The sequence below is a fragment of the Hibiscus syriacus genome, unplaced genomic scaffold, assembly GCF_006381635.1.
Source record: "Hibiscus syriacus cultivar Baekdansim isolate YM2019G1 unplaced genomic scaffold, ASM638163v2 tig00017595_pilon, whole genome shotgun sequence".
NCBI classification, from domain to species: Eukaryota; Viridiplantae; Streptophyta; class Magnoliopsida; order Malvales; family Malvaceae; genus Hibiscus; species Hibiscus syriacus.
The window spans coordinates 19,110-91,198 of NW_024062410.1; the positions used below are offsets into that span (position 1 = coordinate 19,110).

General features: G+C 34.9%; 5 protein-coding genes and 1 pseudogene across 5 annotated transcripts; 4 read left to right on the plus strand and 2 right to left on the minus strand.

Annotated features, from left to right (window-relative positions):
- Nucleotides 1–12,241: 12,241 nt before the first annotated feature.
- Nucleotides 12,242–16,609, plus strand: LOC120208783 (annotated as a pseudogene).
- Nucleotides 16,610–18,092: 1,483 nt separating this feature from the next.
- On the plus strand, nt 18,093–22,076 carry LOC120208785 (shaggy-related protein kinase alpha-like). Its single transcript, XM_039207960.1, has 13 exons — nt 18,093–18,191; nt 19,078–19,240; nt 19,392–19,484; nt 19,600–19,659; nt 19,762–20,034; nt 20,123–20,197; nt 20,349–20,405; nt 20,499–20,639; nt 20,743–20,793; nt 21,103–21,198; nt 21,289–21,372; nt 21,506–21,608; nt 21,710–22,076. Exons 2-13 carry the CDS (start codon nt 19,130–19,132, stop codon nt 21,790–21,792), a joined length of 1,227 nt encoding a protein of 408 aa, XP_039063891.1. The 5' UTR covers nt 18,093–18,191; nt 19,078–19,129; the 3' UTR covers nt 21,793–22,076.
- Nucleotides 22,077–22,800: 724 nt separating this feature from the next.
- LOC120208787 (chloroplast stem-loop binding protein of 41 kDa b, chloroplastic) lies at nt 22,801–25,403 on the minus strand. Its single transcript, XM_039207962.1, has 10 exons — nt 25,259–25,403; nt 24,659–24,793; nt 24,418–24,504; nt 24,243–24,333; nt 24,097–24,151; nt 23,943–24,003; nt 23,644–23,865; nt 23,412–23,528; nt 23,230–23,319; nt 22,801–23,148 (listed from the first exon to the last, which is right to left on the minus strand). The coding sequence occupies exons 1-10, from the start codon at nt 25,361–25,363 to the stop codon at nt 22,969–22,971; spliced, it is 1,143 nt and encodes a 380-aa protein (XP_039063893.1). The 5' UTR covers nt 25,364–25,403; the 3' UTR covers nt 22,801–22,968.
- A 1,119-nt stretch (nt 25,404–26,522) lies between these two features.
- Nucleotides 26,523–28,628, plus strand: LOC120208788 (Golgi apparatus membrane protein-like protein ECHIDNA). The gene is made up of 6 exons (XM_039207964.1): nt 26,523–26,611; nt 27,076–27,132; nt 27,227–27,430; nt 27,520–27,579; nt 27,671–27,797; nt 28,350–28,628. The coding sequence occupies exons 1-6, from the start codon at nt 26,597–26,599 to the stop codon at nt 28,436–28,438; spliced, it is 552 nt and encodes a 183-aa protein (XP_039063895.1). The 5' UTR covers nt 26,523–26,596; the 3' UTR covers nt 28,439–28,628.
- Nucleotides 28,629–28,782: 154 nt separating this feature from the next.
- LOC120208786 (alkaline/neutral invertase A, mitochondrial-like) lies at nt 28,783–40,801 on the plus strand. Its single transcript, XM_039207961.1, has 7 exons — nt 28,783–29,516; nt 29,583–29,742; nt 29,816–30,027; nt 30,118–30,237; nt 39,820–40,190; nt 40,281–40,329; nt 40,449–40,801. Exons 1-7 carry the CDS (start codon nt 28,797–28,799, stop codon nt 40,773–40,775), a joined length of 1,959 nt encoding a protein of 652 aa, XP_039063892.1. The 5' UTR covers nt 28,783–28,796; the 3' UTR covers nt 40,776–40,801.
- Nucleotides 40,802–57,135: 16,334 nt separating this feature from the next.
- LOC120208779 (transcription factor bHLH149-like) lies at nt 57,136–57,823 on the minus strand. The gene has a single exon (XM_039207959.1). It carries the CDS (start codon nt 57,731–57,733, stop codon nt 57,149–57,151), a length of 585 nt encoding a protein of 194 aa, XP_039063890.1. The 5' UTR covers nt 57,734–57,823; the 3' UTR covers nt 57,136–57,148.
- Between the last annotated feature and the right edge of the window lie 14,266 nt (nt 57,824–72,089).

The following is a 72,089-nucleotide window of genomic DNA, read 5'->3' on the forward strand; positions in this document are numbered from 1 at the left end:
GTTCCCTCCGAGCAATCTGTTATTTCTCGGAGCAAAAACCATTCAGGGGGAATCGGTTCCCCCTTGGGGAAATCGGTTCCCTTTGGGCAATCTGCCCATTTTGGTTTGAGATTTATTAAGAAATGCTTTTTGGCTTGATTAAGGCTCAAAATACTTTGTAAATTTGTTTAAAAGATTAAAACATATTTTTACACTTTAATAAGGATTAAAATGAACTTTGAAAGACTTGGAGTAATATTTTGATATTCGAATAATTATATCGAATATACTTAGAAAATCTTTTGTAAAACCTTAAAATTCATTTAACTTAATTTGTTATATCAAAACATCAAAATATTTTCAACACACAATGATACCTCTAATCGGAACGATATGCAGTTCCCTATAACTGCATCTATAAGTACTTACCCTAGGCCCATTGAGCGTAGGTGGCAACCTAAGAGAGCACCTTAGGTCCATAAGGTCTTACCCTAGCCTGAAGCATAGGTGCCCACCTGAGGGGTATGCCCTCATGCCCATAAGGACATACCCAATGCACACAGTAGATGAGCCACCCTAAGGGAGTACTTTAGGGTTAATATGGTATTACCATATGCCTATTAGGCCTATGAGCCCACAAAAGTGTCGTCTTAGGTCCATAAAGAATTACCAGCTTGATTAGAGCTGAACCTATATACTCTAGAATCCTACCCAGACAATATCCCAATAATTAGTTCATACAGTAAACAGTAGATTACATGATCCATAAATCAGGAATGATTATATTTTCCAGTGAAAACATGTAATCATAGAACATATATCATGTAGCCATAGTTCATAAATAGTAAATTAATTACATCGCTAAATTTGAAATTTCAGAAAATCACATTTTAAAACAGGTAAACTAATTATATGGCACATAAGGAACATACTAGAGAATCCAGTTATTTTCCGGAGGTTCTTAGTATTTATCAAGCGAGGGAAACACGAAACTTCTGTAAACTAATTGAATTTCATAAATGAGGTCCCTATGAAAAGGGGGTTTGATAGCTAACAGATTCATCAGCCATTCGGAAAGTGATTTATTAAGATCATATAGTATTCAGACATTTTTTAGAGGCACTAAGTAATCAGGAAGGTATTCAGAATCTTTTACATCAGAGTTACTTGATATTTCAGATATGACAAGAGTAATTTAACCCAATGAGAGTAAAACAACAATTTATATTATTTAGGATTTATATCGAATTATTAGGATTTCGAGTCAAATTAAACTAACCAATCCTAACTCTACGATACTTACCAATCATTCAGACCGATGTACTTCACCATTATTTACTTCTTAATACTGATTGCCCTAGTTAAACTGATCACCTTCAGAATCATCATTGAATGGATCTTAGGAAGACGGACATGTATTCCAATGGCATTTATTTCATTTCTATATTGCAACGATATCAAAAAATGTCGACGTGCTTGATTTGTGATTCCTAACCCTTATAGACGATACAACATATAAGTTCATCAGCATTTCCAGACTTATCCAAGTCATCAACTTAATTTCAGGTCATTGAGCATTCAAGTTTATCTGGGAGTTTCCAGAGTAATTCGATTGTTTCAATAATTCAGATACGTACAATACATTTTATTCAGTTCAACATTTAACCTTTAACGAGATTAATCAGAATTTACAAGTCTTGAGATTAATTGACATACTAATTAAATCACTGAACTTAGATTTATCTCTTATTGATCTTTTAGTTCCTTATAGGAGTCAATTGAGTCTTATTGGGTTTACTATCTTTATATCGTATTCCATTCGAGTCCATCAATAATTAAATCTATGTAATTGACCAATAACTTCAATCATACATTAACAAATCACCCACATGTACCATCAACCATGCATAGGCTTGTAAAGTATTACCTCGATTTATGAGGTATATCAATTGACAAATTAAACTCCATTTAATCACCCTCGAACTTGAATTCCATGTCCCATAATGTCTCGGATGCATGCCAAAATAAATTACATCAAAAATGGATTTTAATCGGGAAAAACATATCAAATCCTAAGATAAAACAATGAAAAATATCTTACCGGGTTCAGATTTGGAAAAAACATACTTCAGATTCGGACTCAGGACGTCAAAAAACATAAAATATGTCTTTTTATAAATTTTGACTTTTTTCGTCAAAGTCAATGGTCAAAATGGTCAAAGCTCAAAGTCAAAGTCAATAGGTTTGGTTAACAATCTGGTCAAAATCAATGGTTTGGGTCAAGGTTAATGGTTTGGGTCAAGGTCAATGGGTTAGACCGATTTAGTTTGACTCTGGTTGGTTTGGGTTGACTCAAATTGGTTCAGGCTTGTTTGGTATACTTGGATCGTTCTAAAAGGAACCATGACTGGAGTAGAAGCCCAACACACACTATCGGTGCCTGGCTGCGTGTACAACATTAGCGAGAAATGTTTGATAACTCCGTAAAATGACTCTATTTTTAGTCTTTTTACTTAAGTTATTGGTTGTCTAAACATTGTTGTCATAGAATTTAGTTGCATTTAAGTCATATTTGCATGTGGTGGATAAGTTTTGCCTAGGTAAGATTTATTTGGTTTAACTGATGTTACTGAGGAGAAAGGGTTTTTATGGGTTATGTCTGTGCAGGAAATGACTTAGGAAGAACCTTTCAGCCGTGACAATATTTCGCAAGGGCCAGTGGAACAAAGAAGATGAAGACAGTGTGGAACAAATTTTTATTGTCACAACAATATTTATCTTATAAGTCTGAAGCGGATCTGACGAATTGTTGATGTCAATGCTAGTTGTATGTCCGACTTCACGTGTAATCAAGCCTTCCAAGTTCTGACCATATCCAGTTACCTTTTCATCTATAGAACGGACAAGTTAATACGGGTATTTAGGGAATATTTAATTACACAAAACCCTAGGAAAATTTCCATAATAAATACCCAGTCACAGCGGCCAAAAAAGGAGGTAAGGATAAGGAAAATTTACCTTATGTGTAGAGTAAGTAGCTGCAATACCTTACCTTCCACCATTCTCCAACTCGACCGTCCTTGGTAACCTCCATAACCAGGTTATAGCAGAGTGGCAGTCAGGCCTCGAGAGAGACTGGCCGACAGTGTAACCCTCTCAGACCGATGCGGATAACCATATCCGATCTGGGGTGTCACATTAGGCCCACTGGAGTGACCCACCGTAAAAATAGCAGAAAATTTAAAACTTTTCTTAAATCATGTAAACTCATAAAATCATTTATGAATGCAAAATAAAATTTATTAGTATTCGAAATAAAACAGATTTTCAGACTCAGATATAAAACAAAATACAATTACAACCCCATAATCACATGTACCATACTCTGCAAGCAACGCCGGAAGAACTTCTTTATTGATGTCGATAGATGCACTGATATGATTCTTTTAACCTGAAAAGGTTAGTAACAGAGTGAGCTTTGGAAAGCTCAGTAATACAGAACTACCAGATGATGCTGAAGAATGTGCATACACAGAAAAAATATATTTCTTTATCATTTTAGACATCTACAGATCTTTATGTTGAGCAGAGATCCTATTGATATTTCAAGTAGTAACAAACAGTGAGATTTCAGTTCAAAGAAATATTTCAGATGACTGAGTTCAGGAGATCAAAATAGGTTATCTAGTGTGGTCCCGTAAAACCAGTGAAAAGATACGAATTTTTTTAAAATATATTTTTAAAAACATAACATTACCCCCATCCTTTCACAATCTGTTTGTGTAAGTTCCCCAGAACCATACACCCAACCCACACAACCTGTAAGGCCCTGAGCACAAAGCCGAGGAACCTGCAGAAATACTTCCTCCAACAATACCACCCAAATAAAATATTTTTTATCCGTAAATGGAGATATAAGAAATCAAAACAGAATTCAGATCAAATATCATAACAGAATCCAAATCAGAAATCAGAACAAAATTTAGATCAGAAATAAGAACATAATTCAGATCAGAAATTATAACATAATTCAGATCAGAAATCAGAACAAAATTCAAATCGAAAATCATATAAAATATTCATGTAATTAGGGAACACACTAGTGTTTACAAATATTATTCAGAGATACTAGATAATCTTATCGGGCAGAGAAACACGCTTCTTCAGTTTACCGATAGAATGTCGGTAGTTAGAATCACTATTGGATGAGTTTATTAGCTGACGGAATCATTCATTATTCAGAATGTGATTTATCAAGATATTATTTTATTCATACATTTTTCTGAAGCTCTACATAATCAGTAGGGTATTCAGAATCCTTTACATCTGAGTTACTTGTGTTTTCAGATATGACCAGAGTGATTTGAGCTGATAAGGAAAAATGAAGATTCAGGACCTTTATAATCTATGTTGATTGATCGGATTATCGAACAACTCTAGATGAATAGTTCTCATAACTAATGCTTATCGACTGGTCAATTCATTGTCCTTCTAGGTTATTTATTTTTTTAATACCAAAATTTTTTATCCATAAATCATCTTAGGAATCATCGCTGAATAAATCTTCTAATGGTTTTTATTTCAGTTCCACGCTTCTACGATATCATGAAATGTTGACGTGCTTGATTTGTAGTTCATGACCCATAAAGACAATACATCATGTTAGTTCATTAGCATTCCCAGACTCATCCAATTCACTTGTCTAATCCTCAGTCATCAAGCTTACTTAGTTCACTTAGTATTCAAGTCAGAGTTTTCCAGAGTGATTCGTACATTTCTGAATTTCAATACATATTGTACTTCTGTTCACTTCAATTTGGTCTTCGTAGTTGATTTGTCTAACAAATATTCACTTTTACCTCTCAAGGGTATTTTTGTAATTTCTTAACAAGATAATTTCAGTATTAACTCTTAACGAAAATAATTATAACTTAGTGATCCTACGATTAATTGCTTTCTCGAACATTCTCTTATCTTGAAATGATTCTTTAACAGACTTCTAATATATTGCACAACCCTCTTGAGGTTAAAACCCGATTATCCAAATTTTCTAAGAAAAACTAGAATTTCTTATGCATATATGTAGTTTTATCAGATCAATATGTCTTTTCAAAGTTATTAATCAACTTCCGGAGATAATTCTTTTCATTTTATAACATAAGGGTATTTTCATAATTTTACCAAACTGGAGTATTCTCATAATTTCTCATCCAAGTACCTTTAACATTTAACCATTGATAATATAAATTATAAGTTACATATCCAAGGTTGATTCCTTTATCACTAATCACAGAACTTGTAATTTAATTCTAACAATCCTTTAATTTCTTATATTAGTTATCCGAGCCGTATTCAGTTATCGAATTTTTACCGCATTCATATCGAGTGTATGAATTAATTAAAAATCCAAATGAGACCAAACATGTTCATTCATGCATTTACCAATACCAACATGTTCCATAAAGCATGAAAAGGTAGTAATGTATTACCTCAATTTATATACCATATTGATCGACCATATAAATCCATTTGAACGCCCTCGATCTTTAATTCAACTTCCAATAATTCCTCAAATACATAACAATAGAAGTTTCATAAAAAAAACGGGGCTTAATTCTGAAAACGGATTGAATCGGATGATAAATCAGTGAAAAATAGCATATCGGGTCGAATTTGGCAAAATAGACCACAAAAACAGACTCAAGACATTAAAAAACATCAGGATAGGTATACCCGAAAAAGTCAACGGCCAATTAACACCGGTCAAAGTTCTGGTCAACTGCAGTCAACGGTCAATGGGTTAAGTCGAGATTGGTCGGACCGGGCGAGTCGGGTCGGACCAGTCAAACCAGTTTGTTTTTTTCTGTCCACACGCACAGGGGCGACCCATGGGGCGCGTGTGACGTTGTGAGGTGTCCAAAAATTTTCAAAAAAATTCTTAAAAATTATTTTAAAACATTTTGAGACACTTACCAAGCTTAGTTCAAAATTTTGAACGGTGGAGAGCTCGTTTTCGAAACATCGAAAACTTTGACTTCCTCACCCCTTCACGCGATGGCGATGACGTAGACACGAAGGACACCGGTGAACTCGGAACGATGCAAGGAACACGATGGTGTGGGAAATGTCGAAAACGGGTGGCCAGATCGACGTGAATCAACAGAAAACCAACGAAAATTGAGTTAAAACCGACGATACTTCCGATTGAAATTTACGACAAACGACGACGATTTATAATGAAAGATTTGAGGGGTTTTGTTCATCGGTCAACAACGAACACGATGGTGGTTTCGGTTCGTCGAACGGTGGTCGGACGGTGAATAGATCAGAGCTCAAAGTGGGTTATCCGGATGAGAAAAATTGAAGATTTATGCAGAAAAACTTACGGGGGAGATGCTTATAATTCTCTCTAAAAGAAAAATGGTTAAATTAAGAGTTTAGCCACTGAATTTCCTGCACTTTATATAATGATCTGCCAATTTTACGATTTTACAATTCAATCATCAATTTCTTCCAAAATACCACTTTAAATCCAATACTTTATAATTTCTTAATTTTAACCCCTAAATTGGGGTGTGATAGACAGAACAGGCGCGATGATGGTCAGAGTTGTCATGGCAGCCCCTATTTTGGGAGTCGTTCTTCCTTTGTTCTTAATTTTTTTTAATCTGTTTTGGGGCTTGTATTAAACGATGATACATTTGGATGATACTTTGGTAACACCATGATTTGCTTTACTTGGTGTTAGATTTTGTTTTGTCGAGACAATTATTTTATGGTTTATGAATGATGCATTATGATTTTTCTTAAGTCTGTTTTGTTCATTGTTTTAATATTTTGCCTTGACATTGTAAAAGTTTCGAGAGATGGTCTGATGCCTAGGTGAAACACTTCTAGACATTGTAAGAGCTTTCGAGAGATTTTCGTTTTTCTAAAAATTGATTCTTAGATTCAATAGAATTAAGATATATCTACGTGAACAATGGAATAGATCCGGGATGGTGATGTTCTAACCTTCGTACCTTAGAGATAAGGAGAGGGTTTTAATCGATTAAAAGGGATAGACACTTGAGTAGGATAGACAACGACTATAGTTCATGCTGGGGGTTATTGCTACAACAACAGTCTGACAAACCAAGGGTTGTAGTTAACTCTTAGTAGTATTGCCATAGAAACTGTCTTAAAATACTCAGTAATCCTGTCGGGCAGCCTAAGCATATCATAACAAATCCTTCCAGACTTAGAATAATTTCTCGCCATAGCAAAAGACTAACCTGAGTGCTCTGTGAAAAGTCTTAATATGTGAGGTTATTCTGAATATATTTGAGTCAACATTTTTCTTTGCCTTGGTGATTTTTATTTGTTACTTTTGCATATTTCCTTTGCATCGACCAATTTTTTCTACAACCACATTTCACAATATTCTCTTACTTTAGCAACACTTTGAAGCATGTTCGTGTAATCCATTGCTAATTGTTTTTCTGTTTTGACAAGAATTCAGGAACTAGCTCGTGAAACCTATTTCTAGTTGTGGCGAAACATCAAAACCCCTATCAATCCTTGAGGAGATGATAACTCACTTACCCTTTATTACTTGATTCGACTGTGTATACTTGTACATATTTGCTTACCTTATCATATACGTTTACAAGTGATCAAAGTTCCAGGTGATCTATCACTCCAAAAGCTTCTACACGCAACAATCAACCCAAATCAATACCAAAATCCAACCAAACATGAAATAATCAAACGGAAAAACAAATCGGAGCTTACTAATGCCAATGACGGAAGAAACGACGATAATGGAGCAACCCACCGGTTGGGTTTTAAACGAACGACGATGAAAAAGCCAACGGAGGTGGCGGTGAGATTATGAGCGAGGTGAGCAGAATCAAGGAATAACCGAGCGATGGGTGTAATACCCCAAATTTTGTCTACTGGCTAAAATATAAGTTTTGAAAGTTTAGTGGCTAAATTATAAACTTTGATAAGTTTAGGGATCAAAATTATAATTTTTGAAAATAATATATTTTAGCCTATAAATGAACATTTTGGATTAAAACAAATATTTTAATGGGAATCATATTTTCAGTACGAGATTTGTGTTAAAAGTTATAAAGCGGTAAAGTTTGGTATTAAAATAGGATATTATGATCGAACCGAAATTTTACGAAAATTTGAAAGATGTTATAAAATGGTTGGAAATATTTTTTTTTTATATTTTAGATCAGAGAAATTTGGCTTAGAACAGTGCAATTTTTCAAATTTGAAACAGTGGAACTTTAGTGACTAAAATGTAATTTTTAAAAATTGCATGGCCAAATTGAAAAATTAAAGCCAAATTGATTTAACTTTGACCAATGAATATTTTAATGGAGAATGTGACAATGCCAATTAGTAATTTTTAAGTTTCATTAATGGTAAAAATGAAATTTCTTAATAATTGAATAAAAAATTCAATTATATTAATATTTAGCCATGTGTTAAGGCTAATTATCATTAGAATAATCAAGAAAAAGTTGAGAATTTTCAGATTTCTTCTCTCCAAGGGCCGAAACTTCAAGTTCTTCAAGGTACAATTTTTATTTTGATTTTTGAAGCTATTTACTTGATTTTTGAGTTTACTTATTAGATAGAGAATTAATCTACATGAAATTCTCTATCATTTGATACCAAAATTCATAGTGAAGATGATTGTGTGATGAGATTTGTTGATTAGGGTTATGAAGAGTTTAGTGATTTTAAAGAGTTGTTGAAGGATTTTTATGTTTTTAATGTTAGTTATTATTTCTAAAGCATGTACAATGATTAGAATTAATTGTACATATGTATATAAGATTTGGCCATGTTAGGGTTTGTGCGAATGATGAGATTTTGATTCAATTTGATGTTGTGATGGTTGGAAATACATGAATTTAATCATAAGATGTTGAATTCATCAGGGTTTAAGTCTGTAAAAATGAAATTATATGTTGATTCAATTTGATGCTGTGATGATCGGGCTATGGGGGTTGTTGGACATTTTGCTTAATGTAGGCTTGTATTTGGGTTGTAATGTAGTTTGAGCCTGTTAAAATAAAATGTAATATTAGTGTTTTATTTAAGTATGTAATATGTATTTAATATTTTATAATAGTAATAGTATAATAAAACTTAACCGACTTTATATATATATATATATACTTATATATATATATATATAACTATAAAAAAATAAATTGTTACTGATAATAAAACTACAAAAAAACGTGCACACTCGTTTACTGACTCGCATACCATATATTCTCATGATAATACAATGGACAATAATACGAATTGAAATAGAGTAGTACAGAATTGATTTTACACAATACTATTGACTGTCAGACTGTTTAAGCAAAATTTTTATTACGGGTTTTGAACTAACAGTTAAATTTATAACTGTCAATATATGCAAATAATTTTATTAATCGCAATTGGATTTATACATGTTTAATTTTAATAATAGTTTTTATATGATATCACATGTTTTATACGTTAAAAGTTTTATTTATTCTATTATGTTGTCTCACTAAGTGAAAAATTTAGCGTGTGATTGGTTCACACATAGGTATTAAGCTAGCAAGCAAGGTAGAACACATACCAATGTCATTCCGAGGAAATCAAATCCGACACTAGAATCAGTAAGAACATCATGTTTTGTTGTATTTGTAGTTAGTGATATGTATATTAATGAGGTTTTAATTGCTTTAATGTTTATATTATTTATATAACGATTTATAACATAATATCTAAAATTGTTTTAAAATAGGGTAATATTAAGTATGATAAATAAAATAAATGAATAATACAATATTGAATTATGTTTTTAAATATTACATTATGGTTTTATGTGATTATTAGTTTTAAAAATAAAGAAATGCATTTTAAGATTTTAAATAAGCGTAATTTTAATATTTTTAAAAAGAAAATGTTTTTTATGATTGGTGTGACTTTAACCAGTATGCGGTGACGTATATGAGTTAAGGGTGTTATAGAGAGTTTAGAACTTATTGGGGCTGTAACAAAATGAGAGAAATAGGGTTTTACAATCCTGTTTCAGGCTTTAATACTAAAGCCCAATACACCTTCGTTTAGGGCTCCTTAAACGCGTGTGGGTTATCTACAAATGGAGGGTTTAAATGTTTACAATACTTGTAATTTGGTCATTAAATAAACTTATTTTCTCTTGATTTGACCCTCACTTTTGTTTCATGTTATATTTTCGTCCTTACTTATATGTTAGTATATTTATGTTGATTTTTGACTCTAGTCATGATATTTATATTGTATTCTTTTTCAGTCATTGTTTTTGATCTAATGTTTAAAGTTTGAGGGATTTATTACATGTTTGGTCCTTATTGTTTTATTTATCATGTGATTTAGTCCTTATGATTATTATCTGATTGGATTTTTGGTTTATTTTCATTCTTATCATATATATTTTGCTTTAATACATTTTAATCCTTATATGTTAGCTTATATTTTGGTTAGCTCACATTTTTATTTTTTATGACATTTTAATATATTTTAACTCGTATTTTTAATTTATTTTTATGACATTTCAAGTTAAGAAGTATCTTTTTATGACTTCCTTTAATATATTTTAACTCATGTTTTTTAAGAATGTTTATTGTAGAATGGGTATGAAAAGCATAACTTGATAGATGTCGTGCGATTCAAGACGACATTCGAACAAAAAATGAACTTGAAATAGATTGAGTTCGTTTTAATAAAAAAATAACGATAATTAGGTCAATCTTTTATTTTAATTTTAAGTCGTGAAATGTATATGTTATTTCCCTATCTTCTAAATTGCATGTTATGACATTGTATGTAATTATCAATATTCAATTTATTTTCAATTGGTGACATTCTTGATAATACTTGAGGAGGGAACATTTCTCGTATAGAGGAGAAATAGGTGTGATAGTCTTCCCATTGAAGGATGTGCAAATCTCATAATTTCTTTTTCGAATAGAAATTTCCCCTAAAAAAATAATTCAAAATAAATTAGTCAATGTTCAATAAAACGAATCACACTTTAATTTTTATTTTCACCATACAACAAATTATAAGCGACAATGTACCAATTTTGGGCGCTGTGGGGTGGTTACCCTTTTCTACGCGTAATCGACTCCCGAACTCTTTAAAATGATTTTTTGGTAAATGAGGACTAATTTTTGTTTGTTAAATGATTTTTTCTTAAAATTGTTTTAAAATACGTTTTTAGGTATTCAACCTATCTAACCTAAAGGACGATGACGACTCCATATCAATTTAATCAAATTAAAAGAAAAAATAAAAAAAAATCCCATATAAATCGTAATTTAGGGTTTTCTTTTAAAATTTAAACATTCGTTATCAAAAACGTTACGACAACCTCAGGCTGAAATTTTAAATTAGTGATGTATATAATAAAGGCTTAATATAAAAGCCCAAACTATACTCTTTTTCTCAAATTAATGTTTAAACTTCTTTTTTATCAATCCAGGTGCTTAACGTTATTATTTTAAATGCAATGGTCGTAATGACCGTTAAAAATCCCATTAATGACATACATCATATTTATATAATTTTGAAAGTTTTATTTAATATAAAAAACTTAAAATTTTATATTAATTTTAGAAAAAAACCTTAAAAGTTTATCAAATCTTAAAAAATCTAAAACTTTGAAAACTCTAATTTCAATCTCTATGCCCACGTCGTTTGTCACCGTTTGACACTGTTACCATTCATCGGACCTCCACCCAACGAGAAGCCAAACCTGATGACCCATAACCCATATACACGACGTCTTTGACAAAAGAAACGACGAACTGGAACCCCCAAAATCACGACACTCATGTAATCCGATGACACGCACGAAGACAAAGGAGACATCTTCGATTGTCGTGGCTGGAAAGGGAAGTACAGTTAGGGTTAGGATTAGAGATTTGTGACTTTTTTATAATTTTTAAAAATATAAGGTTCTTTTAAATATATTAATATTTTTAAGTTTTTCATTTATTTTTTTTTAAAAATTATCTAAATATGACACATGTCACTTAACAGACTTTTTAACTCCGTTATAGTCGAGATATTTAAAGTAATAATATTTGTAACATTAGACATTTAAATTAACCGGAAAAAAAATTCAGTACCACTTTAAAAACAATAGTATAATTTGGGCACTTCTTCTATATTAAGCCTATAATAAAATGCAATCTAAAAGAAAACATTTGCCTTCCCCGCCATTTATAATTTTTTCCCCTCTTGCAACTCCCATTGCTCAGATTTTTCATTGTTTCTCTTAAAATCTTCGATTCCCAAAATCGAAGGGAAAAGAATTTTCCGAATTTTCCTCTAATTTTCTTCGCTCCCCCAACTTCGTTTCTCCCTTTTTGGGCCAAATAATTTGTTTTACAAGCCTCGAATTTTGGATTATTTCTGTTTGCGGCTCTATTTGAAACCCTAACCCTAATTTCGATTTCTCCAAGTTAGTGTGCGGCCGCCGCTGAGGCAATAAGCCTAATTGATTTCCAAGCCAGGGGATTCCAGACTGGGAATTACTGGAAATTGTCTGCAGAGTTGGGAAACGTGAGTTTTTCTTGTTGTATTCCTTTTGTCTCAGTGCTTTTTTTAGTATTTGGAACCATTCGGACCCTAATTTGCGTTTGAATTTGTGTTTCGTTTGATTAGAAGTTGAAGTGTTAGACAAATTCCATTGGTGTTTTCGACATGTAATGCTGGGTTTTTATGTGTTTTCTAGTATTAATTTGCGAGACTTGAACTTTTTCGAACTTTAAATTCCTGGGTTTCGATTTGAGTTTTATGAATCCTGTTTCATGAGGACTGTGGCATGTTGGGATATTGCATTTTTTTTCTTTGACTTTTTTGTAGTTTCTCAAGTGGTTTAAGCTTCCTAAAAAGTTAACCTAATTCTTAGTTGAAATTGCTGTTGAACTATTTGTTAGAAAACTCCTATATTTTTGTCGCCACATTATATATATTGGTTATTAATTCATCCTACTTTCTTATGCAGAATAGCTCCTAAATGACTGATCATCGGGGTGCAAATGGCCAGCATCCAAATGGGACAGCTCCTGGATCAGGAAATACTTACTCTATTAATCTGGACAATTTCAGCAAACGTCTGAAGGCTATGTATTCACACTGGAATGAACACAATGCCGAGCTCTGGGGCTCTTCTTGTGTTTTTGCAGTAGCTACACCACCACCTTCAGAAGATTTACGATATCTGAAATCATCAGCACTAGACATTTGGTTGCTAGGTTATGAGTTTCCCGAGACTATAATTGTTTTCACAAAGAAGCAGATTCATTTCTTGTGTAGCCAGAAGAAAGCTTCTCTTCTTGAAGTTGTGAAGAAATCTGCTAAGGAGGCTGTGGGGGCTGATGTTGTTATGCATGTGAAGGCAAAGAGTGATGATGGAGTTGCATTAATGGATGCTATATTTAAGTCCATCAATGTACAATGCAAGGGGTCTGAAAATGATTCTCCTATTTTTGGTTGCATAGCTCGAGAAGCTCCTGAAGGAAAGCTTTTAGAGACTTGGGCTGAACAACTAAAAAGTTCTGGCTTTCAGCTTACTGATGTAACTAATGGTTTATCTGACCTGTTTGCTGTGAAAGACAAAGAGGAAGTTATGAATGTCAAGAAAGCTGCTTATTTAAGCTACAACGTGATGAATAATATTGTGATTCCAAAGCTAGAAAGTGTAATTGATGAGGAGAAGAAAATTACTCATGCTGCCTTGATGGATGAAACTGAGAAAGCTATAGTGAATCCACAGCTAGCCAAAGTAAAGCTTAAGCCGGAGAATGTCGATATTTGTTATCCTCCCATATTTCAAAGTGGGGGCGAGTTTGATCTCAGACCTAGTGCTGCAAGCAATGACGAGAACCTGTACTATGATTCTGCCAGTGTTATCTTATGTGCAGTTGGAACTCGCTATAACAGTTATTGCTCAAATCTTGCGAGAACTATCTTGATTGATGCCACCCCACTTCAGAACAAGGCATATGGGGTTCTTCTTAAGGCCCATGAAGCTGCAATTGGTGCTTTGAAGCCTGGGAGAAAATTTAGTGCTGCGTATCAAGCTGCATTTTCAATTGTTGAGAAAGAGGCTCCTGACTGGATTCCCAATCTAACAAAATCTGCTGGAACAGGAATTGGTCTTGAGTTTCGTGAGTCAGGGCTTAATCTCAATGGGAAGAATGACCGCTTGGTCAAAGCAGGAATGGTTTTCAATGTGTCACTTGGTTTTCAGAACTTGCAATGTGAGAGTAAGAAACCAAAGAGCAGTAATTTTTCTCTCTTACTTGCTGATACAGTTATTGTTGGTGAACAAAATACGGAAGTGGTGACTGGAAAATGTTCCAAGGCTGTTAAAGATGTGGCTTACTCGTTCAATGAAGATGAGGAGGAAGAAATGACTGTGAGGGCTGAAACAAATGGCTTGGAGCCCTTTATGTCTAAGACGGTGCTTAGGTCAGATAATCATGAGACCTCTAAGGAGGAGTTGCGTAGGCAGCACCAAGCAGAACTTGCTCGTCAGAAGAATGAAGAAACGGCTAGGCGGCTTGCGGGTGGACCTGGGAATGGAGACAACCGTTCAGCTGCAAAAGCTTCAACTGATTTGATAGCTTATAAGAATGTCAACGACCTGCCCCCGCCTAGAGATTTTATGATTCAAGTTGACCAAAAGAACGAAGCTGTGCTCTTGCCAATTTATGGTAGTATGGTACCTTTTCATGTGGCTACTATAAGGACAGTTTCCAGCCAGCAGGATACCAATCGGAATTGCTTTATCCGGATTATATTTAATGTTCCAGGGACTCCTTTTAGCCCTCACGATTCAAACTCTCTAAAGAATCAAGGAGCATTATATCTAAAAGAAGTCTCATTTCGCTCCAAGGATCCAAGGCACATAAGTGAAGTGGTACAACAGATTAAAACACTTCGCCGGCATGTCGTTGCTAGGGAATCTGAGAAAGCTGAGAGAGCTACCTTGGTTACTCAAGAAAAACTTCAACTTGCAGGGAACAGATTCAAGCCTATACGGTTATCTGACCTTTGGATACGTCCTGTTTTTGGCGGTCGTGGGAGAAAGATTCCAGGAACACTTGAAGCCCATGCTAACGGTTTCCGGTATTCTACCACTAGAGCTGATGAGCGTGTCGACATATGTTTGGAAACATAAAGCATGCATTCTTCCAGCCTGCTGAGAAAGAGATGATCACACTCCATCACTTTCATCTGCACAACCACATAATGGTAGGAAACAAGAAAACCAAGGATGTACAATTTTATGTTGAGGTTATGGATGTAGTGCAGACATTGGGAGGGGCAAAGAGATCTGCTTATGACCCAGATGAAATTGAAGAAGAGCAAAGGGAGAGAGATAGGAAGAATAAGATCAACATGGATTTCCAGAGTTTTGTGAATAGGGTAAATGATCTCTGGGGACAACCTCAGTTTAATGGTCTTGATCTCGAGTTTGATCAGCCTCTTAGAGAACTTGGCTTCCATGGGGTCCCGTACAAAGCCTCTGCTTTCATTGTGCCAACCTCAAGCTGTTTGGTTGAGCTGGTAGAGAATCCTTTCCTTGTGGTCACCTTAAGTGAGATTGAGATTGTTAACCTGGAAAGAGTTGGCCTTGGGCAGAAAAATTTTGACATGACCATTGTCTTTAAGGACTTCAAGAAAGATGTACTCAGGATTGATTCCATCCCTTCAACTGCACTTGATGGCATCAAGGAATGGCTGGATACAACAGACATCAAGTACTACGAGAGCAGGCTGAATCTGAACTGGCGGCAGATTCTGAAGACAATCACTGATGATCCACAGAGCTTCATTGAAAATGGGGGTTGGGAATTTTTGAACTTGGAAGCTAGTGATCCTGAGTCTGAGGATGAAGAGGAATCGGATCAGGGTTACGATCCATCTGATGTGGAGCCTGAATCTGAGTCAGAGGATGATGACTCTGATAGTGCGTCATTGGTCGAGTCCGAGGATGAAGAGGAAGAAGAATCTGAGGAATACTCTGAAGAAGAGAAGGGAAAGACATGGGAGGAGTTGGAGAGGGAAGCAAGCAATGCAGACAGGGAGAAGGGGAATGAATCGGACAGCGAGGAAGATAGGAAGAGAAGGAAAATGAAGGCTTTTGGGAAATCCCGAGCCCCTCCTAGTAGTTCAATTCCCAAACGTTCCAAGTTACGATAGATGTGATGTTAGTCCTATCAATTTTCCGGTTAGTTTTTAATGTTTAGACATGATATAGTTGCAGCAGCTGGTATTTTAGAAGATTGTAGTCGTCTAACATATAGCTTTGGAGTGTTGTACTGTTAGTTTTTATACTACTAGGATCACGTTCCAGTTGGATTGTCTTAAGGATAAATGTTAGTCTGTAAATTTGTGGCATCATTTAATGGGGGTAACCGTCATTGGTTATTTCGTGTTCATGCTCCACTCTTATGGGACTGCATTTACCACTTATTCTAAGAGATGGACCATTTGGAATGCTTTGTTTTTGGTTTAACGATGTGCTTTATTGGTTTTAACAGTTTATCTGAATCTTGAAGATGAACCATATTCTGAATTATACAACTAAATGTGGTAGCGTGGTGTAACTGCTGTTTCTATTGCTTAAAGAGTGTTCCAGGATATTATGTGGAAAGTATGAATAATTGAGGAGTTGTTCATTTAATTTGTGACATTAAATTAGTTTGATATATATAGATGGATGGATGCATTAGAATGAGTAATATATATATATGATTGTTATTTGAATATGGTATATATGATTGATGGCTGCTGACTTCTGTTTTCTTTAACTATATATTCATAATTTTCTTATCATATTGATAAAATACAATATCATGTAGATGTATATATTCGAATCCAAATCTTTAAGAGAAAAAAATTCTTTTTTATCACGAAAACCATTCAATTCTATTGTTATCTTATCTATGTTCTTTTTTATATAAATAAGTAAACACATTTATCTTTGATAAAAAAATGATAAAGTACATTAAATTAAATGATACAAAGTTATTCTCTAACTATATGATGTTGTTTTGTTGAATCTATTAATTATTGAGATTTATACAATAGTCATCAGACTATTTATACATTCCAAATTCGTCTTTTTTGGGTAAAATATTAATAATCGTCTGAACTGGATGTTATAATACTGATTGAGATATGATAGTCGTTTGAGATTCTAGAATCAAATTTTAACACATCTTAATCAGCAGGTTAATGTTCAACCCAAAATGTCATTAGTTTTTTTAACAGAAAATGATGAGTTTGGAACATAGAAATAATCAGGTGATCATTTTGTAACTTCTAGTAATTGAAGGACTTAAAAAATAATATCTTATAGTCAAAAGAATATTTTATAATTTTTAATAGTTAAAAAACTCAACCACCAATAGTCGGAGGTAATTTGTGTACTTTACCCTAAAAGAATAGTCAACCGAAAGTACTAAATACAAAATATAAGCATGGAAAGGGACCAAAGCAACAATTTGACCCTAAAATAAGTTAAAAAGGCCTAGAGTGTTCCATGGCCGAAAGTAGTTAAATTAACGAAATCGATATTCAACAGACGGTGAACTTTAAATTATAAATTAAAATTTTATAATGTAAAACCCCCTGCATTGTAAATAAAATATATAAATTTATATAAAGTTTATACGATTTATATATCGAGCAACTTTACTTTAACAATTTAATCTTTGTTTTATAAATATAATAATAGTTAAACAAAAATTTATTTTAATATTTAATAATCATCATCATCATCAGATTAAATAAAGGAAAGAACAACAAAATGAAAATCACTTTCCGTGTTTCAAGAGTCTGTCTCTGTCAACACTATGGCAACCCCCAATACAGTAACTTTATTTATTTAATTTTACTAATAAATAATAAAGTATTTAATCAAATACAAAATTAAAATAAATATTAATAATAAAAAAACGAAATAGAAATCTGAAATAGCATGTGAAACACCAAATTTATTGAACTGTCTTATACAAATCACAATTTGCAGAATACAAAAATATAAAATCAAATATTGTTTCCTTCTCTTTTTACCAATTTCTCCTTTCTTCACCGCTGCGTCTCCTCAACCGCGTCTGCTGCTCTGCTTCTTCTCCTGTATTTCCTCTTTCAATCCATATGTATATCACCCTCTCTTATTTCTTCTCTTACCCTTTTTTTCCTTTTGGGTTTCTATCTACAGAATCGATGATTAAAATATCTTATTGTGTGTGTGTGTTTTGGATCGGATTGTTTCTTGTACGATCTTGTTTGTGGCTGTTAGATTTGGATCACCACGTTGTTTTTTATTTACCAAAGAAAAAAATCTGATTTTTGTGTGTTTGGTGGTTCAAGTCTACCTCTAGGATCCATTTTTTTATTATTATTGAACATTAATTGAAGTTGGGTGTTTTTTTTAATTTGGTTTCCTTCTATGGATATTACCTCGTAATCCTCTGTTTTTTATTTTTCTCATTAATTTGCTTGATGAGTCTGTAATCATTAGCTGTATATTTGTATTATGAAATCCCATCCCAAAAAAGGTTGAAAAATAAGTGCTTACAATTGATGAAATTCCCATAACATTCTATTCTTTTTTGTGTGCTTAGAGTTATTAGCTCCTTTTTGTCTGAATGATATCTTAGAATGCCATTTTTAGCTAGATATGGAGGTTTATTTCCCCGTTTATAATATATATATGTATAATTGTATAGATATATGATTGTATAAGCTAAAAATTTATGCATTGATGGGATCATAAGTGTTGTAGTTTATTTTTTTTAATTAAAATAATGGGTATTTGCTCAAAGTCTTTCTGGGATTAGAAGTGGCTGAGTGGTTGTTTTGTTAAGCTTGAATTGCTACGTAGATAAAAGGGCTTAGTTCATTTGATTGGTTTTTTGGGGTATTGTGAGTGTGTTGAACTTTAGTCTTTTTGGTGTAGTTAATGATAGAGATTGTTTTTAACATACCAGTTGTGTCTCTAGTTGAGTTTATTAACATCTTTTTGGCCCTTTTGCAATGTAGATAAATGATTGGCTGAAAAGTGGAGAATTAGGACACACTTTTTTTCTTAAAGATGGCTTCCGTGGGCATGGTGCCTACTTCTTCTGGTGTAAGAGAATCTAATGCTGCTGCTGCCGAAAAGTTACCCGAGGAGATGAATGACATGAAAATTAGAGATGAAAAAGTAAACATTTCTTCCTTGAACCTTTATCATTGTTGTTACCTACTTTCGAATTTTTCTAATCATTTAATTTAATAATTACCAAGTACTACCAGCTTTCATTAGTAAAAAAAAGGAATGCAGCTACGACTCATGGATCATCTCTAATTTTTAGGAAATGGAAGCAACAGTTGTTGATTGTAATGGGACAGAGACAGGGCATATAATTGTGACAACTATTGGTGGTAAAAATGGTCGGCCAAAACAGGTATTGTTTTTACTGGTTTGATATCTAATTGCTGCTAGTAAACTTTGCAAGTTATCCTTTTCTCCCATTTTCTTTCATTACATGTCATTTTCTAATATAACACTATAAATTCCAGACGATTAGTTACATGGCTGAACATGTGGTTGGACATGGATCCTTTGGAGTTGTTTTCCAGGTAACCAACTCTGCCTTGTTTTATGATTGGTGGTATATCTTGTTAATCTTTATTTTTATGTTAGTAATGGACATTCGTTTTTTTTTTTTTGGTAAAATGAAGGCAAAGTGCTTGGAGACAGGTGAAACTGTTGCTATAAAGAAGGTTCTTCAAGATAAGAGGTATAAGAACCGTGAGCTGCAAATAATGCGGCTTCTTGATCACCCAAATGTTGTGGCTTTGAAACATTGCTTTTTTTCAACAACAAACAAGGATGAACTTTATCTTAATTTGGTACTTGAGTATGTACCTGAGACTATTCATCGTGTGATCAAGCACTATAACAAGTTGAACCAAAGGATGCCATTGATATATGTGAAACTTTATACATACCAGGTACATGCCAGTGTTTAAAATTTTGATTTCTCTTGTGTTCTTTTACTTTTACTCATCTTAGGCGCTAATAAAGGCTGATATTTGGTAGATATTTAGGGCTTTGTCTTACATCCATTGCAGCATTGGCGTGTGTCATCGGGACATCAAACCTCAAAACCTTTTGGTATGTTCAAATATCTCTTTCTACCGTGACATTTTGCCTCCTTGTTTGTTGATTTTAGTAGTATCCCTTGCCTGTAAAGTGATTGAACTTGTCAAGTCAATCCTCTTATTTTTGAACTTGATCTTGATGTCTTACACTTTCCTCCTTACAGGTAAATCCGCATACTCATCAACTTAAACTATGTGATTTTGGAAGTGCAAAAGTCTTGGTAGGTTATAATCTCATTAAATTTACTAATTTGTTTATGGATCTTTGAGTTTTGCTTAGGTCTTTATTATTTTATATTTTCATATCTTGGTAGGTGAAAGGGGAACCAAACATATCATATATCTGCTCAAGGTATTATAGAGCACCTGAGCTAATATTTGGAGCAACCGAGTACACTACAGCTATAGACATCTGGTCTGCTGGATGTGTCCTTACTGAAATGTTACTTGGACAGGTAGGAAACGTGTGCATATGAGGTTTATGGTTGTTATTATTACCTTAAATTAAGCTTGGCGTTCCAAATTAATATATATATATATATATTCTATTTATCTCAGCCTTTATTTCCTGGTGAGAGTGGAGTCGACCAACTTGTTGAGATTATTAAGGTATTTAAATCTCGTCCTTAATTTTCTGAGTGAGTAGTTAGTGCAATGTTTGTGTGTATGCGTATGTCCATATTATTACAATAATGCCATTCTGGAATGTTTCCATGGGAAGAAACTTAAATTCTTCACGAGATAACAGATTCGTTGCCATGCAAAATTGACATATTTATTATTGTTTCTACGAGTGCCTTTGTTAATAACAATGTCGTGAAATACCTCTGTTTGACATCATTATAGCTGCTTTAGTCATTTCCATTGTCAAATTGACCATTTCTCTTTAAATATGATAATTATGCGTTTATTTTCTAGGTCTTGGGCACTCCAACACGAGAGGAAATTAAGTGCATGAACCCTAATTATACAGAGTTCAAATTCCCTCAGATTAAGGCTCACCCATGGCATAAGGTATTAAGGATCGAAGAAAGGGTGTGAAAATGGTCTTTTGTTCAACCTTATCAAGCAATTATTATAATTATTATTATTAACTTGTACTAGATATTCCATAAGCGCATGCCTCCTGAAGCTGTTGATTTGGTGTCAAGATTACTCCAATACTCTCCTAATCTCCGGTGTTCTGCGGTAACTATATAAATTCTTCATTTTATTATGCTTAAATGTTTTTCCTTCAATTCACCTCTGACTTTTATCGATGATAGAAGTTCTAAGATCACTATTTATAATCTTATGGTTTTCTGCCTTGCTCACGTTGCAGCTTGATGCCTTGATCCATCCTTTCTTTGACGAGTTGCGTGATCCAAATGCACGCTTACCAAATGGCCGGTTCCTTCCGCCATTGTTTAACTTCAAACCTCACGGTAAGGAATATAGTCAAAACAACATTTTCTTTGTAATGAGAGCTTTTCTGTATCGTTAAGATGTATGATCGATTATTACTGATCTCATACCCTAAAACCAGAACTGAAGGGTGTTCCGATGGAGATATTGGTGAAATTGGTTCCGGAGCATGCAAGAAAGCAGTGTCAATCACTTGGATTGTGATTTTGATGCAGAAATGTAACCCAACTAGCAAAAGCGTATTACCTTTATGTAAGCCATCACGATGTTTGTTTATTTGTTGCTGCATGCATTTTATGTTGTTGAGCTTACCACCTTTGTTTTATGTAAAAGCAGCAGACAGATTTAGACATCATCTTCCCACTTCTATATGTTTCTGCAGATTGTAACATCCATGGTTGATGGAGACCAAACTTATGTCTACTCTCGTATGTTTTCTTGTATGTAATTTGTCGACCTAGAGAAGGAAAGATCAATGTTTATTTGCATGTTCATTTGTTTTGTCATATATTTTGGTTTGAATTTCGAGTCACGCTTATCGAAAAACCGAAAATTAAAACATAGTTTTGGTGTTTTCTTAGAGTAATTTGATTGTTTTGTAATTTGGTTTATGGTTATCTTGTTTCGTCACTTTGGTCTTTGTTTTAAGTTCATTTTTGACTGAATTTGTATTTTATGCTCTTCGACCATTGAAGAATATTTATGTAATTCTATTTTTTTTTATTTTAAATATATTTTTGACTAAATTTAAATAACATAATTTCTCCATCTACGGAAATTCACTTTTTTCACAATGATTTTCTTCTTTTTGTAATTTAATCATTTACTTTTAAACTTTGTTTAATTTAACCCTCCTACTATAATTATCTATATGTTCTTTTAATCTTTTATATTTTCATCAATGTTTTCTTGAAATTTCTTTCTTAAAATATGTATAACTTTAGATGATTTTGATTTGTTAAATAACATTAGAAATCGTATTTATGTATGTGAAAAAAGAATATGAAGATATATATGTATATTGTATATGGTTGGAAAGTCGTTTAAACTAGAATGAATCATATCATAGTCGTTTAAACTATGTTGTCAAGCTCCTTAAAGAATACTGTCATATCAGATGCTTTGTGCTTGTTATGTAGTGTTTTGGTTTTCAATAGCACATATTTGAGAAATCAGTATTACAATTGTATGGTTAGATATGCCAGAAAGGGATTGGTGCTATTGCATGTGCATGGCTACAATTCCACATTCCAGATTGATTAAAGAACAGTGAATGTTGCTTATATGACCATTAGATTGAAACATTCTTCTTAATCATTATATATGCTGACTTGACTCGAAGCGACGAAAAATTTAAAATGTGATGACGAGACGAATTGCCTACGACTGAAGAGCAAAACTTTTGTTCAGAATCATGTCATCAGTTGAAAAATCGGCCTCCTTCCTGAATGTTCCCCTTCCGAAATCGAGGTTATAAGAGTCTGTGAGTCCTTCCACCAGGTCGAATTCCGGTTTCAGTCCCAGCACATGCTTTGCTTTCTCAACTGATGCAAAGAAATGCTGCAATATATGGCAAATATGAACATTTCTCCATGCAATCATTTTATCTGAATGTGAAATGAAATTTGTGTGGAGAGTTACCTGATCTCTGAATGGGAATGCCTTCTTTTTACCGAAGTCTAACTCCTTCGGGTTGTAGTGAACGATCTCGGGTTCTGGAAATCCACCAGCCTGGATGAACAACAACAACTACTTCAGTAATGAATTCGGTATTCATATGACTTCAATCTCTTATCTTCTCAATGGAAGAATGTTCGAATTACCTTGGCACAAGCTTTCGCTAATCCGTCGAAAGTCACGTATTTCTCTCCTGAAATATTGAACACTTGCTTGCTGGCTTTTTCATTACCGAGAACCCGGACGAAAGCCGTTGCCAAGTCCTGGAGTTTCACCAATATTGCAAGGGATAAATATCATACAAATTTCTGTTTGTAGCCAAAATAACAGATACAGAGTGGCCAGCATATGTAGCAGCAGTGTTGCAGTCCCACTAACCTTTACATGACCGAGTTGGGTTGTTTGCACTCCGGAGTTTGGAATCGGAATAGGGCGGCCGGCTTTCAAACGGTGGAAGAACCATTCTTCAACCGGATTATAATTCAAAGGTCCGTAAATGTAGACTGGCCTCAAAGATGTCCAGTTGACACCCCTCTTCTCGAGTAAGCTCTCGGTATTAAGCTTTCCCTTGTGCCTACTCTTTGGATCGACTGCATCAACCTATCGGCGAGCCACCAACGAGTTAGAAGAGATTAACAAAAGCCAATGGAACATGAGTGAAAACTGGCAATGCCTACCTCACAATGTGGTAAAATATCAGATTTGAGGTAAACACCAGCTGAGGAGCAGTATATGAACCTGGGAATTAGCAAAGCATTAGAATATGGCATCGACACCGTTTTGACACCGGTTTAAGACATATAAACCAATACAACTATCGATTCAACTTACTGTTGCAGATTTGGGAGTGCATCCAATATCGGTTCGACTTCAACCGCCTCTCGTCCTGAAAAATCGTAGCAAAAAGGATTCTCTACTTGAAACACAGATCTATCCTAGTGGAAAAGCAAAACACAGAACGAGCACGAGACGAGTACCATTAATGTCGTACACCACATCAAAGCCTTCGGCAGAAAGACTCGATTTCACGAACTCGAAGTCCTGTCTATCTCCTTTCAGATGCAAGATCTACCAAATCAAAACCAGTCATACAAAACCACTCATGTTGTCAACCGAAAAGCAAGATTATTAAACCTTTTCAAGGCATCATACCTTGGATTTAAAATCAGAGTAGTCGCTGTCTGATTCACCAGGCAATTGTTGTGTGACCGGTGCTTTACCTCTAGTGAACAAAGTGACCTGCCAAAGGATCATGAGCCATAATCAGCTTCCAATGCAGTGGCGGATCTAGAAATATTTGAATTTCAATGCTCACACTCAATAAGGTGTGGATCTGTCACTGTTCCAACTTCCAATGCATAAATTTTACATTAGTTTAGATTCAAATGTGTACCTGATGACCCTCTTTCACTAGGAGTCTAGACAAAAAAACACCGATGAAGCGAGTGCCCCCCATTATAAGGATCTTCTTGGTGCTGGATGCTGCAACATGCAATGCACCCTTTGGCTGATACACCTTTCTTTTGTACTGCAACAAGGTGAAGTGCTTTAAGTTTAGGGGCCTAAATGAACATAACGTTCGTATAACGTTTATTTATTAAGTTAAATAAATTAGTATGAACTATGAACAAAATTTATATATATATTTAATAAGCAAATGAATATGAATAAAGGTTCCTTCGGTTTATTTATGGTCATAAACAAACTCGTTTAAAAGTTTGTATATAAGCTCGTTAATCGACTCGTTTACGAGCTACTTTACTTGGTTCTTCTTGAACAGGAACATATATAAAAATAAGAAAACAAACACGAAAATAATATTAAAAATTAAAATGATTCAAAACCGAATATGAATGTTAAAAAATAAACAAACGAATACCAATACAACATTATTCATTCAAATCCGGTTCATTTACATTCCTAGTCAAGTTTAAGCCGCCCAGGGAAGCATTTTTCAGTAGAGAAATGTGATGAGAGAGAGAGAGGGAGAGACCTGGATTTGGAAGAGTTTGGTGCCATTGAAGTGGGAGAGGGAGGAAGAGAGGAGGGAGATGGGAGGCTGCCTCGTTGCCTGCTGCAACACCACCACCTTTGCCATGCCTCTTTGCCTTTGCTTGAGGTTGTGAATTAGTGACTGAAACTTGAACAAGTATGAGCGTCATGTTTTATCTCTTTCAACGCACGATCAGGATAAGACCTTTGCTTATATCCACAGCCTCTCCTTCTGTTGGACTCTATCTATCATATCCAGCGTTGGAAACAAAAATTTATTAAGGTGGAGTTAAAATATTTTTTATTTAATTTTTAAATATATATATTAATATTAATTAATATTTAAAAAAAAAATTAGCGGGACCAAGCTCCTCTTAACCCCGTGAAATTCCGCCTACGAACATATCGAAAATTTTGATTTTTCTTTTAATTTATGTTTAATTTTATCGTTAATTATTTATCTATTAACTAAATTCTTTAAGTTTATCAAAGTGATAAAACTGTAAATATAAGTAGAGATGATTATGGATTATGTTGAGTTTTTGATTTATTCAAATTTGATCTAAATATAATATTCATCCACCCTTTCATTCTATTTGGTTTAGGTTTGAAATTCTTTTACTCAGTTTTCAAGGTAAAATTTTATTGTTGATCGGACCTGACACATATATAATCCTCACTTTTATTAGTTGAAATATAAATTTTTAATAATTTAGGTAATTATAAGATAACATATATTTAATTTTTTTAATTAATTGACAACACACTATACAAACATAACTACTCAAACTCAAGACTTATTATCTATTACTAGTAAGTCCATTTGATTAGTTCAAATAAACAAGAGTTCTAATTAAAAAAAATTATAGGAAAAGGAGTATTACGACAATCATCTTTAAATATATAAATGTAAATTATACTATTATTCTCTAATTAAATATTTTTCACGTTAAATCTACCCAATTTTATCTTTCAAAAATTTCAACTCAAATCTAAAATTTTAAAAATAAAAATATGACTCTATAAAATCAGGTGGGCTTAAATCGAGACCCCGTGTGCATGTAAAATTGTACCGATTTGTATGATAAGCCCCCCATGAGTTTAGATTCTTAACGGTCTGCCGCAGTAACATTTGGTGGTAAATAAAAGAACCAAATATTGAGAAGGGTAAATCCGAGTAATTCCTTGAAAATTAGGGACCTTCTCACGTGAATATCCCTCATTTCACCTGGATCTATAAACAAAGGAAAACCAAAACAGTTTCGATAAAAGTATGCGAAAAACCCTGTAAATTTTCCAAAAGATTCATAACCCCATCAAATTCTAGCTTATCCCTATAATGGACTTCGCTCAGGTGAGTTGGATCTATCTCTCTTTTAATCCCTCCATTTTTCTTTTTGCTAGTTTATCTAATTTCCTTGATTTTGTACCTACTTGTTCTATGCATGATGCTGTGCTCGGATTGGTTAACTGGTAGATCTGAGTTTTTTTCCTTAGAAATTTCGACTTTGAAGCGTGCCCTTTTGTTTGTTTGATGATAAAACGGATGAAATCTGACAATTTGTAAGCAAAGGTTGGTAAGAACACTAGGTTGTTATAAAGTAGATCCTAAGATCCAACTTTGGACTGAAAAATGTTCATCTTTTATGTTGCCTCAATGATTTGGTTGAAGAAAGACGGTGAATTGAACAACCCCATTGCTTATTGGAACATGAAAACTAGATAGACATTTTACAAATTTGAGATCCAGATTTTTATTTGGTGCTTAAGAGTACTGGTTTGATGCTTTAAAATGATTTTACTTCTCTTTTTGTGCAGCCTGCAGTTGAAAATTATGCCAACCCCAGGACGTGTTTCTTTCATGTTCTCTTCAAGGTCAATTGTTTTCTGCATCTAATTATCTTGATCTTGTGAATCCGATTTGTATGCCTTTTTTCCGGTGTTGATGCTTAGTTCTTTTTTCCTGCAGGCTGCGGCATTGGCCTTTTACATCCTTTCTGCTCTCTTTCTCAACAGCTTTGTGATCATTTTTGTGGTGACTGTTCTTCTTTCTGCTCTTGACTTTTGGGTGGTTAAGAATGTTAGTGGACGTATATTGGTCGGTTTGAGGTGGTGGAATGAAATTAATGATCTCGGGGAGAGCGTATGGAGATTTGAATGTCTTGACCAAGAGGTGAGTGTTTCGCTTAATTGAACCATACATACTTTTTAGATTTAACATTATCAAGTCTCTCAATTGTTCACTGTTGCTGTCTATTTTAGTCATTGGCCCGGATGAACAAGAAAGATTCATGGCTATTTTGGTGGACCCTTTACCTTTCGGTAAGTTTATCCCATGGCATACTATGTAGAGATAGGTAAAGATGTGTGTCCCAAATGTTCAGATTCATTAATTCATTCTTTAATTTTTCAGGCTGTTGCCTGGATTGTGCTTGGAATATTCTCCCTCATAAGGTTTCAAGCTGATTATCTCCTCGTTGTTGGAGTTTGTTTGACTCTCAACATTGCCAATATCGTGGGCTTCACCAAATGCCGCAAAGGTTGGTTTGTTTACTATAATTACAATGCTCGGTTGAGTACGACATCATATTGCTACAAGGAAATGACATGTGATTATTAAATTAATTATGACTTGGTCTTGAATAATTCATGATAGGTGCAAAATAGGTTTTCCTAGATGTTTATGACTCAGCCTGAATATCTCTGGGATTTTTAGATTAGCGCATATTGCCATGACTCATGTACTTTAGATATTGTGATGACTTTTCCCCTGGATACCATATACTGCATTTTATCGATCATTTGACTACATGATTGGTGTTATTGGTTTGCATAAGGAGACCAACCATCTGGGTAGTGATTCCTCTCGGTGTAAATCGGGCAATAGCCATTCTTGCATTTGCTTTTGTTTCTGCATGTATTCTCTGGTTTTTGCAGGTTGTAGTTTTGAATTGTTTTTGCCCTATGTATTTAGTTTGAGAGATGATAAGTGATGACGCTCTGTTAATACGTTATTGGTGCTAAGATTTGAGAGTGCATGTACTCATTGTTGGAAAAATGTTGACCATAAATTATGTTTTTGGTCCTTTCAGATGCCAAGAAGCAGATTCAACAGTTCGCCACCCAGACCATTGCTTCGAGATTTTCTTCCACCATACAATCGGCATTTAGTGTTGTCTGAAACAGTCGATAGTAATATACGAGAACGAAATGGAAGAAAATGTAGTGAAGTTAACAAGTGTGGCATGTAGAAAACTGAGTATTGAATTTGCCATTTTTGATTGGTTTCATTTTTCAAATGGTACATCTAATGCTTTGTATAATGAATCACATTGAAAGTTTGTAATGACAATGTTCCTTCACTTGCAAGATACCATGACCTACGATGGTTATTTCAAGACAATTTCTATTTTTTTGTTCGGTAAAAATTAACAATGAGTAAAGGCCATCAATTTCATGCTTTACACTTCTCCATTTCCATATATTTCTGGCTTCCATTGTTGGCTATGAACGCCATCAATTTCCTCCGCAATTCCACCATGAAGCTTCCTTCAAGGGTCCTAAGCCTTAGAAATGCATCGTGTTCGGGGTTCAAACATTCGTTTAATCCCCCTTGTTGTGATAAAAAGATTTCTTGCAAAGCGAAAGATTTTCCCTTGAATTTCAATCAAAACTCTCAATTCTGTGCCTTCCCTTTTCGATTCTTAGGCTCACAACACATTATCGACAATACCCAGAATTTGAATTGCTTACCAAGATCGGGTTTTGCTTCTTCTAGGCCATATGGTGTCTCTATTCAAGCCAGGGTAGCTTTGAGGGTTCGGTGTTTCTCAACATTGTTTGAAACCAGTGTAAAAGATAAGAGTTTCGAGAGACTCCGTGTTCAAAACGAGAATAACGTTAAGCCACGCGTTGTTGAAAGAGTTGGCAAGGATGAAAACACCGTAAGAGGAAATTTTCCTCTAGTTGAAGGTGAAAACAATGTGAAGAATGTTGGGGAGGGTTTACAGGAGAAGAAGGGTGGGATTTTAGCAGAGAGCGACATCGAAAAGGAGGCATGGAGTCTGCTGAGAGATGAAGTTGTGACGTATTGTGGATCTCCTGTTGGTACGGTGTCAGCAAATGATCCTGGTGATAAGCAGCCTTTGAATTATGACCAGGTTTTCATTCGTGATTTCGTGCCTTCGGCTTTGGCTTTCTTGCTTCGAGGTGAAGGAGAGATTGTCAAGAACTTTCTCCTGCATACCTTGCAGTTGCAGGTATACATACATACATTCATATATATAACACTATATATTATACATGTTCACTTGTTTTTAATCTAGAGTAGGGAGAAAACTGTGGATTGCTATAGTCCAGGACAGGGTTTGATGCCGGCAAGCTTTAAGGTTACAACTGTACCTCTTGATGACAATAAGTTCGAGGAAGTACTAGATCCAGATTTCGGTGAATCCGCTATTGGTCGTGTTGCACCGGTCGACTCTGGTTGGTATATTGCGGTACTTCGTAGACCTATTACTAATGCGAATTAAGTTTACTGAAATCGCTTTGTTGATAGGATTGCGGTGGATCATATTGTTGAGGGCATACGGGAAGATCACAGGTGACTATGCATTGCAGGAGAGAGTGGACGTTCAAACAGTAATAAAACTGATCCTTAACTTGTGTTTAGCCGATGGATTCGATATGTTTCCGTCTCTGTTAGTCACCGACGGATCAAGCATGATAGACCGAAGGATGGGTATTCACGGTCATCCTCTCGAGATTCAAGTGAGTTCATTTGTTGAGTCGCTCTATGTTACCTGGTCTCAATGAGCCAGGTTGCTGTTTTATCTGTCATCTAAAATGTTTGATCTGCAGGCTTTGTTTTACTCCGCCCTACGTTGCGCTCGTGAGATTCTTAACGATAAATGCTCCAAGAATTTGGTGAGTGCCATCAACAATAGACTGAGTGCACTATCATTCCACATCAAAGAATACTTGTAACCCCATACCCGGTCTGTAAGATAGACCCAAACCTAAGCGGGTCACATATCCCATTCAGAGGTTTTTTTTATATATAACTTATAGAACGTTAAATATAATATAGAACATAATATTAATAATACAGATATATCCAAAACGATAATAAAATACATGTCACCAAACATAACCAAAAAACATATAGAAATAAATGTTCGTACAAAATAAAGTAGTTGATTTCTCCTAATGCCAAATCTGCTAGCTTACGGTCTGCTGTTATCTGAAAAAGGTTAAAATTTACATAATGAGCTAAAAAGCCCAGTGCGCTCCAAACAGTGTATAAAAACATACTAACGAAATATTTCAATAAAATTTGTTTATGCACATGTTTTGAAAACATGAACACTACCCCCATCCTTTCACAATCTGTTTGTGTAGGTTCCCCAGAACCATACACCCCGCACAACCAGTAACAGTAAGGCCCTGAGCACACAGCCGAGGAGCCTGCAGTAATCTTCCTCCAACAATATTCCCCCCAATGATAGAAATGAACATGAATATATTCGTATAAAACAATGAATAATTCTTTAAAAACATAAGAATATTTCAAGCTTGAAAACCATAAACAGAAATACATAAATCAAAAATCAAATCAGTAATGTATGGTAATTCAGATGTTGGGTAATCAGTATTCAGAAAACAGAATAAATACCGTAACCAGAAATCATATCAGAAATATACAGTAAATCAGAAATCAGGTACACAGTATTCAGATATTTATATACTTTAAAACAATAATATAACACTATCAGGAAACACACCTGTAACAGTCTGGGAAATCAGATAGGGAAGCTTATTACTGGGTCTGTCGATCACGTTCTGCTGCAGCGCTAGATCCTACGAATTGGAAAAATCCATATTAGAATCCTAATATAAATAATCTAAATATTATTTAAATAATATACGGAAACCTACGGGTAATTCTCGTAGTACGCAATTCAGGCTGATCTAACAAACGGATAAAACCGTACCTAATTGATCCTTGCTCAGGTGAAATACGAGTACCTTCATAAAATATTTTTATTGAATAAATCATTGACCAAATCTCATTTAAATAATCAAAATATTAAAATATTAAGCCTTTTGGGTTTGCAAGCTCGATTCGGGAATTTTGGGTCAGAATTTGGCAAAACGGACTTCAGAATTATATTCAGGACGTCGAAAAACATAAAGTATGACCTTCCGAAATTTTGAATTCTCGGTTAAAATTAAAGTCAATGGGTTTGACTGACGATTTGGAGACTTTCGGGTTTAAATTTAGCAAAACGGACCTCAAAAACGGATTCGGAACGTCGAAAACTATTAGGATAGGTATTTTCGGAAAAGATTAACGGTCGTTTAATAGCCGGTCAAAGCCGGTCAAAGTTCTGGTCAACGGAGGTCAACAAACTGTCAAACATTTTACACAAATAGCACCTTTTTAAAATAATTAACAAAATAGCACCCTTTTCGAATTAATTCCCAAAAAGCACTAATTTCGAATTAATTCTAAGAATATCACTTTTTCAAAAAAAATTACCAAAATAGCACCTATTTCGAATTAATTCCCAGAATAGCACCAAAACTGAATTAATTCCCAAAATAGCACCGGTCAACGGTTAACGGTCGGGTCGGGTCAACGGGTAGGATCGGTTCGACGGGTCGGGACATGACCGGTCAAACCGGTTTCCAGATTTCACTCGCCCTACGGCGGCGAGTGTAGCGTGTGCGACGTCTTCCGGGGCTCTAAAAATCACGGAAAAATTTCTAAAAATTATTTTGAGCGATTTCGAGATACTTACAAAGATCGGTTCAAATTTTTGAACAGCGGAGAGCTCGATTTCGACTCGGCCGAATCTTTGACTGATCCACCTCCCCACGCGCCGCCGTCGACGGAGACTGAGGATGACACTGGCGGACTCGAAACGGCACAAGAAACACGATGGTGCGGGAGGTGTCGTAAACAGAGCAACGATCGACGATGAATTTAGGATTTTCTAGGTGGTTGAGCTAAAAAAAACGTCGATACTTTGACTTGAAATTCACGACGTTTGGCAGCGTTTTGCTTCAATTAAATTGAGGGGATTGTTCCTGACTCGATAACGAACACGGTGGTGCTTTCAAAATGGCGATCAGAATTCGGACGGCGTCGGGATCGTCGTCGTAAGTTGAGGTTGGGAAACAAGCTACAAGTTTAAAGAACTTCCAATTTAGTCCCCAAATTTCACCAATTTTCATAATTAACCTCAAATTTCAATTAAACATTATTTTATAATTTTTGGGTGGTTACAATTCTCTCCCTCTACAAGAAATTTCGTCCTCGAAATTTACCTTATGAAAATAGATGAGGAAATTGAACCTCCATTGACTCCAATGTCTCCCAAGTAGCTTCTGAGGGGCTACGATTACTCCACTGAACTTTGACCATTAGAATACGCTTATTCCGAAGAACTCGCTCATCTTTCTCTAAAACCTAAACAGGCTCCTCCTCATATGACAAATCAGGTCTCAACTCTACCTCATCAACCTGAATGATGTGATCTGGATCTGGACGGTATCGCCTCAATATAGATACATGAAAAATATCATGAATACGTCTAAGCTGGGAAGGCAACTCAAGCTGATAAGCAACATGTCCAACTTTTTTCAGAATACGATAAGGCCCAATAAATTGCGGACTCAGTTTACCCTTACGTCCAAATCTCAATACTTTCTTCCATGGAGATACCTTGAGGAAAACCTGATCTCCAACCTCAAACTCAATATCCTTACGTCGCTTATCTGCGTATGATTTATGCCTATCAAATGCCTCTCTTAAGCGATCACGGATCAATCTGACAGTATCTTCAGTCTCTCGTACCAAGTCTGGACCCAAAGTTTTTCTATCATGTAACTCTGTCCAACATATAGGAGTACGGCATCTACGTCCATACAGAGCCTCATACGGTGCCATGCGAATACTCGCCTGATAACTATTATACCGCGAAAATCAATCACACAACCTCTTAACATATCCTCCAATACCTGAATCACTCGCTCAGACTGTCCATCAGTTTGAGGATGAAAAGCTGTACTGAAATTCAAACGAGTACCCAGAGTCTCGTGCAAAGCTTTCCAGAACCTAGAAGTGAATCTCGGATCTCGATCAGATATGATAGACAACGGAATACCATGAAGTCTAACGATCTCAGAAATGTACAACTTAGCCAGTTTATCCAGAGAATAATTAACCCGAATAGGGATAAAGTGCGCTGACTTGGTGAGTCGATCAATAATCACCCAGATAGAATCCTTTTTGGAAGGAGTTAGAGTAAGACCAGTAACGAAGTCCATCGTGATGCGCTCCCATTTCCACTCAGGAATCTTAATTGATTGTAACAATCAAGATGGATGTTGGTGCTCTGCCTTAACCTGCTGACAAGTCAAACACCTCGCCACAAAATCTGAAATATTCTTTTTCATACCAGTCCAAAAGTAGCACTCTTTGAGATTTTTGTACATTTTGTCCCCACCAGGATACATAGCATAAGGACTACTATGAGCCTCCTGAAGAATAACCCGTCTCAACTCATCATCTTTAGGGACGCAATAACGACCGTGAAAACACAAAATACTATCATGATCCACCATATACTCCGAACTCAATCCTTGCTTAACTTGTTCAATAATGGGAAGCAACGAGCTATCAAGGAGTTGTTTGGCCTTAATCTCCTCGGCCAAAGTAGGTTTAACCTGTAACTCTGCTAACAAACTATTATCATCAAATAAGCTCAAGTTGGCAAATAAGGCTCTGAGATCTGATATCATCTTACGGCTCAAGGCGTCTGCCACTACATTAGCCTTCCATGGATGATATTCTATCTCAAAATCATAGTCCTTTAAAAGCTCCAACCAGCGACGCTGTCTCAAATTCAATTCTTTCTGAGTAAGCAGATACTTCATACTCTTATGATCAGTATAGATATAACACTTTTCTCCGTAGAGGTAGTGTCTCGAGATATTTAAAGCAAAAACCACAGCAGCTAATTCCATATCGTGAGTAGGATAGTTACGCTCATGCGGCCTTAACTGACGTGACGCATAAGAAACAACTTTCCTATCTTGCATCAAAACACATCCTAATCCAGAATAAGAAGCATCACTGTAGACAGAAAAATCCTTCCCAGATTCAGGCTGAATCAACACTGGGGCTTGAGTTAGAACAGTCTTCAATTTCTCAAAGCTAGCTTGTTGGTCCTCAGACCAGACAAATGGAACATCTTTCCTCAATAGTTTCGTCAGAGGAACTGCAATAAGAGAGAACCTCTCAACGAAACGACGGTAGTAACCCGCTAAGCCCAAGAAACTACGGATCTCAGAGACGTTTCTGGGTTGCTTCCAGTTCAGAATAGCCTCCACTTTGCTCGGATCCACCTGAATGCCATCAGCAGAGATGATATGTCCAAGAAAAGTCACTTCGCTGAGCCAGAACTCACACTTGCTCAACTTAGCGTATAGCTTATTCTCCCTTAGAGTCTGAAGAACAATCCTTAAATGCTTCTCATGTTCTACTTCACTTCTAGAATACACCAGTATGTCATCAATGAATACAACTACAAACTGGTCCAAATAAGGTCGAAACACCCTATGCATCAGATCCATAAAAGCAGCAGGGGCATTAGTTAACCCGAATGACATCACTAAAAACTCATAGTGGCCATATCGAGTACGGAAAGCAGTCTTCGGAATATCCGAATCTTTCACTTTGAGTTGATAATAACCAGATCTCAAGTCTATCTTTGAAAAGATAGAAGCCCCTCGAAATTGGTCAAATAGATCATCGATCCTGGGCAGAGGATATTTATTTTTAACAGTGAGCTTGTTCAGTTTTCTATAATCAATACAGTCTCAATGTCCCATCTTTCTTCTTGACAAAGAGAACTGGAGCTCCCCACGGTGATACACTAGGTCGAATAAATCCCCTGTCCAACAACTCCTGAAGTTGAACTTTTAGTTCCTTAAGCTCCTTTGGGGCCATACGATAAGGAGCCATTGAAACCGGGGTGGAACTAGAATAGACTTCAATCACAAACTCGACTTCTCTATCTGGAGGTAATTCAGGCAACTCCTCGGGAAAAACATCGGGAAATTCCTTGACAATTCGGATGCCTTCAATATCGGATTGCGATCTCCTAGTGTCCAAAATATAAGCAAGAAACGCCTCAGAACCCTTCCTGATCATCTTCTCCGCTACCAAGGCAGACACAACATTCGTCAGAAATCCACGTCGTTCCCCGATCATTATAATCTTTCGATTATCTGGGGTCTTCAGAACAGCTCTCTTAGTCTCAAAATCAATATTTACTCGATGTTTGTCCAACCAATCTACGCCGAGAATCAAATCTAACTCTTCAAAGGGTAACTCCATCAGGTCAGCCAGAAAAATCTCCCCATTGATCTCTATAGGGCACTCTCTAAAAATACGATCCAACACGATGGATTTGCCTAAGGGACTTTGAACTATCACTGAACTCTCAATATTCTCAACAGGAATATTTAGACCCTCAGAAACGGAATGTGATACATAGGAATTTGTAGAGCCACTATCAAACAATGCAAAGTATGGAACTGAATGAATAGTAACAGTACCTGAAGTCACATTAGGCCCATCACGATCTTGTCGAAGTCTAGCAGTGTAAACCAATACAGGTTGTCTGGCCTCAGATTTGACTGGACCCCTACTCTGAGATGCTCGACCTCTACTAGCTAATCCAGATGCTCTCTCCTAAGTACGACCACCCGCAGGAGTTTGAACAGTACTCTGAGTACGAGCGGGAGTACGAGCTGGTGTCTGAACTGAAAGAGTTATCTCCGGACAATCCTTTACAATATGGTCACTTAAACCACATCTGAAACATGTACCCAATTTCTTCCTGCATTCCCTATAATGAGGTTTCCCACAATAATTACATGACTGCAAAGATTGCAACCCAGAAGATCCACCATGTCTAGAAGATTGAACAGCTGAAGAACCAGATGCAACAGGTCTAACACTCTTACCACCTCTCTGAAAGGACTTACCCATGCCTCTCTTTCTAGGGTGTGCTGAAGAATTAACAAAACCAGAAGGCCTCCTGAATCGGGTTTGAGTTCGATCACTATCTCTCCTGTGCTCCATACCCAATCGCTCTATTTCCTCAGCAGTCTTGGCTATCTCAACCAAAGCATCAAAATTCCTCTCTCGATAGGTAGCGACTCGACTCCTGATCTCATACCTGAGTCCATTCTCGAACCTCAAGCATCGATCTGTCTCAGTGTCCACAAGTCCAGGAGCATATCGGCTCAATTGGATGAACTCAACCTCGTAATCCATAACAGACATATTACCCTGCTCCAGATTCTGAAACTCCAAGCGTCGCTCCTGCAGATATCTTTCTCCGATGTAGCGACTCCGGAAGCGCGTCTTGAAAAGATCCCATGTTAATTGGTTCCTCGCAATACTACCAGAAATGGATTGCCACCATCTGAAGCTTTATTTCTTCAACATAATTAGGGCCCCCTTCAACTTCTGCTCAGGTCTGAGGTCCATTTCATCCATAATCCTCTTTGTGTCCTCCAGCCAATACTCAGCGTCTGTCGGAGGTCCACCAGTAATACCCTCGAATGGAATTACACCAGCAACGACCAAAGAATTTGAAATCTCCACTGCAGTCATGTTACTAGGGGCTCTAGCAGTTCTCTGAAACATGCAGAATATAGCTCTATTAATGGCGTCTTCATTCATCTCAGTATAATCATCCTCAGTGACGGGATGGTCTCTCACGGGAGTAAACTGATCATCATGAGAAAGAGTCGGATCTACTTGCGGAACAGGAGGATCACGTGGTGATTTCGGATCGTCTATCGTAACAGAAGGTCGAGTGACTCGCCCTCTACCACGTCCACGTCCTGTCCTACGACCTCTAACAGCATTCATCGTTGGATCTATAAGGCTCTACATAAAGAATTTGAAACATATGTCAGATTAGCATCAGGGACCTCGAGAAAACTTTAAATCATAACATAAGGTGACATTTTTTTTATTTCTTAAAAATTCAAAGCTTAGGACCCATATACAGTCTGAGTGTTTAAAATCGAAAGCTCTGATACCACCAAATGTAACCCCCCAGACCCAGTCTGTAAGATAAACCCAAACCTAAGCGGGTCACATATCCCATTCAGAGGTTTTTTTATATAACTATAGAACGTTAAATATAATATAGAACATAATATTAATAATACAGATATGTCCAAAACGATAATAAAATACATGTCACCAAACATAACCGAAAAACATATAGAAATATATGTTCGTACAAAATAAAGTAGTCGATTTCTCCTGATGTCAAATCTGCTAGCTTACGGTCTGCTGTTATCTGAAAAAGGTTAAAATTTACAGAATGAGTTAAAAAACTCAGTGTGCTCCAAACAGTGTATAAAAACATACTAACGAAATATTTCAATAAAATTTATTTATGCACATGTTTTGAAAACATGAACACTACCCCCATCCTTTCACAATCTATTTGTGTAGGTTCCCTAGAACCATACACCCCGCACAACCAGTAACAGTAAGGCCCTGAGCACACAGCCGAGGAGCCTGCAATAATCTTCCTCCAACAATATTCCCCCCCAAATATAGAAATGAACATGAATGTATTCGTATAAAACAATGAATAATTCTTTAAAAACATAAGAATATTTCAAGCTTGAAAACCATAAGCATGAATACAGAAATCAAAAATCAAATCAGTAATGTATGGTAATTCAGATGTTGGGTAATCAGTATTCAGAAAACGGAATAAATACCGTAACCAGAAATCATATCAGAAATATACAGTAAATCAGAAATCAGATACACAGTATTCAGATATTTATATACTTTAAAACAATAATATAACACTATCATGAAACACACCTGTAACAGTCTCGGAAATCAGATAGGGAAGCCTATTACTGGGTCTGTCGATCACGTTCTGCTGCAGCGCTAGATCCTACGAATTGGAAAAATCCATATTGGAATCCTAATATAAATAATCTAAATATTATTTAAATAATATACGGAAACCTACGGGTAATTCTCGTAGTACGCGGTTCAGGCTGATCTAACGAACGAATAACACCGTACCTAATTGATCCTTGCTCAGGTGAAACACGAGTACCTTCATAAAATATTTTTATTGAATAAATCCTTGACCAAATCTCATTTAAATAATCAAAATATTAAAATATTAAGCCTTTTGGGTTTACAAGCTCGATTCGGGAATTTCGAGTCAGAATTTGGTAAAACGGACTTCAGAATTATATTCAGGACGTCGAAAAACATAAAGTACGACCTTCCAAAATTTCGAATTCTCGGTTAAAATTAAAGTCAATGGGTTTGACTTACGATTTGGAGACTTTCGGGTTTGAATTTAGTGAAACGGATCTTAAAAACGGATTTGGGACGTCGAAAACTGTCAGGATAGGTATTTTCAGAAAAGATTAACGGTCGTTTAATAGCCGGTCAAAGCCGGTCAAAGGATGTCAACAAACTGTCAAACATTTTACACAAATAGCACCTTTTTTAAATAATTACCAAAATAGCACCCTTTTCGAATTAATTTCCAAAGTAGCACCACTTTCGAATTAATTCCCACAATATCATTTTTTGAAATAATTACCAAAATAGCATTCATTTGGAATTAATTCCTAGAATAACACCAAAACTAAATTAATTCCCAGAATAGCACCGTCCAACGGTCAACATTCGGGTCGGGTCAACGGGTCGGATCAGGTCGACGGGTCGGGTCATGACCGGTTAAAACCGGTTCAAAACCGGTTAAACCGGTTTCTAGATTTCACTCGCCCTGCGGCGACGCGTGCGACGTCATCCGGGGCTCTAAAAATCACGGAAAAATTTCTAAAAATTATTTTGAGCGATTTCGAGATACTTACAAAGATCGGTTCAAATTTTTGAACGACGGAGAGCTCGATTTCGACTCGGTCGAATCTTTGACTGATCCACCTCTCCATGCACCGCCGTCGACGGAGACCGAGGATGACACCGGCGGACTCGGAACGGCACAAGGAACACGATGGTGCGGGAGGTGTCGTAAACAGAGCAACGATCGGCGATGAATTTAGGATTTTCTAGGCGATTGAGCTAAAAAAAACGTCGATACTTTGACTTGAAATTCACGACGTTTGGCAGCGTTTTGCTTCAATTAAATTGAGGGGATTGTTCCTGACTCGATAACGAACACGATGGTGCTTTCAAAACGGCAATCGGAATTCGGACGGCGTCGGGATCGTCGTCGAAAGTTGAAGTTGGGAGAGGGAAATTTGGGAGGAATTGGTTTCAGAAACCAATTCACGTATATAACAACCAATACCTAACATTTTAGGGTAAATTCAAGGCTTGGTCCCTGAATTTCCTTTAACTCTAAAACAAGCTACAAATTTAAAAAATTTCCAATTTAGTCCCCAAATTTCACCAAATTTCATAATTAACCTCAAATTTCAATTAAACATTATTTTGTAATTTTTGGGTGGTTACAATATTATTGGGTTGACATGAAAAAGCTCAACGAGATTTATCGGTATAAAACGGAAGAGTACTCCATGGATGCTACCAACAAGTTCAATATTTATCCAGAGCAAATCCCTTCATGGCTTATGGACTGGATACCAGAAGGCGGCGGTTATCTAATCGGAAATCTACAGCCAGCTCACATGGATTTTAGGTTCTTCACACTCGGGAATCTCTGGTCGATTGTTTCATCACTGGGCACTCCGAAACAGAACAAAGCTATACTCTACTTAATCGAAGCCAAATGGGATGATATTGTGGGACATATGCCTTGCAAGATAAGTTATCCCGCCGTGGAGAACGAGGAGTGGCGCATAATTACTGGCAGTGACCCAAAGAATACGTGAGTCTCTTGCCCTTTATGTATTATCTACGTGTATATTTCCTCTTATGTATTATCTACCGACACCGGTGTATTTAACGAAATGTGCAGTCCGTGGTCGTATCATAATGGCGGATCTTGGCCAACGCTTCTTTGGCAGGTAAACATGAATTTTCTTTTATGTCGAAGAACCCCTTGTCTAGAATGCCCTTTTATACAAACAACATTGTCCCGTGATGCTTTCATGGAGTTAAACTCACAATCTTGTATTACCCTTAGTTTACATTGGCATGCATCAAGATGGACAGATTACAATTAGCCCAGAAGGCAGTTTCTTTGGCCGAGAAGAGGCTCTCGATTGACCGATGGCCTGAAAACTACGACACCTGTAGCGGGAAGTTCATCGGAAAACAATCTAGCCTTTACCAAACATGGACTATCGCCGGTTTCCTAACGTCTAGAATTATGGTGGAGAATCCACAGTTGGCTTCCATGTTATTCTGGGAGGAGGACTACGAGCTTCTCGAGATCTGCGGTTGTGCACCTAACAAAAGTGGCCGGAAGAAATGTTCACGCGGCGCTGCTAAATCTCAGATACTCGTCTAATTCGAACTCCGTTTCTTCAAGAAAAAAACATTGATCCTCTCGACTGTACAGCCACAATGTTTAGGGTAGCGACTATGAACATGCTAAATCAAGAATGACTAAAAATATGTATTCGGTCTCGTAAACTAGTGGAACTTATTAGATATAGTTGACATGACATAAAGTCTCGTGCATCATACGATCAACCTTATGTCTCGGACACCATATTGTTCTCGTGCTTCTTCACCGTATCGCTCTTGCTCTTTGAGTGTCGTACTATTTGTGTACCTAACTTAGCATCCACTTTGTTTATGGAGGTTTATGGTTAATATCTAAGGATTATATGATGAACTCAATTATATGTATATGACATGATCAGGAAGGAAGAAGGTGCTTTTGCTTGGTTAACTGGATTTTCATGTAAATAATTTAAAAATAGTGATTAAATCTTAAATTTCATCATAATTGATGGACTAAAACCATGATTAAACCAAATATATATAATTGAAGGACTAAAACCATGATTAAACGCAAACGTAAAGAATATTGTCAGTGCCATCCATCAATTTATCAATTCAAACTTTTGTCTTATTTAGAAATAAACAAAATTTGATGCTTACTTTGCAATGGTCAAATTCTGTCATAAGTCCCTATATCAAGCCTAAGTTGTAAATGTAATCCTTGTACTCTAATTCGCTCAATTTTAATAATATACTTTTCGAATTTTAAAATTTCAACATCATCCAAACCATCCATAAATAATGACTAAATTACATAAACTTAAAATGATCAAATTAGAAAATATGAACTAAATATACGACTCATGTATAATACAAAGATTAATAGTAGAATTTGACTTAACATATTTAACAAATAGTGTTTAGGTCAGGACCAAAATTTCAAAAAATGTAATGTACAATGATTGAAAATGACCAAATTAGACTATAGGAACTAAAGTTCATGACTTTGGTATAACACATGGACTGATAAAAGAATTTAACTATTTTATAGTACTTCTACTCAAAAAAGGTAAAATAGACAAATTATCACTAAGCTGTGCTGAAATGATCTTTTTGATCACTGAATTTTCGGTAGTTACAAAATAATCATTAAACTTATCAAACTATTATAAAATGATCATTACATATTATAAAATAGTGATAAAAATTGATAAGTTTAAAGACCATTTTGTAATAGCTTTATAAAATGTAATGATTATTTTATAATTGCTTAAGAAATTTAATGATCATTTTATAAAATTTTGAAACTCTAATGACCAAAATGGACCATTCCAACATAATTTAGCAACTATTTCTATACTTCACCCTAAAAAATATATACATCCGGTCACCATAACAAAATGGGAAACATAAAATATAAATAAATAAAAAGGCAATAATGGCCTCTACAACATGACAAATAATCAATTGAAATTGAATTTTGGTGGGAGCTCAAAAGAATTTTCCCCCAAAATCAAACACAGATAATTAATTTGAATTTCTTTACCTAATATAAATCTTCTTTAAACCCTTAAATTGAAAATAATACACATTTAAGTCCGTTCAAATTTATATTTTTAAAAAATAATAATAATAATAATAACTAAATAAATAATTATTTAAATATGTACAAATTATATTTATTACTATAGTTTCAAAAATATTTAAAATTATTTAACAAAATTAATAAGAAAATATTTCGTATTTTTTATTAGTATGAGGTGAATACAAAGTAATATATATTTAAAAATTCTTATCATTTAACAATAAAAACTTATAAATCATGCGTACATAATAGAACCGAAATCTAAAAGGATAACAATAATTACTTAATTATTGAGGTTGAAAATGTAAATTACTTTTTAAAATTAGGCCCACTTGGACAAATCAAGCACCATGTGTACCCTATAATTTCCCTCTCAAATCTAACATCAAACCTTCAAAATTCATTACAACCAACTACTGCTATCATTTCATTACAACCAACTACTGCTATCATTATAAAACTATCTCTCTACGAGTCCAGACTCATCTTTTTCTTCTTACAACCTGCTGGTGTACCAATGGCGGGGAGATGGGCCACGTCAGCGTTCCGGTGGGTGGCTTCGGACCTCCTACCATTCAGCTCCTCCGTCCAGCGGTGGAGTTTCATGGGGTGGCCGCAAATCGGCTTTTCCTTCGTCGACGAATTCGTTTGGAGTGTCATAACGGCGTTCGAGTCTGTCGCCTTGGTTTCCATGCTCTGCTTCTTTTTTCTCTTTTGCGGCTGCACGTTCTGACACTACGACGGTTAATCGATTGCCGAGATGGATGGAATGGCGTCGGGATTTGACGTCAGCTGCTGAGGTTTTTCTGTCGGATTCCCACGGCGGCGAGTTGGCAAAGGTCTCGAGGCTGTTCGTTAGTAGACGATGAACACGTGACCTTTTTCAGTCTGTCCCATGTGGAATTTGTTACAATTTTTTTATGTTTAAATTTTGTAATTTTACAGTATTTTGAAAAAAAAAGAGGGGAATATCTTGTAGTTTTGATAATATTTTATCAAATTTTGATTTTGGACCTTTTATTACGCTCAAATTTGATTTTAGTTTATGTATCTTAATTTCGTATACTTTGATCTTTTATTTTAAGCATAGTTATTTAATTAAAATATTGGCGTAGATTTCTTAAAAACATTTTTCTAACTTCTTGTGTTAATATAATTTTTAGGTAAACTACACTCATGATTACTTAATTATGGTAAGATTTTAATTTGACAATCGATCTTTTAATTTTTTCGATCAAACCATTTAATCATTTCAATAACATCAATTAAGTTACTTGTCGTTAACATGAAATATGACATGTGACATTTAACAAGTTTGGTATAATTACACATTCGATGTTCATTACTTATATGTTCTATCAAATTGATCTTAGCTTTAATTTAATAAAGTTAATCCTTTAATTGGATGGAAATGTCACAAAACATGCCACCATCTTATTGTAGGAAAATTTTCTTAAAATATTGCATTAGCTACAGTTCAAAATATATTTGATTGGATGATTAAATTTATTAAATTACATTGAAATTATGATTAAATTGATAAAATGTATAAATAATAAGAATAAAATATATTATTATACTAAATATTTTAACTATCACATCACTTACTCCATCAAATATTAACATGTAGCTTAGTTGATATTATTTAAATAATTAAGTGATTTGATTGATAAAATTAAAATATTTAAAATTCTCACATAATTTTTAAAATTAAGATAAATAAGAAAACAAAGTGCCAAAACCCTACGATAAATCCTGAAACCTCTGTCGCCCCAAACCCTGCGATCGCTGATAATTCAGAAGACCCAAGGGATCCCAAGAAGCAGCGCCGCTGATACTCTCCTTTACCCGATCCACCTGATTCCCAAGTTGACCATCACCCTTTAAATATGGATTGTGATGCACCACCCCAGCAAAGACAACCCGTCTCTTACAAAGATATGATCATGGGAAACACTGACGGCCTCTCTCAGCAGGATATTGATGATCTTGACAATGAGGATATCGAACTGCTCGAAGATGATGTATCAATCAGTGAAATTGATGGAGTCCCTTTTATTAATTTTTCCGATAGAGTCTGTAATCTCACAATAAAAAGCATGGAGCTTACTCTTGTCGGAAGGTTTTGGGACGAAGAGTTGGTTACAATACGCTCCAGAATCGAATCTATATTATTTGGAACCGTCTCACCCGCTCAAACCGATTGATATAGAGAACGATTACTTCCTGGTCAAGTTCGCCTCAAGGATTGATTATCTTAAAGTTCTCTAGGAAGGACCATGGACGATTTTTGGGCACTATTTAACGGTCGAGCCTTGGTCAACTGATTTCTGCCCTTTGCAATCTTTTCCGAGTAGGATAATGGCTTGGGTTCGTCTTTCGAGTCTGCCGATAACCTGGTACAAAAGAAGGATGATCGAATCTATTGGTTTTAGAATTGGTTCTGTAATAAAAATTTACCACCAAACAGATAATGGTAGACGGGGACGTTTCGCTCGGATGACGATCAACATCAACCTCCGAAAGCCTCTGGTGTCAAAACTCGTAATTAATGGTCATACTCAGATTGTGGAATATGAATCCTTGCCAGTTGTTTGCTTCGACTGCGGCACTTACGGCCATACTCATGACCAATGCCCAAAGACAAGTTTCTGTAGACATTGATCCTCCGGTCTCAAATGACTCGAATCTCAATCAGCCCTCGCCACCTCTCCCTCCGGAGGAAGCCTTCAGACCATGGATGTTGGTGGAAAAACGTCCTCGCCGTAATACTCGAAAACCAGCTGCTCCAAGCACGATGAATACTGGTATCCGAATTGACTCCTCAAGTTTTAATCCTATATATTTTTTCTTCTGATGAATCTCCTATTTAAGAACAGGAAATTGTTGGTAATGTGGTGGAGCCACAATTGACCAAAATTGATGAACAGTGTGCTACTGCACCGCCCAAAGCCACATCTTTAGTGGCTCCTAAAATTCCCAAGCCAACTTCTCCGGGGGCCAAACAAAAGCGAAAGGCCAAAGATTCCTTATTGGTCCGTAAGCCAGTCGCCACACCTCTCGGCTCCATCTCTCCAAATGTCATTGCTTCACGAACATTCTCGGTTCACCATGCGTTCTCTTCAAAGCTTCCTTTGGTTCGTAAATCAAGTTCTATCTAGAACCCAACTAAGCATACATCTATTATTATCAAAGATGGGTCCAACCCGCCCATCCCTCGTTAATCATAATTATGCGGCTCCCACGTTATCGGGTCCGCTGGTCATTAAAGCACCTTCTGCACCAAATATTCTTGCCTCTCATGTGCCAGGTGTGTCGGATTCTCTCACGTCAGCTTTGAAAAATGGCCCTTCTGCCATGATGGAATGACTTTATCTATTTTTTAATTATTTTATGTTGAATACGAAAGTTATAGTGTAGAATGCCCAAGGTTGCGGGAATAATAGCTTCCTTAGAACTACTAAACAATATACGAAAGACTCTCGGCCTGATATCTTTGCTTTTGTGGAAACTCGCATTAGTGGAAGAAAAGCTGATTATGTCATTAACTCCCTCGGTTTTGATTACTCTCACAGGGTTGAACCTGTGCGTTTTTCCGGTGGCATTTGGTTGTGTTGGCGTAACCACTTACATATTGATGTTTTTTTTCCCATTTTCAATTTATTCATTGTAGGGTGACAGATATTTCCTCTATGAGTTCCTATCTCATGTCAGTTGCTTATGCCAGCCCAACTCTTGGTAAACGGAGAACTTTATGGTCTTAACTTCGCGCTCTTGGTTCCAAATATGCAAGCCGATCTTGATTTTATTGATATGGTTGCTGACAGTGATCTTTATGACTTGGGTTATCATGGCTCACCATACACCTGGTATAGGGGAAATTGTTACGTTCGCCTTGATAGATGTCTTTGTAATGGCTATTGGTATGATGCTTTCGCTGATTCTTTTGTCCAACATCTGATCCATTTGAAGTCTGACCATCGCCCAATCCTTCGCTTATCTGAGAAACAGTCAGATCTACGGTGCCCCCTTTCCGTTATTTTACTGGTTGGTTAGATCATGATAATTTTAATCGGTTAGTTCATGACTGTTAGGACTCTTCTCGTCCTATCCCGGATGCAATTGCCAATTTCTCCTCTTATTGATCATTGGAATCAAAACGTCTATGGTTGTATTGGCAAGCGTAAGAAGCTTCTCATGGCTCGTCTTCGTGGGGTACAAAGACGACTTGATCGATTCCGTTCTAGCAACATGGTGAAACTTGAGTCTAAACTCCAAACTGAACTTGAGCTCTTACTTGACCATGAAGAGCTCCTTTGGAAACAGAAATCTACTTCTGATTGGGTTCGTTTCTCGGATCGTAACACAAATTTCTTCTATTCTAGAGTGGTAGCCAACCGGCGCAAGAAGAAAATTTGCATACTTAAAATTGACTCGAACATTTGGTGTGATGATGACACCCAACTCCAAGCTACTGCCACTAACTGCTTTCGTGAACTTTTCTCTCTTGATGAGATTGTCCAGGGTGCTTTTCCATTAAAAGGCTGCTTTCCACCTCTCTCGGATATCGACAAGGCTCGCCTTGATTCTATTCCTACCAATGAAGAAATCAAGCTCCTCTTAAAGCTCCCGGTATTGATGGGATTCATGTTCATTTCTACCAAAAACACTGGAGTGTTGTTGGTCCATCAGTATGTGATATGATCAAATCGGTTTTTTTCCAGTGCCACTCTAGACCCGAGACTTAATCGCGCAGTGATTGTGCTTATTCCTAAGGGTGCAAACCCGGAGGGTTTTGCGGATTTTCGTCCAATCTCTCTTTGCACAGTTCTCTATAACCTTATTACTAAGATCGTTGTGCATCGTCTCATCCATATCATCCCAAAGCTCATAGCTGGAAGTTCCCAAAGCTTATTACTAAGAGTTCATTGTTGGAAGAAATATCCGAGAGAATATTATTATCAATCAAGAAATAATGCACTCTATGAATTTGAAGAGAGATTAATCAGGATGGATGGCCATTAAAGTCGATCTCCAAAAAGCTTTTGATAGACTCAGGTGGGATTTCATTGAAGATACCCTTACTGAAGCTTCTTTTCCGCATTCCTTTATTTCAACTGTATTTCTACTACCACGATGCAAGTTCAGTGGAATAGTTATCTCTGCAATGAATTTCATCCGGGTAAAGGTATTCGCCAAGGCAATCTGCTCTCCCCATATTGTTGGGAAATAAACGAGTACAAGTAATTTTTGTATAACCAGATTAGTGAGAATGCGAAATAAAAGCGGAAAAATAATACCCGAAATTGATAACGAAGTTCAGCCAATTTGCTTACGTCTCCGAACTGCTGCAGAACTTTTACTAAAGGGAGAAAATTTACAGGTATTTAAAAAAATACTTGAGAGAGAGCTAGAATGATTTGGAGATTTTGGGATAATCTTGAAGCTAAATGGGATAGAATATTTATAGTTGAAGCTTGAGGACTAATCTTATAAATACCCTAAAGTCTAGTGACTAAAGTTAGTAATTATCCCTTCCATTTTCAACAATTCCATGCCGCCTAATTTTGACAAATTAGCAACCACCTTTGAATTCTTCTAGCTGTCGGCTGCTTGATTAAAGTGATCTAAATTGGCTCCCAAAATTTGGCATTTAATTTAGTTAGCCGGCTGCCATGCTGACTTTTCAACAATCTCCCACTTGAAAACTGATTTTAATCTGTCTTCACACCTCGATCAATGCAGCAACATTTCTAGTCTTGTTATTCTAGAATGCCAACTGAAGTTGAACACAACTTCAGTTTATCTGTAGTCACCGCCCTGTAAACCCACTTATTATTGGGCAGTTTCTCTATGGTTGCCTTGTCCCTCAACGTCTTGGCTCCCTTCGACTCTTGTCCACTAGTCTTTGAAGGAATGTTCCTCACTTGAACATCCTCAGCAATCCCCTGCTTCGACCCGTCTCTTAAGATGGTCTTTGAAGCCATGTTTTCTACACGAACATGCTCAGCAAACTCCTTGGACATGGACAACTCGATCTTGGGCTCATCCATAACCTTGGATGACTTGGCTCCCCTCGGGTAATTTGGCAACACTTCTGGCATCTTAAGCCTACGCCCCCTCGTTTTCTCGACTCTTACCCTCAACTTAGCATCTTTGACACTCGAACTTGTGCCAAGACTGCACACATCTTCCCCAGACTCACAATCTGGTTCATCATTGAGTGGACTTTCTCTGCCACTCGAGGAACAACATTCCTCATCCTTTGACTTGCCTTCATCATGGATTTGCTTGCCATTACCCTCGGTTTTCGGCTTTGATTCACCCATGGCTTCAATCCGAACACGAAGGTGAAGAATCCATCTTCTTCAGTCAAACTTGGGACTTTGAGCATGAGTTTTCTGAATCGACTCACATACTTCTTAAGTGTCCCTTTATGCTTGAGACACCTCAACTTGGACAACGCCTCCATCCTGGCATACTGTGAGCGGACTTGCTCACTTTGTACCCTCGGCTTGACGGCTTTATCTCTTACTATCGCACCGGGTCCTTTCCTGTGCTTGACTGCTTTGACACCCGCAGTCTCGTCACGTTTTGATCCTGGGCTGAGTACTTGAGAACTTGTAGTAGCACCATGTCTGCCCCTTGATTCAGTTACTTTGGAACATATAGCCTCACCAAGTCTTTCCCTAGTCTTAATTGCTTGGATATTCGTAATCTCGGGCTTTCTTCTGGGTTCGGCTGCTTCAACATCAACAACCTTGCCTCGTCTCGATCCTTGCTTGGCCGCATTGATCCCATCAATCGGACCAAGTATTTTTCCTGGCTTGGTAGCTTTAACACTTACGACCGCGCCAATTCCCGCTACTTCTCCTTCTTCAATCCTCTTCATGATGGCTGTAAGGTGACGCTTCTCGGGATATCCTCTAAACAAATGAGGACCATCACAAAAGTAGCACTTCAATTTTTCCTTGCTCCCATTCTTCTTTACACCGGACTTAGCCTTGCCATTTTTTCCCGATGGCTTTTCTTGGCTACGAACAGTCGATGGCTCACCTTGGCCATTCGAAGAGCTTTCTCTACCATCTCCCTGCTACACCTTTTCCCGGTCTCCACCACTGTTGCCACTATCTCTGGGCATGGGCCTGGACGACACATCGCTACTTGGCTTGTCACCTACAAGCTCAGTCAGTTTTTCGGCTATAGTTATGGCCTCCGAAAGTCTCTGGGCATCACTTTGCCCTCCCCCGAGCATCGCCTCTGGTCTAAGTCCTTCCAAGAAGGTCTTGAGCGCATCCCATTCACTCATTGCTCTCTTGCATATGAACAGCTCCCTCTTGAGTTCATCAACTTCATTTCTCAAAGCCATTGCTCCCACTCGAATCTGGCTTCGTTTGGATCATTTTTGACAATTCTTGCGAACCACCGTGTATTAGAACACCTCCGTCGACAAATTCGTATCGCCGACAAATTTTTTACTATTCACGAAATTCACTATTTATGTGAATAGTAATGAATAGTAATCTCACAAAAAATTGACAAAATTCACAACCAAAAGCTCTGATACCAGTTGTTGGGAAATAAACGAGTACAAGTAATTTCCCTATAACTAGATTAGTGAGAATGCGAAATAAAAACGGAAAAATAATACCTGAAATTGATAACGGAGTTCAGCCAATTTGCTTACGTCTCCGGACTGCTGCAGATATTTTACTAAAGGGAGAAAATTTACAGGTGTTTACAAAAATACTTGAGAGAGAGCTAGAATGATTTGGGGATTTTGAGATGATCTTTAAGCTAAATGGGATATGATATTTATAGTTAAAGCTTGAGGACTAATTTATAAATACCCTAAAGTCTAATGACTAAATTTAATAATTATCCTTTCTATTTTCAACAATTCCATGCCACCTAATTTTGACAAATTAACAGCCACCTTTGAATTCTTCTAGCTGCTGGTTGCTTGATTAAAGTAGTCTAAATTGGCTGCCAATGTTAACTTTTCAACACATACCTTTTTATCCTCACGATGGAAAGGTTAAGTCGTCTCATTTCTCAATATGTTGATATGGGCTTATGGTTACCTTTTCGGCTATGTCGTAATGGTACCTCTATCTCTCACCTCTTTTTTTTTGCAGATGATTTAATTTTGTATGTAAAGGTCGAGTATCAACAGTGCCTTGTTATTGAAAATATTCTTGACATTTTTGGCTCCTACTCTGGCCACAAAATGAATAAGAGGAAAACAGAAAAAAATCTCCTAATACCCTTTCAAGCATGCCAAGTGGTATTGGTACAAGTTTGGAGTTTCAAGTGGTTTCTGATATGGGAAATTATTTGGGTACTCCAGTACGACTCAAAGGGGTTAACCATCGCCTCGACCAAGTCATCATTGATAAAATCCGATCAAAACTCCATAGTTGGTCGGCTCGCATCCCTTAGTTGTGCAGGTCGTTCAACTCTTGCAAAGTCTGTGATTTCAGCCATCCCAACTTTCTTTATGCAGGCGAGTCTTCTTCCCACCCTAGTTTGTCGTGATATCGAAAAACTCTATAAGTTCATTTGGGGTGCAAATGCAGATAATGTGGCCCTTCATCTCGTCAATTGGGACTCAATCTCTCTACCTTTAAAACATGGGGGTTTAGGGATTCGTCGTCAACATGATCATAATGTTGCTTTCCTCATGAAGCTTTGTAATGCTTTGATTAATTCTCCGAACCGTTTTTGGGTTTGTTTATTACGCGAGAAGTACAAAATGAATGGCACTGCTCCAGAATCTATTATTAAAACTAGCTGCTCCCCCCTTTGGAGGTCTCTTGGAACTGTCTAGACTTCATTCAAGCTCCATCTTGCTTGGTCTATCGGAAATGGTGCAAACACACGTTTTTGGAGCGATATTTGGATCACTGAACTTGGCCCTCTCCAAGACTGGAAGAAGTCCCCGCTCACTTTTGTTGATTCTTCTCCTGTAAATGCTTTCACTCTTCCAAATGGAGATTGGAATTGGAACTTCATGATATCTTAAAACCTGCTGCAATCTCTTACTTCCACAGCATTTCTCCACCGAGTGCTCTTGCTGGTAAGGACAAATGTTTTTGGAATCATGGGGTTCAAAGACGTTTCACTGTTAAGAGTGGTTATTTCCAGGTGAGTAAGGACACTTTAAACACGCCTGACATGAAATGGAAATCCATCTGGCAGCTTGCTATCCCTGAACGGGTCCGTTGTTTTATTTGGGTGGCTATACGGGATAGGATTTTATCCATTGTTAACAGATGCAGGCGAGGCATTAGTTATGATCTTCATGTTCTTTGGGTGGTGCCATGGAAGAATCATCGTTGCATATCCTTCGCGATTGTCCAGCTGTAAATTCTCTTTGGCGCAATCTTCTTCATGATTCAAACTTCCCGGATTTCTTCAGCATGCCTTTAAATGATTGGATACACCCAAATCTTACAATTCAGTCTGTACATCCGATGCTCGGTATTCCTTGGAATTCCTTTTTTGTTTCTCTCCTTCTGGCATTCTTGGAAACGAAGGAACGATAAAATCTTTACTGGTTTCCTAAGCTCAACAAGTTCTCTTCTCCACCAAAGTTTATCTCTTACAAGACTATCGATGGTGGCTTCCCACTCATCTGCTGCAATTTCCAACAAGAGCCATGAATTAATTAAATGGAATCCTGCCCCTAGAGACTGGATTTGTCTTAATACCGATCCTCTTCAGGTGTTCTTCTTCGTGACTATGAAGGTGCCTTTCTAATGGGTTTTAACAAGAGACTTGGTTCATCTTCCGTCGTCCAAGCGGAGCTTTGAGGGGTGCTCGAAGGGTTAAAATTAGCATGGGAAAGCGGCTTTGAGAAAGTTCAACTCCAAATAGATAGCTCGGATGTTTTCTTTTTGTTACAGGATGCTAACAGGGACAGTCCTTATTCTTTGGTGCGGGACATTGCTGCTCTTCTTAATAAAGCTTGGCTTGTCGACATAAAGCTTATCCGTCGTGAGGCGAACATGGCAAAACTGGAAAGCGATGGTGCTGTTAGTTTGATTCTCCTCCGATCGCTCTAAGTGCTTTACTTTGTCGGGATATTCAAGGTCCCCCCATATGTCCGGCCGGGACATGCCTAATCCTATCTTTTAGGCTCATTTCAAATCCAAAAAAAAAAAATCTCACATAATTAAATGATCATGTATCTTAAATTCTTTTGTATTAGAAATTATGTTTTCTTAAATAACCCACGTTAAAATTGTAATCAAAATAATTAATAATATTAAATATCTAGACTAATAATGAATTAAAACATAAAATTAAATCTTAAATTTGAATATAAATAGTGGTTAAAAACATAAATTTACCTAAAATAGCAAAAAAAAAAGGATAATCAACAAAATCTACGAGTGAAATCACCATGGATTTCTTTTTCTACTGATAAATTGACAATAGAGAGTCGCTTTCTTTTCCCCTTAATCAGAGGCATTGATTGGGGGTTTGTGACAACAAAAGGTGTATAATACCCTTTCTCACATAATAAAATAACATAAAAAATCATATTAATAATCAAATCGATAATAATTAAATAAAATATAAAAATTCGTAGAAAATAGTTTCTACTTTATTCAATTGATTTTTTAATCAAAATTTTTTTATTTTATTTTAAAAAAACTCACACTAGTTTATTTTAAATTTATTTGATATTATCAATTAAGTCAATAAAATCATTAATTTTAAGTTTAATTGATCGACTCACCTCAAGACCAAGTCCCAATATACACATAAGGGTAAACTACTATATTGGTCATTCTTATTTTGATTTTGTTCAATTTTAATCACCAAAGCTAAAAACAATATGTCTTGATTACTTGCGTTATACATTCGTTACAATTTGGTTAATGAGCCTTTAATTTTCTTTTATTTTCATGACACGTCACATTAAAAATGAAAAATATTAATTTAACTTTACACTTTAAATAAAATATCAAATTATCATTGCACTTTTATTTAATTAATTTTTAAAATTTTTAATTTAACTATGACAATTTTTAATGAGCCTTAGGTGAGGTTGAATTTTAATTTTTATGATATATGTTCAATGTTCGTGAGTGTCCCTTTTAACAATGTTATTTTCAAGGTTTGAATTTGATTATTTTTAATTTTAATGCAATGTATCCTACAAGTGCACCAAACCTTTATTGATTAACATAGTTTATAAATTACAAGGGGTTAGATATCTGTAATTTCAGACTTATTTCAATTCAAATTTGTAAATCTGTATAAAAAAAATTAAATGTATTTTTATTCAAACATATATAATTATTTTGATCTAAATATGAACTTGAATTAAATATAATTATTCGCCATAAATTAAACTCAAAATTTTAAATCATATGTCGAATATGTACAAATTCGAGTTTGAGTCATAATCCATTAAAAATTGGATGATCAAGGTTCAACTACTAATGGAAGTAAACATATTCTCCATTTTGTAATTTATAGTTAGATTTGGATGTTCAAATTTACATCCAAATAAGTAACATGTATTCGAATAATAGGTATTCGATGACAATTACCCATACTCACTCTAAATTCACAACGAATAGTAACTTTAATATTCGAATTCTTAAATTATTTGAACCTACAATATCAAAATCCGAAACATATACATAAAATTATGAATTCACAACCAAACTATAAACCCTAAATATGGATAATGTATGTTATTGGCAAAGATTCAACCTAAAGAAGTTTCGCTAGGGGAGAGCGAAGGAGGGGTTAAAGAGACATGTAAAGTTGGGAGAATTAATGGTCACATGGATGCATGTGGAAATAAGCAAAGCCATGAGCAAAAGTAATATGAATTGTTGGACAAAATACATGTGGACCTTCACCTTTTTATTATACCACCTTTGCTGTTATGACCACCCATTTGCAAATTGACATGGAAAAACAACTGCTCCTGATAGGGATGCCACGTTGCCATTTCGTCATTTTCGATAAATACGGACATAAGATTTTATTTTAAAATATAAATTTGTAAAATATTTATATTAAAATTTTAAAGATGTAAAGTTTAGATCATTAGTAAAATGATATCCAAGTTATTTGAAAATTTTGAAATTTTCAAGTAGTACGATCTCCCTCGGCACTCCCTCGATCAATCCCTAATAAGAATGATCAGGGTCATGTCGGATTTTTGACTAACCCGAACTCAACTCAAGTATTGTAATAAAATAGCCCTCCCTAATTAACATGTCTCAATCCCTAAAACTAGACAGCTTGACTCTCGTGCTATGGCACGTGTTTGCCCTCAACTCTGAAATCGTATATATATGAGATATATATGACGTCTATGAGTGATCATTTGCACTTGGAAACTTATTTTAGAACATTGTGTCAACGGCATAAAGAAAAGCAATGGTTTATTTTCACATTCATGTAATTCCGGTCTTGGCTTACATTAATTAGAGGGTGTAGCTTAGTTTAATCCCTCTTAAGTATAAAAATTTAAATTTAATCCTTTTTATCCTTGAATATATAATTATAATTATGGTCTTTTCAAGAATAAATAATTTAATTTATGTCATTTTAACATAATATTGTCTTATTGGACTCCATTTTTTTAATTTTTTTTCTTGATATAATAAAATATTATTAGGGCACAAATGATTAAAGATAATGTTATTTTCCTTAGTGAGGTCGAAACAATTGTATTCGTAAGATATATTATTAATAAGTTAAGAAAAAATTATTACTATATATTATTTTATAATCACTCAGGATTATTAAAAAACCCGTGAAAATATATAGTAATAAAATGAAAGGAAATCGAGATATAGTATGAGAAAAAATTATATTAATTATCATAGTAGCCATACTACTATTTTAATCGAAGGATTTAGGTCTTTGTAAAAACAAAATAGAATATTAAATTTTAGAATACAATGACAGAGTTATATAAATTTTTATATTAATCTTCTAATTTAATGTAAAAAAAGATTGAACTTTCTTTTCTATAAAATATATCTTATAAGGATAATGCAGTGAAGTGTAATATTTTTAGATAATTTTATATTTCATTTCATCAATTAAACAATAAACCTTCACTTTTTTAAAAAATAATTAAACATAATAATATAGTTAGGGATGACAATTTGATCTGAATTAGACGGATTCTGAATCGATTTGATAAGATTGAGCTTTTTATATTTAAGTTTGAATTAGATCAAATTTTATAATGTATGAGTTCAAGTTTATAATAAAAAAATATTTTCATTGATATAATAGTAATTTTCTTTTATATATCTAGAGATAATCGTTATAATACCTTCCTCTCTAATATTTTTCAATTAGGTCATAATGTTATTGAATAAAAGTAAGAAATTTTATATTTTGATAGGATCAAATACAAATTTGTACATTAAATTTCAAGTTAAATAATTTTTTTCTAAACCTAAATTGAATCAAATATTACGTAAAAAGTTTAATACTCAAGTCAGATTTAAGTTGATCTCCGATCCGACCCATTATTGTTTTTACATATAACATACTCTACAATAAATTATATAAATAATATTACATTATAATAATGAGATTTTAAAAATAATTTTATATTTCGTGAATCGGTTCAACAAGTTTTATCTTAAGTTTGTGATGTGATATTTACTATGTAGGTTGTCAAAATTTGAATGGGGGCACATCCCACATGCAATACAAGCGATTTAAGGGCGGGTGGAGTTAAAATTGTAGGGTCATTGAGCCACGTGAGGGTGAGAAGTGCTGCATGAATATTATCATGTGATGTGATTTGACTCTGTCACACCGTGACATGGATTTCATGTTCGTCGAATCTATTAAAAACAGTATTCTATATTTAAAACATAAACAAATTCAATAGGAAAAAATTGGATCCAAATTAACACGATAAATGAAAATAAATTACGTTAATTTATTCTTGGGTAAAATAATATGATAATAAAAAATAAGTTCACAAAAATTTTTATAATATTTTACATTTTTCTAACGTCAAAAGTAATTCTTTGCAACGAATAACGAATAAAAAGAATATGGGTTTGCTTGTCAAATTAGATCTATAAAATTATTCATAAAATTAAAGAAATCAATAATAATTAAACTCCAAATACATGGAATTATAAATGCACTTATACTCTAAATTTTATTTCAATATATATATAATTTGGCAAAGGATAATTAATAAGCACTTGTTTTAAATGAAAACTTTTAGCGTCACTTCAACATTCTTCGTTATAAAAATGTAAATTCTTAAATCATTCCTTTCAGGTACTCAAATTAATATAATTATTAATATTGCCTGGATTATTATTTAAACGTAAAACATTATATATTATATTTATATTATTAAATAAATATATTTAAAATTAATAATAGGATGTTAAAAGTCAATCAATTTAACTAACTGTCTATTAATCTAACGAGATAAATCGTTTAATCACTTAAGTAAAATTAGAAGTATGAATCATAATATTATAAATTAAAAAAAAATTGGAACAGCCACTCCCACAATAAACATTTGTAATATCTCGTTCAGACAAATCAATCGGTGATTATACTAAAATGTCAGAAAATTTAATTATAAATCATTCATACGAATGTTTATTGCCTGTCCATTTAATGATTTGAAAATAAGGTCGTAAAAACTACAAAATTCTTCTATTAAATATTAATACTTTGATGTTATTAATATATATTAAATGAAATAAAAAACATTATCACTTATTTTTAAATTAATTGTTGATGTTTAAAATTTATAATCATATTTAAGGAGTTAATACGTTAAATACTAATCACTTCCTTACTTCCTTTCCAAAAAATTTTTACAGGTCGACATGAGCACAAAGTCTATCAGCCAGCGCCGGCGGCTGCGTTCGAACGCTGCCACCACCACCGAGGAACTCGGCAATAGCCGTCATGGCGCGAACTTGCATCTCTAAAGCCGCTATGTAATCGCTAGTTTCATCTAGAATGATCGAGTAAGCTAGCTTACGGCAACCGGGGACAAGCTGTCTCAAAACCTTCAGCTTCCTTTCAACGACCGTCAATTTCCTCTTCTCTTTGGTAATCTCCGATCTCCTCGACCTACTGTATCCGGCGACGACCTTCGCTTTCTTATATTTCTTTATAATCTTGGCGCCGGCACTTAGAATGGATCTGCTCCAACGCATTGTTCCCTTTGCGGCGACGGCCAGTACTCTGTCCGCCGTTTCGCGGACTTGTTTGGCGGATACGGAGGAGGAGGACGGAGGAGAGTGACGGAGAGCTCGGATTAGCTTGAAGGTGTAGATCTGTTGCTGTTTTTGTGTCGTCCATTGATTTGGATCGAAAGAAGGCGGTGTTGTCGTCGTTTTCTTCGGTTTATTGTGCTCTGAGGTCTTATGAGGGCTTGGTGTGAAAGAAGCCATGGAGATTAAGTCCAAAGCTTGGCGGAATTGCAGGAATGGAGAAGAAAGAACGATCTCAATTTTTATTTTTTTGAAAAAAATAAATTTATGGTTCGGGAGTTTTAGCGAGGAGCAAAGGTGCTTATAAATAGGATAGTGTGACAATAGAATAAGGTAATATTTGTTTAAATAAAAATTTTAATTAGATAATGAAAGCTCGTATCCCTGATATTATTAATGTTTAAACACAAAATCTAAAAGAATAATAATAATTCATTTATCATCGTGTTAATGCAAATATGTTTAGTTCGTGAAAAAGGTCTTAATGAGAAAATAATATTTTTTTCTAGAATCTTACATTCATATTTATTTTGTCATCGTTCTCATCTGGTGGGAGAAGCATTGACAGCCGTAATCATTTTTTTGATAAGGAGTTAGAAAATATCATTTCCATTCATTCTTTAGGTATTTATCAATCTATATCATTTTAGATAAATTATCCTTTAAATAATAAGTATTGGGTCTATTTGCTACATATTTATAACGAAATAACTAATTGTTTGAGGTGTAAATTTATTAAATATTTTTTTCATATTAGTTTAATATTCAAATAGTGTTTTAATATTTCATGTATTGTTATTAGTATTGTGTTCACGACATTTCTAATATTACTTCAAGGAAAAACTATTTTAGATATTATTCAACTTTGTATGATGACTTGTTTATATAACTGTCAATTATAACATTTTGGCTTTAGTTTTATATTCAATTATGCAACTCTACTATTAAGTCAGTTACTAGATGATATATCTAACGGTTATTTATGTGGCCTGCCATACCAAAACGGAATTGTTTTAGTGCAGTTGTTATGATACCTAAAATGACGTCGTTTTAGACGCTAAACCTTTAGTGATGTATCGATTTTGCTATTAAACTTTTAAATAGTTTTATCTTTTAGCACTGTACTTTCTGGCCAACATAGTAGTCAAGAAAGTCCCGTCATCGGTCATATTTCAACACAAGATTAGTACCAAAATGTTCATATTTCACTCATCTTACTTCCCATAGGATTGGTTTTCTGTGAAACCCACTGAAAAATTGATAAAAAAAACTATTTAAAAAGGTTAATGTATTAATACTTCGATTTCTTTCAATAACCGTCTAATGAGGCTAGTTTTAAGATACATTGTTCGTATTCTCGAAATAATGCTTTTTACCATTTAGATTTTCGAAAAGTACCTCAAATCCCTTAAATATAAGAAAGTCTCCAAACATCTAAAAATGGTAGATTTTTTTGTTTGATGTTGTCGATTTTTAGTGGGTTTTATGGATAACTAATCTTATGAGAAGAATGAGGTGGGAAATGCAAACATTTTGGTATCAACTTTGTCATGAAAGATGATTGGTGATGAACGATGATTGGTTGTCAACGACGACTAAAAATGCAGTGTCAAAAAATAAATTGTTTAGAAGTTATGTGGTACAATTGATACACTCATAAAGTTCAATATCTAAAACGACGTCGTTATAGACATCGAAATAGTCACAAGAAAATGATGTTTTGGTGTGGCATGCTACGTCAACAACAGTTGAATGTAAAACTAAAATTTAATACTATAATTGAAAATTTTGAAAGTTTAGTGATATAAATGAGTTAGTAGACAAATTTTAACGATATCTGAAGTAGTTTTTATTTGTTTTAAAATATATTATCTAAATATTTAGCTCGTAATATAAAATTTGATTCAAGTTTAAGCTTGAGTTATATAAAAGAGTTTGGCTCGCAAACTTATAACAACGAAGTAAGCATAAATTATTCCATTTCCCTCAAAAAGTTTTATCAATCTGGAGTATAAAAATAGTATTTATTCAAAAAAATTCAATCATTTGATATTAAACGTTTTTATTTCGGGAAATAAAATAATAAAATTAATTTTGAAATATAAAATAAAATATTGGCGACACAATTCATCATCATATCCTTATAAAAGCGATTCACGGGAAACAACAGGTACGGATTTATTCTTTTTGAGTCACATTTATTCCTTGTGGGCTTCTCCATTGGTTTGGATCTCATCTCAAGCATTGAAAATAAGTAGTTGTTTTAGATGGGATAAATGGTAAAATTATACATACGATTTTAATTAAATGTATAATATTATATATAAATTTTAATTTGATTTATTTTTCATAAAATATTAAAAATAGTTATCAACAGGGACAAACGCAAATTTTTTAAAAAGAGAAATTATATAAAATTTTAGAGTAAAATGAATTTATAAAATTTAAAGGGACGAAAGTAGATTATTAATAAAAAATGAAAATTAGGACGATACTAACGTGATCTTTTTTATGATTTTTTAATTTTCTACATCATTTTCTCTCTTTTAATCAGGAGTTTATGTATCATTTTTATAATAATTTTTTTGAGTATAAGATAATGTTATATATTAATATTTTATTGATCAATAAAATGAAAGAAAATAAATTGATTTGATAATATTTTGCATTCTAAATTTGAGTCTTTCTTGGCTCTCGATGTCTCGAATTGGATTGCAACTAATTTGCAGGGACCATCCATTTTTGCGAAGCGTGCTGCCAATTAGATCTCATGTTTACTGCGACTTTTTGGCTCACACGTAATGCTAAGGTGTTTGATGCTCCCATGGAACGAAAGGGGTCAATAATTGATCGAAGCAGGCAGCTTGTTCAGTTGACTATCCAAGCTTTCGAGGAGAGAGAAATGGTTTCGATCACTGCTCTTTCTATTCCTCGTGGTCCTTCTCGTTGGGTACCCCCGCCCTCTCAGTGGGTTAAGCTTGATACGGATGCTGCGTGGAGAGAGGATGACGGTTGACCTCTGTTTATTCATTTCCCACCTGATTCAATAGTTAGCCTCCTGCATGATGATAGCTTGATTATAATAGACGATGGTAATTGACTCCTGCTTGCCTGGTTTAGCTTTGTTTGCTTTGCATTTTTTTTTTGTTATTTTTTACTAGCACATGCATGTACTCTTTTCTTCCAATTAGGTTAGGATTTTTAAAGAGCAACGTGTTATTTTCCGTTGTATGACTCCTCATTAATGAAATCATATTTTTCACCCAAAAAAAAAACTAAAAAAAATTGATTACTTTTGGGAAACAAATAAATCAAATCCAAGACCCTTGTAAAAGAGTTTTACCGCTTAGCCATTAAACTATTATTATAATTTCATTAAAATCTATATTTAGAATTGTCAAATAAAACTAAAAAAACATAAGTATTATAAAATTATCAATAAAATAATGATATATGTCATTATTTAGTTATGGACATAAAATTATTAAAAAAATAATATAATAATTATTGATTAAAATAATAAATTTAATGTGATTTTTTATATTAATAATATCATTAATTTTTTCAACCATAATAATTAAAATAAAATAGATGGTAAGTGATAATTTTATTAAGGTTAAGGTACACAAATGATCCCCAATTATAAGGCATTGTTTTGTTGAGTTTTCTGATTATTAAAAGGTATAAAATAGTCATTTGATTATAAGACGTTGTTTTGTTGAGTTTCCAACTGTTAAAAGTTACAAAATGGCAATCGATTATTCATATGTTCTAAAATCGTTTTTTTTCCTGTTAAAATTTTGATGTATGTTTGAGTTGGACGTTAACTTGCTGACTAAGATATGAGAAAATCATATTTAATGATGTATAGTGGCATGATCGTTACTTTCAAGAAATGATTCGCCAACATAATGTTTCAAACATTGACTCAACGACATAATGTAAACAGAGATTTGTTCCACAAAATACATCTAAAACAATTTTAGGATTAGATTTTATCATATCTTAGTCGACAAATTAATATTCATCTCGACAATCGTTATTTTTTAATGACAAAAGGACAAGTTCGTAACATATAAATAGTCGGTGAACATTTGTAACTTTTAATAGTTAAATAACTCAACAAATCAACACCCTACAATTAAGGGATCAGTTTATAACTTTTAATAGTTGAGGGACTTAAAAAAGTAATACTCTATAGACAAAGGACCATTTGTGTACTTTACCCTAAGTTTTTGAAAAGAATTTAATAGGGCCTATTAAAAGAAGATGCAGGAGACGGTAGCAGTAGGCATGTAAATGAACTGAACGTTCAGCGAACCGTTCATGAACCGTGCGGTGGGAAGTTCGTTTATTTATTAAATGAACGAATATGAACAAGATTTTGCGTTCGTTTAATTAAATAAACGAACATGAACAAAGAGATCGTTCGTTCGTTTATGTTCGTTCATTTATGTTCATTTATATTCGTTTATTTATGTTCGAACAGAGGGCAAATTGAATATGTTACGAAGATTATTGAAGTTGTTTAGATTTCAAAAAGATTGTTTTGTTAAACAAATTAACTTAAATACTTTATTATGTTCATATAGCTTATTTATGATTTATGTATGTTTTTGTCGTATTCGAACAAATTAACTCTAAAGTTTCAGGTTATATTAATGAATTTTAAGGGTGCGTTTGGTTCACGGAATGTAAGATTAACAGTGGGAATAAAAGATTACCAGTGAATATGATTACTGGGAATGTTGTATTTTGTGTTTGGTTGGTTTAGTAAGAATGTAAGATTACCGTGTTTGGTTAAAGGAATAAAAGATTATTAGAATGTATATTTGACCAAATTGTCCTTATTATATATTTGTATAATATTACAAATTGTAAAATATTTATATATTTTCTTTAAAAAATTAAATTCATAATATTTATATATATTTTTTATAAAATTAAAAATATAAAAAAGGTTTAATGAAAGGGTAAATTTTTTTTAACCCCTGAACTTCATATAAAATTTTAATTATAGACTTTTTTTTGTAAATCTAAAATAATTTAAGGATAAATTTGTAATTTAACATTCGTAGAATTTTTATTATTCAATGACAGAAGAATGATATTTTTGAAAAAAAGTAAAAATTTAAGGGCATTTTAGTCCAAAACGCCGGTAATGTTACAATACCTAAGGGAAGGGAAGTAATGACATTCCCGGTAATATACCTCAAAAAATCTACTATTGGTAATAAAACATTACCGGGAATGAGATTCCCGAGAGAATCCCACATTCCTTGAACTAAACACCCCCTAAGTTGTTATTCTTGTTGTTTGTTTTTCTTACATTCATTTGTTGTGTTCGAATAAGTTTTTTTTTGTTTGTGTTGTTCGTTTATGTTTGTTTATTGTGTTCGTTTATGTTCATTTATAACATTTATTATGTTCGTTTATGTTTATTTATCATTTAAATGAACAAACTATACTCCTTAATGAACGAACATGAACAAAAAATTTGTTGTTCGTTTATGTTATTATTCATTTATGTTCGTTTATTTATTAAATAAACGAACATAAACATACCTCCGTTCGTGTGCGTTCGATTCGTTTACGGGGCATAGGTAGCATGGAGGAGCACCCGCGCATCTTGAGCGATACGTCCCGTTAATAGGATGCACTTTCAAGCGTCAGATACGTCTCTCAATGTCATCTTTTTACAATTTTTTATATATTTTTAAATACATCATTTACTAATCAATTAATTTTAAACAACAGAAAAATTCAGACATTTTTTTGGAAGGGTCTTCCCGAAAATAAATGTCAAATATCTTATAAGTTTAAATATAGAGATAGAATCATGTATACAATGTAATTTTTTTAGTTTTACATATATTTAAGATCGTTAGATGAATAAAAATAAATGATTGAGATTAACAGTAAGAAATGAGAAGATATTCACTAAAAAATAAATAAACAAATTAATCTCAGTCTTCTATTTTATTCATCCAACAATCTTAAATCCGAATGTAAATAGATATTAACCTTTAAAGGGCTATATTGGGGAAAATATACAAATGGTCTCGTGACTATATATTATTATTTTGTTGAGTCGCTCGATTATTAAAAATTATAAAATATTTATCAAACTTTTCATATGTTCCAAACTAGTCCATTTCCTTTAAAATTTGACTATCATTTGAGTTGGAGGTTAATTTACATGAATTTGATAAAATTTGATTTCGAAATTGTTTGAGGTGTATTATGTGGATCAAGTATATGTTTACATTATATCATCAAATTTGTTTTTGAAATATTATGTCGTTGAGTCAGTGTTTAAAAGCAACGATATACATGTAGACATCATTAGAATATAATTTTATCATATCAAAATCAATAGGCTAACGTTTAGTTTTATAAAATCATGAAAATTAAACATTTGATATTCTAAAAAATTCTCAAAATCAATGATCACATATTAAATACTTTAGAATGTCACAAGTTTAATTTTCAATACCAATTATTATAAAATATTATCTATTCGTAATATTTCTTAATAGATGATAATACACACATGTCGTAACCGTCTTTCGGTTGGGCCCCGGAATTGGGTTTCGACTTGAAAAATGTGATTGGAGTCGCCACCGATTATTTATTTAAAAAATAAATAGGTTAATCGGATACCTTATATCTTACCTGATCTGCGTCTTACCAAAGATATGTCGGATTCGGGAGTCGATTACGGTCAAGGAAGGATTAGCACCCTTGAACCGCCCTTTCGGTACTACGTAATTTGCCGGTTGTCTTAAATTAAGAAAATTGTAATTTAAAATTAAAAGGTAAAAATACGATCACAATTACTTACCTTAGATAGTTTTAAAGGTGTAGCCTTAAGAAGGTCAAAAAACCATGTTAGATAAAAAGGTAATAGATAAAAAGGTAAGAAATAAATTAATTAAATTAAAATAAAGAGAAAACAAATTAAATAAAAGATAAGATAAAGAAAACAAAGATAAAATAGTAAGTAAAATAAATATAAAAAATAAAGAAAAAGAAGAAAAAGAAGAAAAAATATAGAAATAAAACAAATAAATAAAATAATAATAAAAAAGTAAAAATAATATATATATAAATAAAAAATAAAAAAAAGTAAATATATATATATATAAATTAATAAAACTGATAATAAAAAATAATATATTTATATATATAATCTAAAAAAATAAAAATATATACTAAAGTAAAAAAGGAAATACATAAAATGTAAAAAAATATTACATGAAAAAGAAAAGAAAAGAAAAATAACAAAACAATTAAATAAAATGAGTAACAATGGAAATGTGCTTATAAATAAAGTTAAATAAATAAAATAATAATAATTAAAACGTAAATGTAAGAGACCAAATCAAAAATAAAAAAGATACTACCTTTTATTTATTTTTCGAATCGTTTACAATAGCTTTGCCTTTGTATCTTCTCGTGCTTTCCTCTATGTTTTGTGTGTAAATCGTGTCTTACAATGGTGAGTTACAATGGCTATTTATAGTGCTTGTGGATCCTATCTTTAGGAGTTTAAATCATAAAATTCTATCATATTTTTTGAATCCTAGCAAAATTCTATCATATCTTTAGGAGTTTGAATCCTAAAATTATATCCTATTTTTAGGAGTTTGAATCCTAGTAGGACGAAAAATGTGTGTTGACAGCTGCCCCTCTTTGCCCATAGTCGTGTAACGGGGATAGGGCAAAGATTAAAAGACACACTTTTCGTTCAGTGGAGTTGAAAATTAACTCTGATGTTTCAATAACTCCCTGTCGAATTGAGTTACGGATGACTCCTCCATCGTGAAGTCGAGTTCATCTTGAAATGATATGAAATTAAAGCCGTAGTTCGGAATTTGAATCAGCACGTGGCTTCCCGTTACCCTTCGGTCTTCTTCTCGGTTTAAAGACCTTGGATCGGAATAGAACTGAGAAATCTTCATTGACAGATAGCTTTTTCTTGACTTAAGCTATGCTGTTTGAAAATGTTTGCTTGTCACTAAGGCACGGCTAACCCAGGTCCTCTCCTCGACTTGAAAACCTCGACTGCAACCGGAAAGTAGTGCGATTGATGTGTCATCGAGCTGAATGGAGTCGAACTCGACAATTTTGATGGCAAATAATCCTTCTTTGAGTTGGATATACTTCGTCGTGAAGTTGAAATCCAAGTAAGTAGCATTGTTCCAAGTCCAATATCCTCCGTCGTGAAGTTGAAATTGGCTCTGGAACCGGAAAATTGTTTGTTGACAACCATCCATCCCTTCGTTGTGAAGTTGAACTTGTGTTGTCTCGAGTCCAATATCCTTCGTTGTGAAGTTGAGATTGGCTCCGAAATTGTTTGTTGACAGTCAGCCGCCCCTTCGCTGTGAAGTTGAGCTTGTGCTGTCTTGGGTCCAATATCCTCCGCTGTGAAGTTGAAATTGGCCCTGAAACTAGGAAATTGTTGTTGACAACCAGCCGTCCCTTCGTTGTGAAGTTGAACTTGTGTTGTCATAGGTAGCATGATATCCTCCGTCGTGGAAAATCAGCTTTGAAATTGGAAAGTTGTTCGTTGACAACCAGCCGTCCCTTCGTTGTGAAGTTGAACTTGTGTTGTCTTGAGTGGCACGATATCCTCCATCGTGGAGTTGAAATCACAGATGGCCCCTTCGTTGTGAAGTTGAGCCTTGACTTGAATATCCTTCGTCGTGAAGTTGAAATCCAAGTATTGTATGTTGCGGGTGGACACAATTCCCTTCGCCGTGAAGTTGAAACCGTGGAGACCCCTTTATTGTGAAGTTTGGCTTCGAGCTAGATATCATTCGTCGTGAAGTTGAAATCCACTCTCGAGCAAATTGTGTCGCTTTGAGTTCAATATCATTCGCCGCGAAGTTGAAATTGACTCTAGCTAAAACCTGAAAAAGTTATGCATATATGTGATGCTATGGATGCAATGCTCTTAGGTGTGCCTAAAATGCATATGCAACATATGTTATTTTTTGGGCTCAGGAGAGAAATCTCGATCTTCGGTTGCTTCTCTGGAATCTTAGTTCTGGAATCTTCAAGTTCTGATCCCTGATCTCGAATTCTTCAAATGTTCAAATCTGATGTGCACATTCTATTTTTTGATTTGAGAAATGCTTCTCGACCATCCCAAGTGTGTGCCTGAGCTGAGTGTAACGGTTTAAATGATGATTCAAGAGAAGTTGTCTTAAAAAAGACAAAATTAGTTTCAAGGGAAACGATCTTAAAGATATATGTTGTTTTATGAGAAACGGCCTCAAGGGAGATAAAATTTTGTTTTAAATGAAATAAACTCAAAGATTTTGTGTTTCAAGAGAAACTGTCTCAAGGGAGACAAAATTTGTTTCAAGGGAAACAATCTCAAAGGTTTTGTGTTTCAAGAGAAACATTTTCAAAGGTTTTTTGTGTTTCAAGAGAAACAATTTCAAAGGTTTCTTTTTGTGTTTCAAGAGAAACTGTATCAAGGGTGACACAAAAAAACATATTCAAGGATTGATGTTTCAAGAGAAACTGTCTCAAGGGAGACAAAATTTTGTTTTAAGAAAAACATGTCTTAAGATAGACAAAATTTGTTTCAAGAGAAACTGTCTCAAGAGAGACGAAATTTGTTTAATGTAAAACATATTCAAAGATTTTGTTTCAAGGGAAACTATTTTCAAAGTTTATGTTTCAATAGAAACTGTCTCAAAGGAGACAAAATTTGTTTCAAGGGAAACTATCTCAAGAGAGACAAAATTCATTTCAAGGGAAATGTTTTCAATGTTTATGTTTCAAGAGAAATTGTCTCAAGGGAGACAAAATTTTGTTTCAAGGGAAACTATCTCAAGAGAGACAATTTATTTCAAGGGAAATGCTTTCAATGTTTATGTTTCAAGAGAAACTGTCTCAAGGGAGATAAAATTTTGTTTCAAGGGAAATTATCTCAAGAGAGACAAAATTCATTTCAAGGGAAATGTTTTCAATGTTTATGTTTAAAGAGAAACTGTCTCAAGTGAGACAAAACTTTCTGTTTCGAGGGAAATTATCTCAAGCGAGATAAAATCTTGTTTTAAGAAAAACAATCTTGAGGGAAATAAATATTCTTTCGAGTAAAACAGTCTTAAGTGAGACAAAGTCTGTTCTAAGAAAAACAATCTCAAGTGAGATAATCATCTGCATTAAATGAGACTGTCTTAAGCAAGACAATCCCATCTTCTCCTGAAAGATCTGTAAAATGTATCGGGATGTAACTATCATGATGATGGATGTTTGATGTATGCCAAGATGAAATTTATTTACTGTTGAATTTGCCCTCAAGAGAGGAAAAAAATCAAGGTTTTTATTGCTCATGATGATGAATGCAAAGATGCAAATTTCATACATCATGTATGTACATGTTGATGTATATGTTGAGATGTGAGGGGAATGGTTGCGTGTGTAGTCTTCATTCTATCTCTGACTCAGTTTGTCTTCATTTCCACCAGGGTGTACTCTTGCAGACCTCAAGACAATTTTTCCTTCCCCTATCAAATTTTGCCCCAAAAATGGTTTCCTTTGCCTCATTTTCGATCTTGAGCTTCAGAGCGATTATTTGTTGAATTCCAATATATGCTTCCAGAGAACTTATCTTGTTTGAAAATGCTTTTCTTTTTTCGAATTTTCAAAATTTTGAAAAATATCAAAAGGAACTTTTTGAAAATGTTACCTCTTTCTAGGTTTCACAATTGAAGCAAATCATAAAACATGAGTTCATTGGATATCAAAAGAATCAATCACTCTCTTAATCTTTGATAGCTGCAAATCTTTGACAAATATCAAGATCGAAAAGTTGGTTTAAAGGTGGGTTTGTTTCATCAATTTGGTTATCGTGAAGATCACGGCATGCTCCTTTTTCTTGATTTGGTATTTTGATCGGAGGCGAACAAAATGACACAACTAGCATAATCAATGACTAGACCTTTCAGAACACTTCTGTTTCAGTTCTCTGAAATCTTCCATTTGTTCAAGTTTCGTAAGCTCTTCTAACAAAGGTAGTGCAGAAATATCGGTCTAAAAATGAAATTCTTGAGTGCTCGTGTGAATTTGACTATAACAGGTGTTTCTCAACTCCCTTAGTCTATTATTACCGAAAATTTCTTTTTTAGATAAATTTGATTTATTTTGCCATTGTCTGGCTAGCTGAATCCATAAAGCCGGGGCGTTCAACAATTGCTTTAGAGGGACAGCTTATTATTATAATCATTTTTATCAGGTTTAACTAAAGGGTTCATCTCATCACAAAGTCTTTGGCCTGACAAAAGCAGTGGAGCAAACACCGAATTGCCAAGTGTCCGAGCAATGTCATGGTTTGAATGTAATCTATTCATAAAGTCAGGGCTTTCGAGTTTCCTCTATAACCAATTGCCTTAGTGGAATAGCTCAGCTTTAGAGGGACAAATCACTGAAGGGTTCGTCTCATCACAAAGTCTTTGGCCTGACAAAAGCAGTGGAGCAAACACCGAATTGCCAAGTGTCCGAGCAGTGTCATAGTTTGAACATAATCTATTCATAAAGCCAGGGCTTTCGAGTTTCCTCTATAACCAATTGCCTTAGTGGAATAGCTTAGCTTTACGGATTTAATTTCTTAAGATTGTCAAGAAGAACCTGTTATAGTCTAGGTGTTTTTTGAAAATCAAGGGATCTCATCTTTAGAGTTCAATTTCCAAACAACTGACCTAAACTAGATTTGCTTACTTGACTATTACATCTATGAAGATCATTATCATCACTGAACGTCATAAACAAAGGTATAAACCAATTAGCTTTGTAATCTCATGTGTTAGTTGCCTCATTCTGTTCGCTCTTAATGCATGTCTGAATGCCAGACCTTGGATGGACTCTTCATGAGAAGAGAAAACTTAGCTCGGTAAGAGAAAAAACATGTAATCTGATGATCTTTTAAATTAGGACCAAGGGGTATTTGTTTTGCCGGGTTCAATCTTGTCATTTGTCAAAGATTTTACAACCTCAATTATTAAACAGTTTTTAATTAAGGTGATATTCAAAGAATTCAAGATTAAAATTTGTTTATTTCCTAAGAAGGAAGCATTTTATTTAAAATGTTTAAACGTCAAGTGACTTAAAAATGTTTACGCATAAGAAGTACGAAAGAAAAACAAGTTCAAACAAGATGATATGATTGATAATGCAACAAAATTCCTGACGGATGCCCCATCTGACTCTCGATCAGAATGCCCCATTACATATTGAAAGTGAATGCCCCTGAATTGATCAAATCTTGGACCTTACGTTTCAATGCCCCACAATTCTCAGTGGTGTGTCCTGAGCTCCCAATATGATAGCTGCATACGGCGTTAATATCATGACCTTCAGGATATGGGGCCTCTCTAGGTTTGGATTGAACTGGAGTCACAAGATTCTTCTCAACTAGCGTTGGGAGTAACTCCTCATATGTCATTGGGATTGGACTGATGCAAATCTTTTCTTTCCTTGGTTCTCTCTGAGTTTGTTTAGAAGTACTAGACGGTACAGCTGCAACAGTTTTTGGACTTGAGATCGTAACACCTTTTTTGGCGTTGTAGGTGCTGACATTGTTGATATATCCCTCAATTTTTCCTTGTTTTATAGCTAGCTCGATCATCTCACCAGCTATAACTAGATCTGAGAAACCTCTATATGTAATTGCCACCAGGTGTCCGAAGTAAGGTGTCTTCAGGGTTTGTATAAACAACTTTCTAGTCTCTTTTTCATCCAAGGGTGGATGAACCTGCACAGACAAATCCCTCCATCGCTGTGCATATTGTCGGAAACTCTTGTTGTGCTTCTTTTCCAGGCTTTGCAGCATAACCCGGTCTGGTCTCATATCATTGATATGTTTATATTGTTCTAGGAAAGACTTGGCTAAATCTTTCCATGTCTTGATGTGAGTTTGGCTGAGCTGATTGTACCAACAGATAGATGAACCAGATAGGCTCTCCTAAAAGCAGTGGATCAGGAGTTGATCATTCCCTCCATATCCTGTCATCTTCCGACAGAACATAGTGATATGGGATGATGGGCAGCTGTTCCCATCGAACTTCTCAAACTCAGGAACTTTAAACTTTGGTGGAAGCACCAAATCTGGAACCAGGCTCAACTCTCTTGCGTCCACTCCATAATAATCATGGTCCCCTTGGACCATCTTCATTCGATCTTCTATCATCCTGATTTTCTCTTCCATATTTTTCGCTTTGTCATCTTCATTGAAATCCGGGATATTGTAATCACCCGGATGATTATCAGGATTAGTTTTGGAAGTTTGCACCTTTACAGCAGATGATTCTTTTCCTTTGACAGCAGAAGAATTTTCTTGTGGTCTGGGTAAGATCTCGGGTGACATAATCACCTGTGAGGTTGGTGATATGGTTACCCATTCGGAGGGACTTCCCCCTACTACACTAGCTTGCTGTAAACATGATAACTTGGCCAATATTTGGTCAACCAAGGATTCCTGGTTTTTCTTGATGGACTCCAGAATACTCTGACTGTTTTGAGTCATCTTATCTTCCAGTTCTTTTTGTAGTCTTGCCATGTTCTCCTCGATTTGAGCGATTCTGGCATCCATTTGTCTTTTTTTTTCAAGCGGATGTTATGCGGATGATGTGTGTCCAACGCTTGAGGCGGTGTATCCAGTATTTATTCCTTTATTGAGACATTCTTCCGTTAGTTGATGCGAATGCAAGGAAAATAATAAAATGCAGAATATGTCTAAATGCATGATGCATCATGCATGAAATGCTCGAGGCATTGATCCAAAAAATGTGCCTGTTATTATGAATAATCCTTATTGGGGACAAAAGTATTTTATCTTTTAAGAGACAAAAATATCCTAACAGCTTCTGACATGTTGACTAGTCTTCTGCATTCGTCTGTCACCGGTTGAATATCATGTCGAACCGTTCAGGCTCCTTTGGCTAAAATGTGCAAGCGACAAGCTGTTTGCCCCAAAAAAGGTCTCAAAGGACTGCATCTCCGACCTTCACTTTCTGCCGAGCTTGTTTCTAACAAAAGTGCCATTGAAGCCCTCCATCTGAAGCTTATCGACTTGTTTCTGGAATTCATCTTGTTCTCATAGCTTTTGAAAGGAATCTCCGGGTCAGTAACTTTTTCCTCGTCTTGCCCCTACTCTTCTAAAAAATTTGACTTTAGTGTGCTCAGTGTAAATTCCGGTCCATTCGAAGTCCTTTACAATGTAGCAAAGTGACATATTCTTCAATTGCGGGTACCACGTCTTTTGGATTGAATGTGACACATAGTCGCCCTGTAGACTGTCCTCTGTATTTTCATCTCTTGTATTACAACCCCTCTGTCCATTAATGCAGATTATTCATGTTTAACAAACACGTTTTTTGTGGATCAACACCTCTTTCGAATGATGCAAATGATGAAAATAAAATAAAAGAGAGAGAAAAAAATTAGTGAAGTAAAACAAAATAAAAAAAATGAAAAATCCTACCCCACATGATATCTATCCGAACATGCTTAGTATTCCTAC

Bases quoted from the DNA above. Each gene is read 5' to 3' on its own strand.
- LOC120208785 (XM_039207960.1), top strand. From the start codon at position 19,130: ATGGCTTCCGTGGGCATGGTGCCTACTTCTTCTGGTGTAAGAGAATCT. The intron at 19,241-19,391 runs GTAAACATTTCT...TCTAATTTTTAG, and splicing joins TGAAAATTAGAGATGAAAAA to GAAATGGAAGCAACAGTTGT. The intron at 21,373-21,505 runs GTAACTATATAA...CTCACGTTGCAG, and splicing joins CTAATCTCCGGTGTTCTGCG to CTTGATGCCTTGATCCATCC.
- LOC120208787 (XM_039207962.1), bottom strand. From the start codon at position 25,363: ATGGCAAAGGTGGTGGTGTTGCAGCAGGCAACGAGGCAGCCTCCCATC. The intron at 24,334-24,417 runs GTATGATGCCTT...TTGATTTGGTAG, and splicing joins ACTCTGATTTTAAATCCAAG to ATCTTGCATCTGAAAGGAGA. The intron at 23,149-23,229 runs GTAACTCTCCAC...CATATATTGCAG, and splicing joins CATTCCCATTCAGAGATCAG to CATTTCTTTGCATCAGTTGA.
- LOC120208788 (XM_039207964.1), top strand. The intron at 27,431-27,519 runs GTGAGTGTTTCG...TGTCTATTTTAG, and splicing joins TTGAATGTCTTGACCAAGAG to TCATTGGCCCGGATGAACAA. The intron at 27,580-27,670 runs GTAAGTTTATCC...TTAATTTTTCAG, and splicing joins GGTGGACCCTTTACCTTTCG to GCTGTTGCCTGGATTGTGCT.
- LOC120208786 (XM_039207961.1), top strand. From the start codon at position 28,797: ATGAAGCTTCCTTCAAGGGTCCTAAGCCTTAGAAATGCATCGTGTTCG. The intron at 30,028-30,117 runs GTGAGTTCATTT...TTTGATCTGCAG, and splicing joins GTCATCCTCTCGAGATTCAA to GCTTTGTTTTACTCCGCCCT. The intron at 40,330-40,448 runs GTAAACATGAAT...TATTACCCTTAG, and splicing joins GGCCAACGCTTCTTTGGCAG to TTTACATTGGCATGCATCAA.
- LOC120208779 (XM_039207959.1), bottom strand. From the start codon at position 57,733: ATGGCTTCTTTCACACCAAGCCCTCATAAGACCTCAGAGCACAATAAA.